At 43.2% G+C, this 72089-nt stretch overlaps 2 long non-coding RNA genes across 3 annotated transcripts in view; both read right to left on the bottom strand.

Annotated features, from left to right (window-relative positions):
- Positions 1 to 12838, bottom strand: part of LOC147015940 (uncharacterized) — a 75426-nt gene extending 62588 nt beyond the window's left edge. The window contains exon 1 of one of the 2 annotated variants that reach the window (XR_015050137.1): positions 12750 to 12838. This is a non-coding gene — a long non-coding RNA (uncharacterized LOC147015940). Of the gene's footprint in view, positions 1 to 12603; positions 12730 to 12749 lie in introns of those variants that run through there. The other variant, XR_015050138.1, reaches the window with a different exon arrangement.
- Positions 12839 to 40668: 27830 nt separating this feature from the next.
- LOC147015939 (uncharacterized) lies at positions 40669 to 68118 on the bottom strand. Its single transcript, XR_015049936.1, has 3 exons — positions 67478 to 68118; positions 61881 to 61977; positions 40669 to 41009 (listed from the first exon to the last, which is right to left on the bottom strand). It is a non-coding gene; the product is annotated as an uncharacterized LOC147015939 (long non-coding RNA).
- Positions 68119 to 72089: the final 3971 nt, after the last annotated feature.

Raw genomic sequence — 72089 nt, 5'->3', positions numbered from 1 at the left:
TCTCCCCCTCCCTCCTCTCTCCTTTACCCGCCACCTCTTCACTTTCCTCGCTCTCTCTTCCCCACCCCTCTCTCCTTCTTCCCCTCTCATCACCCCCTTTAGTATTATTGTCAGCGAAGCGACGGGTGGTATTTGCTAGTTTGTAATACGTTCTCTTATTCAAACGTAAAGGTTATCAAAAAAGGAAGTTACACAAGAAGCCCTGAATACTTTTCATAGTTTTCCCTGCTGAGAAACAAACAGTTTACAGGGAGGGGGGCTCCATATAATCAGGTTTCCCTCGAGCAACCACATTCCCAAACTCGTCTTCAAGGTGAAAAAAACCTCACAGTCGCACACTTAACAAGCTGCCGCTGGTCTGATAAGGGCTATTTGTAGTTCCGATGACTTTGCCCTGTCGCACTTTGACCCAATTTTTAATTATTTTCTCCATATAAGTTTATTGAAAATTTGATAACAAAAGCTAAAATGGTAAAAATTTTATGGCCTGGACACGCACACGCACGCACGCACGCACGCACGCACGCTCACACACACACACACACACACACACACACACACACACACACACACACACACACACACACCAGGCTAAACTAGAGTGTGCTTGGAAGAGAGCATACCTCTGCCAGTCTAAGCAGTTTAGGTTTTTATCCCACATCTGACAGGCCGGATCTGAACTATAATTCAATCGGCTTGTTCTTGTCACCGAACCAACTCACCCACCAATTTTTGTAATAATCTGTCCACAACTTTTTAAGATATCATGCTATGTATAATTTTTGGCCCGATCTCTCAATGGTGAAGAATCACTAAAAAATTCTCAGAGCCGGATCCCGATCTTCAACAAAATCTAATCAGTTCGTCCGAGTCACACACCAAATCTGACCAACAAATTTAATCCGAATCCGTCCACAACTTTTTTGTATATCCTCCTCACAGACAAACAGACAGACATGGGTGAAAACATAACCTGACGATCCACAAACTGTATAAGCATTAGACTTCTCGCTATAACTCTGCCGCAGACAAGCTCCATATGTCTTTGAAGCGCCATTATATACAAGTATCATGTGTAATAAAACAAGCGTTGCTAATGAAATAGCTTTGCAGTTGTCAATTAATAATCTTTCCAAGTGTATAACTGGAACGGATGAAATCGTTTCAACAATACCGTGACATAAACTCGATAATATCATGTGTGTGTATATATATATATATATATGTATGTATGTACTGTATCTATATATATATATATATATATATATATATATATATATATATATATATATGTATGTATGTACTGTATCTATATATATATATATATATATATATATATATATATATATATATTTGTATGTATGTACTGTATATATATATATATATATATATATATATATATATATATTTGTATGTATGTACTGTATATATATATATATATATACAGTATATATGTATAAAATATATAAACATATCTTCCGGCCCCAGGAGCCTGGGAGGGCGGGGCTACAATCGCCGTGGCCCAATAAGGTAGTGCGATTTGGGTCATGGCAAGTCGCTTCGGGTCGTCACCCACCCTTTGCCGGGGGCTCATAAAAGGCAGATCAAGAAGCCGTCCACTCTCTGCTCTTTTTTTGCCTGCCTGCTTCACCTTCGTCTTGGTCTGTTTGTCTCGGCCTCTCTACTCCGCCCCTCTTCACTGCTCCTCGTCTGCTGTCGCTGCATCTACACTTGGGGTTGGTGTGCGACAGACGCTCTTCTGGGACCAGTGCGGAGCACATGTTTCCATGAGCCCCGGCAAAGTGATTAAGTTGCTCTGTGTCTGCTTTTGTAAATTGCTTGTCTTTTGTCGCACCCCACAAATTCCTTGCCTACCTGCTATACATAATAATAAACCCCATTCACTGTGCCACATACCTTTCCTCACTTAATTGTAAATAAATGCTTTGTTTAGAAATGTTCCCAACTTGTTTTTATCTTTTCCTTCCTTGGTCAAGCACGGTCCGTACCCTAGCTTAGCTGGGACGTTATCTGCCAATGATCTGTTTTCTAGCTGGTAGGTCCTTGGCAGTTACGCTCGGCTGCATCCGATTTGAACAAGGTGTACCGAGGGCGTGTCCCCTGATAATTCAATCACGTGACCATTAGGTAACCGGTATCCATTAGACGGAGTACCCTAAGTCACATGGTTGAGTTATTGGTGTTCACAGTCGATTTGCGACCTGCTGCGTCATGGAGTTATCCGTGTGCGATGGCCTGCGATTCCAGAGATCCTGGTGGGAACCTGAAGTAGCTCCCCCCCCCCACCCGTGGTCTTCTCGCCCCGACCCCGGGTCCGCAACAATATATATATATATATATATATATATATATATATATATATATATATATATATATATATATATATACATATATATATATATATATATATATATATATATACATATACATACATACAGGTAGTTGTCGACTTACGACCACGATCGGTTCCGACCGACCAGCCGTAAGTCAACCAACCTTAATTTTTAGTGTATAGGCCTATGCAAAAATTACTGGATAATGATATAATAATCATCTTTAAGTCATATTTTATGAAAATTTTCTTTGTTCATTATTGTTATAAAAAACATTTTTATTGTTACTGTATAACATTTTTACGTCCGTCAGGTATATGTCAAACACTGCATACTGCAGTACAATTGGTTTAATATTTGCAAAAACATATAAAAATACAAAAAATAGAAAACATTTTACAGTAGTTACAAAACATACTAAATTTAAAAATACAAAACATAAATAAACAAGCCGGTAGGCGATGAGGGATCCGCTAGGATCGAAGCGCTGGATACGATGATTTTCATTCTGACAAGGGCCGGATTTAGGGCAGGGCCCACAGGGCCACGGCCCGGGGCCCCGCGCCTCCCAGGGGCCCCGCGCAAACGCAAAGATTACAAGAAATTCTGCTATTTTCCCCCTTTATTTTGTTTGTGAAAAAAATCTAGTTCGTTTGTGTAAATGGTCAGTGAATCACGAAACAAATACTCAATATCCCTGTTAATTTGGCATCTGTTTGGTTATGTTTATCATTTATTTTAAATCTTTGAACTTACTTTTTTTCCTTTCCACTGATCATAAGAGCGCAATCTTAAAGGTCTACCACAGAAATAGGTCACATGAAAAAAGTGAGGGTTTTCTCAATCCCAGCAAGCTTTGGCCGTCTCGATTTCATTTTTGCAAAATTACACGCCCGCCCTGAATCTACATTTGCTATGTACTGCGCAGGCGTACTGCTGGGGTGGTTGGTTATACTATAATTGTGTAATTCAAGTTTACACACCGGATAATATTTTATTATATTTATAAGGTGTGTCTCGGTGGCAGAGTGGTAAGGTTGCTGGCTGGTCACCTCCATGTGGATTCGGCGGAGTGTGTTCGAATCCTACCGGTGGCATATGTAAATCATGTGTCATGGCCGAGACACGGTGGTTTCCTCTGGGTTCTCCGGTTTCCTCCACCAGAGAGACACACCTCGCAATAATAATCTGAGCCGTGGAGAGATACTCGACAAGCCCTAGGCTTCTTATCAATCCACGTTAATATATATATCTCGATTATTATTATTATTAAGGTGTGTTAGGTGTCAACTGCTGAAATATTGCTTTCTATTGTAGGAACTGCCTTTGTGTGGACCTGGTTGAGCCATGGCGGAACGTGAACGTGATCGAGGAAGAAAATACCAGTCTGGTGTGGCCAAGCGGAAGGAAAGCATGGCAGCCGAAAGCGAACGGAACAAGTTACCCAAAATTACAAGTTGGCTTAAGAGTACAACAGCCACAGTCGGGTTATACAATGAACAGGATAACAACGTGAAGGGAAACATAGCTACAACTATGTCAGCATTATCTGCTGTTGGCCCTGCTCCTTGTTTCAGTGCTGCTGATGCTAGCGGTGATAAAAACTCAAACGATTCTGCTTCAGAATGTGGTTCAGAAGTAGACAGCGAAACAGCTGAAGATTATGAAAAAGACATTGGCCTTTGGCCAGACCAGCTACCAGAGAAGTTCCGAAACTACTGGATCGAGAAGGGTAGGGCAAAATGTCGTAATGCAGACAGTGACTACAAGAACTCTGCTGTCCGTGATGGAAATAAAACTCGTCATTGTACAAAAAATTTGTTCGGTAGAAAACACGTTATCTGGAGAAGAAATCTATCTCAGTTGGCTGTGCTATTCTGAAGAGACCGGCCGTCTGTTCTGTTTTATTTGCCGTCTGATGTCACCTATGTCAGACACTAAAAGTCGGTTTACATCCGGGTTCCAAGATTGGAAACACGCTTGGGAGTCGATAGAAGGACACAGTAATTCAGATCAGCATAAACAGGCAATGTCGAGCCTGGCCAGCAGAAAATCATTGCAAGGCCGCCTTAACGCTGGACTAGTTCGTCAGTACGAGTCAGAACAGCACTACTGGCACGAAGTGCTACGGTGGTGCGTGGATGTCCTCATGTTTCTATGTGAACGTGGTCTACCCATCCGAGGTGACGACGAGGTGATCGGTTCGGTACATAACGGAAATTACCTGGGAGTGATGGAGCTTCTGAGCAAGTACGACACTTTCCTTGCGGCACATCTCCATAAACATGCCAACAAAGGGAGCGGTAACGTAAACTTCATCTCATCGACAGCATGTAATGAACTAATCAATGTGTTGGGTAGAAAAGTTCTGACTGCCATTGTAGCGGAAGTTCGGAGGGCCAAATATTACTCCATATCGGTGGACTCCACTCCGGACATGTCGCACACTGACCAGCTATGTCTAACCATCCGCTACGTGCTGCCAGAGGGGCCAGTAGAGCGTTTCTTGACATTAGTGCCCTTACTGAATCATAACGGAAAGGAGATCGCAGAAGTAGTTCTTGATTTTCTCTAAACGAACAAAATTCCGATCTCTGACTGTCACGGTCAATCGTACGACAACGCCAGCAACATGTCTGGAAAATACCGCGGCATCCAGGCGCACCTAAAAAGTCGTTGCAAATTCGCCGAGTTTGTTCCTTGCATGGCTCATTCTCTCAACCTCATCGGGATGTGTGCTGCTGAGTGCTGCACAGCTGCTGTGACTCTGTTTGGTATCATTCAATGGCTGTATGTTTATCTCGTGAAGTCAACCTATCGTTGGCGCAAACATCGCGATGCACTGAAACACATGCCAGTCGTCAAGTGCTTGTCAGATACACGGTAGTCGGCCCGTGCAGATGCTGTAGAAGCACTGGCCAATGGATTCCAGCAAAATATCACAGTACTTGACGATCTTGCAATGGATGAACATCTAAACGCAGAGGCAAAAAATGAGGCATCTGCTATTCTGAAGGAATTGGAAAAACTTGAGACGGTGATTCTGCTAGTAACATGGCAGGAAATTCTAAAGAGGTTCAACGTGACAAGTCAGCAGTACTGAAGCCGGGGCTCGATTTGAACACGGCAGTGAAACTACTCGAATCACTGACAGAGTTCGTACAGGACCTACGGGAACGGTTCGACGACTTTGAACATATTGCTATCGATAAATGTGGTCACAGCGAGTACAGAGACGATTGGCGACGTGTTCGAAGGAGGAAGCAACATCATGATGAAGTAGAGAGCGCCGATGACACCCAGTTACCGCCCAGAGAGAGAGATTCAGGACCACATCCTACATACCATCATTGATCAGCTAACAACGTCACTAGAAGATTGCCTCAAGGCCTATGGAACACTCAGTCAACGTTTCTCATTCTTTTCAGAAATAACGACCATGTAGACGGATAAGCTCCGCGACTCTGCTGCAGACCTGGTCAAGAGTGACCCGAACGACCTGGAACCTTCTCTGGTTTCGGAAATTGTACATTTCCAGGCATTTCTCAAGACAATGCAGACAGAAGACTCAGAAAAATTGTCTGAAGCTACTATGTTTTCCACAATCCACAACTACGATATGGTGGCAGCGTTCGCCAACGTGGAGATAGCTTTGCGGGTATACCTGTCAATGTTTGTCATGAACTGTACGGGAGAACGATCATTCTCAAAATTGAAAAGGATCAAGAACTATCTGCGTAGTATGATCGGCCACGATCGTTTTGCATCGCTGGCCATACTGAGTGCTGAACACGAACTATTCAGGAGAATAAGCACACGCGAAACAATCGAGGACTTTGCGCGAATCAAAGCCAGGAAGAAGCTAAAAGATTCTGTAGGTTTTTAACATCTCGCAAATATATTGTTACGAATTCTGGCCCGCCTGGTGTGCGATCAGCCGCGTAACTCTAATGGCAGCCGCGTCGCCCACCGGACAGACAATTCAGTCGTGACCCTCCTGGAACTACCGCCAGGAGGCAGTCACGGGTGGGGGCTTAACCTCACCACAACCAAGTCCGCATTCTACCCGCGCGAAATAGGGTGAATCGCCAAATGTTGATATACCTAAATACCCACGCGGGTAACCTACCGAGGGGTTGCACCATGCCGCAGGTCGGCTTAGGACACGAACCGTTTAAGCGGTTCGTTCCGTACTTCAGGGATAACCGAGCGGTGTTATCGCCGACCTCGACGGTTCCGATTCTTTTTACCGGGCGTTCAAAACCCACTACTCATTCCACGATGCAAGATGGCATTTCAATGGGGTGAAAGGAGGATGCGACGAACGGGACACATTGCACACAAGGACATTTAGTATAAAGCACATATTGCACACACAACACAAGCAAGGGCAGTCATGCAATTCACAAGCAAGGCAAATAAAAAGCAATACAACCGACTACGATTATTATTATCTAGAGTCACTTATACAGTCGTTACTTAACAAGACACGGCACCACAGCATGCATACAAAAACAACAGGAAAACCCTCCCCATAGGCAGGGAGGTAGACGGGATTCGTAAACCTTTATGGTCGTGGGCCGTGGATGACCGAAAAGGCCCATGAGACTGTGCTGGTTACCTGCCCCCTCGAGGATTGACGGTGGGCAGGTGGCGACGCCTTGTTCCCATGGCAGCTAGCGTAGCCGCGCCTGCTCGAGGGCCTTTGCGATGACGTGGTCGGTGAGTTCTCTCCGGCGTCCCTCGCCAGACGCGCAGATTCGGCACACAGCTGGCAGGGCTGCGCCTCCCGTCTGCGTCTCCGAGGCGTCGCCCGGACTCGCCACCGGCCCGCGCCTTCACCGACAGGTCGCCCAACGCCAAGACGAGAGAGCCCGACCTCGACCACCAAGAGAGGGAGCTCGACCCCGACCACCAAGAGAGAGCTCGAAGATGAAGCGAGAGGATGACGTCCACCAAGAGAGCGAGTAGAATCCAACATGACCCCGACAGAGAGAGCGAGCCCCGCGTGCGGTTCGCCTTATATCGCGCGGGGCTCCACCCTTCGCTCCTCCCCGTTTTCGGCTCCGCCTCCCTTCGAGAAGGTTCCCGAAAAGGGGCGTTCCCTCACCCCGACCGCCTCACGCTGTGCATCCACCAATCGGCAGCGAGCTGCCCTGCCCCCTTCCCTTCTCACCAAACGCGGGGAAAACAGGCGGGAAAAAACCCCACAGGCTTCACAAGTGCTTTTGTTCTGCCAATCCTTCTCGGACGGTTTCCTCGTCGGAAACCGTCCTTCCGTGGTCCGTGAAGGATGGCGTTCGTAAGCGGGCGTAGTGGCGAAGATGGTGGTGATTGTTGTGGGAGTGGTGAGCGTGGTTGGCGTTGTGGCAGTTGTTTGTGTGGAGGTTTGTTGCAATGGTGGCTCAAAATAACGATAGATAAAGAAAAACGGCTATCTCAGAGTCGCAGCCCGGTGAACACCAAGAATTCCCTTTAAACAACGGTGGGGACCTATCTGCACATAAACTTAGCGTCATAACTGATCTAAGGACCCTTTATGGTGTATTGCGAATTTCCACAGCCGTAACAATATTGTAGCAATTACTCCAAAGTGTGCAATAATGCAATCATATGTGCAAAAACGACAAAAAAAAAAAACTTTCTACATTGAGATTTGAGATGATACCATCACGTTTTGGTTTTGCGATTATTTTCTCTGTTCCGTTGTTTTCATCCATAATGGTGTTTCTTGTATATAAACTTTTGTTACTAGTAGTTTCTGAAAAACATGTTTTTACACATAAACCGTGGTTTTTTTTTCTTTTGCCCAGCCTAGGTTGGTGCATTTATATATGAATACTTTTATAAGCATTGTGATGAATTGAAGGATGTGACGCGTGATCACATGTCGCGCGGCTCGCACACGGGACAGATAAAACCGAGATTCCGCGCGGTCGGTGGGATCGTCCCTGGGGCATTGTCATTTACGGCGGTGGTTCACTTGGTGCTCATTGAAGGGTAAGAATTGAGAGTATACCGGACTCCGTGCTAATTGCTGATTTATTTTGTGGTGATCGACTGCACGTGTATACCTTGCTGCACATGTACTCCTTGCTGCACATGTATTCCCTGATGTGTCTGTAGAAGCGGCTTCAATCAAGTGAAATAAAGCCTACACTCCAAAGGTTTTTCCCTCGCATTCATTTCAATTTATTTCACTTGATCCCTTCAGCTCCCTCAACCGACAATGGACAAGATCTACAAGCCGGAGAGGTTCGATGCAGACCCAAACGCCACTGACTCGGAAATGAAGTGGTTGCATTGGTTCCGTTCCTTCTCACACTATCTGACCATTATTGAAGAGGGGGTCGACAAATTGGCCGCACTTGTAAACCATGTCTCGCCCAGTGTATTCAGGCTCTTCTCGGAGTGTGACACTTACGACGCAGCGATCGACGTGCTGCGGGCGCTCTACGTGAAGCGCAAGAACGAGGTATACATACGACATCTTCTCAACACACGCAGGCAGGCAGCTGGGGAGACAATCGATCAGTTCCTGCAAGCTCTGAGGCAGTTGGGCAAAGACTGCAGTTTCCAGGCTGTAACCGCCGAGGAACACCGAGATGAAGCGACCAGAGAGGCGTTCATCCAAGGGCTCAGGTCAGCCACCATTCGGCAACGCTTACTGGAGAAAGCACAACCCACACTTGAAATGGTAGCTGACCAGGCTCGAGCAATGGATATGGCTCAGCAGCAATCTGAGTCATATGGGACACCGGTGTTGCTAATGAACGCTGTTACGGCGGAAACTCAAGGAACCCCCCAGGGCACCTCCAACACTGAGGATGGAGATAAACCCGAGGAATCAGATACCCAGATCTCGTCAAACTCCTCAGCAACGACTTCGGTTGGTAAATGCTTCTTTTGTGGGTATAAAAGACACCCCCGCAACAAATTCCCCGCCAGGGATGCCACATGCATGAATGATGACAAGAAAGGGCATTATGCCAGGGTATGCAAATCTACTCTTAGAAGAAATAAACCCACTTCTGCGGCTCTCTACTCACAAAAGAAAGTAACAGCAGCTTCACCGGGGAATCTATCCAAAGTTATCATCAACGTACGAATTAACGGGCATATGGCTGAGGCTCTGATTGATACCTGTAGCTCTGAAAGTTTCGTCAACAGTTCGCTAGTGAAGGGCAGGAAATGGAAGATCCACCCGACAGACAATACGGTATGCATGGCCTTCACATCACTACAGTCCCGCGTACGAGGGTACTGCAATGTTGAGTTGGACGTAAAAGGGTACACGCATCGGGATGCAAGGGTACTGGTGCTTCGTGATTTATGCGCTGATGTAATTCTGGGTCATAATGTCCTCAAGCAGCACGCGAGCATCGAAATACCCTTTGGAGGAAGCAAACCTCGTCTAATTCTAAATGCTCTGACCACCGCAGAGGTATCGTCCCCCCTGCTGTTTGCTAACTTGTCGCCGGACTGTAAACCGATAGCGATCAAATCGCGACGATATACCACTGCCGATATGAACTTCATCACTTCTGAGACCAAGCGATTACTGGAAGAAGGTATTATAGAACCGAGCGATTCACCATGGCGCACACAGGTGTTGGTGACCACCAACCAGGACCATAAGAAACGAATGGTTGTCGATTACTCTCAAACGGTCAATCACTTCACCCAACTCGATGCCTACCCTTTGCCGCGCATAGACGAGATGGTCGAACGCGTGGCCAATTACAAAATATTCAGCACCATCGATTTGCGAAGCGCCTATCATCAAATTCCCATTCGAGAGGAAGACAAACCTTACACCGTGTTCGAGGCAGGTCGACGCCTCTATCAATTCAGGAGGATTCCGTTCGGTGTCACTAATGGAGTAGCTTGCTTCCAACGAGTTATGGACGACATCATCTCGGATGAAAACCTCAAAGACACTTTTGTTTACGTGGACAATGTCACGGTGTGCGGTAAGGATCGGGGGGGAACATGATATGAATCTGGACAGATTCTTGAGCATTGCTAGAAAATATAATATGACCCTCAACTACGAGAAATGCGTATTCTCGGCAAGGTCAATTAATCTTCTCGGCTACACAATAGCCGACGGCACGATAAAGCCCAATCCTGAACGATTGCGCCCACTTCGTGAGCTACCCCCACCTCATGACCTGCAGACAATGCGTCGGGTGATCGCGATGTTCGCCTACTACGCTAGATGGATCCCCCAATACTCTGAAAAAATACATCCCCTAGTGCATTGCAAAAACTTCCCACCAGATGTCGCTGTTGTAAAAGCTTTCCACAGCCTCAAAGATGATATCGGTAATTCCGTGGTATTATCGATCGACAGCTCGGTGCCGTTCGTGGTGGAAACGAACGACGCTCAATCAGTCCGGCCGACCCGTCGCGTTCTTCTCGAGAACTCTCTCACGAAGCGAGCAGAGACACTCGGCGATAGAGAAGGAAGCGTACGCTATTGTCGAAGCCCTACGTAAATGGAGGCATTATTTACTGGGCAATCACTTCACACTTGTCACGGACCAGCGATCCGTTGCCTTCATGTTTGATGGGAAAAATAACGGGAAAATTAAGAACGAGAAAATAATGAGATGGCGGATAGATCTATCTTGTTATAGTTACGACATTGTTTATCGGCCCGGGAGGGAAAACCCTGCTGCAGACACCTTCTCTCGGGTCTACTGTTCGGCGACAATCAGTCGGGCTTTGCAAGACCTTCATGGGTCTCTGTGCCACCCGGGGGTAACCAGAATGGCACATTTCGTGCGCAGACAAAACCTTCCCTATTCTATCAAAGATATTAAACAAATGAATGCTTCTTGCCCTGCTTGTACTGAACTAAAACCCAGATTCTATGGCACCGCTCCCGGCAGATTGATCAAGGCCACTTCTCCCTTCGAGAGACTAAATATCGAATAAGAGACGAATGTTTACTCACCAACGACGTTATGTTGACGGCCAATCGGTGCCCAACTGGCTAACCTATCCCGGAACAGTGTTCATGAAGCGCCCGGTACAACAAAGCAAGTACGAACCAATGGTGGAGGAGGTCGAACTCATCGATGCTAATCCTGAGTATGCTCATGTTAGACTTCCTGATGGCAGGGAGACCACTGTGTCGGTTCGCCATCTGGCTCCCGCAGGTACTCCTCCTGCAGGTACTCCTCCATCTGGTACTCCTCCCTCTGACATTCCCTCCCCAGGTGTTTCCCCCCCAGGAACTCCACCCGGGAATGGTGGCGACGGAGCTGCCGCGTTCCACCAGAGAGCGATCGAGGAGTCATCCCCGGCACGAGTCGAGGCTCCCCAAGAGGATCGGAAGCCTCCCTCAAGTGAAACCACCATTTACTCCCGGAGAGGACGACGGATAAAACCCCCTCGCCGAACTCGATCGGTAAAGGGGATTATCGGCATCCCTCGATGGCACCTTACCATGCTCCTATAACTCAAAATAATCCTCACTGCTTGGAATGTATGCTTCTGTAGTTTAAATAGTTCGCGCTGCTTGAAATGTATACTCCCATAGCGTTGAAGTAATCATGGTGCGTTAGTTGAGCCTCTAGTTACATTTTAAAGACGGGGAGAATATGATGAATTGAAGGATGTGACGCGTGATCACATGTCGCGCGGCTCGCACACGGGACAGATAAAACCGAGATTCCGCGCGGTCGGTGGGATCGTCCCTGGGGCATTGTCATTTACGGCGGTGGTTCACTTGGTGCTCGTTGAATGGTAAGAATTGAGAGTATACCGGACTCCGTGCTAATTGCTGATTTATTTTGCGGTGATCGACTGCACGTGTATACCTTGCTGCACATGTATTCCCTGATGTGTCTGTAGAAGAGGCTTCAATCAAGTGAAATAAAGCCTACACTCCGAAGGTTTTTCCCTCGCATTCATTTCAAGCATATAGGAAGTAAAAATGGCTGCGGCCCTGAGAGGGCCCCCCGTACTTCGAGGGCCCAGGGCCCCGCAACACATAAATCCGGCCCTGATTCTGACCGATCCACCGACGAAGATTCATTGCCAAGATGTATTGGTTCACATGCAATTGTTCCTCTGCCTGGCAAGATTTTTCCTATTGCGTATTTTGCCAAATGGCACTCCTCATTAAAAATGAAGGTAAATAGACTCCCTATTTTTGAAGGACTACCATTTGAAAAATAAAACCTAAACTTGGGACGAATTAAGTAAAAAATAAAATGTGTATTTTTGTTGACATTACCTCAGATGACGGCAAACAGAGTGGACGTCAGAAGAACACGAAACAAAACGTAACGTGAAGAGAGAGAGGAGAGAGAAAGAGAAAGAGAAAGAGAAAGAGAAAAAATAACCATAAACAGAACAACAGATGTTCAGGGAAATACGAACCAGACCGTGGGTAGCGCAAGATTTCCTGGTCGGTTGCTTTTGATGAACCTGGCGGTGCAGCGGACGATAACATAACGGGGGTGTAGAATTTTTTTTTAAAGATGTTTTTCAAATTCCACATCACTTGATTTCTACCATATTATTAGAAATCTACAAAGACAGAAATGCCGGTGATTCAATTTATTTTGGATCCTTTTCACTTTGGTCAATAACGTTTGGATCGAGGAGAGATCGAAGGTGGAACGACGGTGTAGTTCCTTACAAATACTGTATACACACCTTAAATGACGGTAAATAGACACCCGATTTTTGAAAGACCACCATTTGAAAAATAAAACCGAAATAAAAAATCGGCTCGAGTACAATGTTCTAAATATCTCGAAGTGTTTAATTCCGAAGTCTCGTTTTTCCACATTCAAAACTGTAGGACAAGTATTGAAAATAGTGAACGTGCGGTTTTTCGGGCGCTGCATAGCAACGGGTGGTTGCTAGGCCTAAGTCACATTTGCTCTAAAGCGAGGATACGGCGGCCGTACCCCCCCTGAATTGACAGAAACGTGCGGCGGCCGCAGAGTTTCTGAGGTGGCCTCAGGGTGGCCCTTCGCCGTTGGCTATCTTTTACAGGCCGTCGGTATCGCCGTGGAATTATAGCGCGGAGTTATAACTATTTTCATTTCTACGTTGGCCGTAGCAATTCGCCAAGCCAAGCTGTGATGTAGATGTGTTCCACGTCGACCGTACGTAGGGCGTACGGTGGGCTTGCGTTATTCGTGCGGCTACCGTAGGCTCTTATCAATTAAAAATGAATTTTGCCAACCCCCAAAAAATTATGGCGGCCGCACTATTTCCACAGTCGCCGTCGGGTAGTCCTAAGGCGTCCGTGCTCAACGTACGGTGGGTGGCCTTGCGGTCTGTGTGACTACCTGCAGGCAACGCAGGGTCGACGCACGGTTCCCCTACGCCCACCGTGCGCCCTACGTACGGCCTCCGTGGCAGTCTGCGTCGACCGTGCGCTACCGCTAGAGAATCGGAGTACTATAGGTGTTTGCCTATACTCCGAACTGGTATATTCAGTTATATATATATTATATTTATAGTATATTCAGTTATATATATACTGGTATATTTTTATTTCAGTAAAAAAAGAACTGGTATATATACCCACTCGTTACCGTCCGTCTGGCCGCACGTTCGCCTTAGGGCCCCCCTGCGGTCGCCTTGCGGGCACCTTGAGGCTACCTTGCATCTGCCTTGAAAATTCTATGGCCGCCTCAGGGACGCCCTAAGGTCACCGTGTGGCATCAAATCAAAGACCGTACGGCACCCCCACGTTTTCGGTCTCCACAATTTCTAAATACGCCGTGCGGCTCCCCGAAAAATAAAAACATATGTGACTGCTACATTGTGTGACCGTGGAAATATTGCGGCCACCCTATAATTGCTAGTGGTTGTAGATTTTTTAGACCCTACGGCCGCTGTGCCAAATGTGACTTAGGCCTTAGCAACGAAACTCAAACGCGCACACTCCCAGCTCATATGGCACCTGCTCGCCAAGTTTCATCGAAATCGGTTTGCTGGTTTGTGTTGTGGAGCCTCGCGTTGCAAACACACACACACACACACACACACACACACACACACACACACACACACACACACACACACACACACACACACCAACAATAAGGGATATCTCGTGAATCCAATACAAAAAACGGATCGTTTCAAAGCTGGCTTCCCATCATGCAATCGTCCGCGCTTGGACTGTTTGCACAACAAACGGATCTTGCACACAGCGTCCCGCGGAGCTGGCGCTATTCCCAAAATAGTTCCATCCGTCTCATTTGGCTCATTAATGAAATAGACTTCTCGCCTTCGTCTGCACAGTAAAAAGGCTTAAAGGTGTCTGTTTTTGGATCTGATCTTCCATCCAAACATACAGCAATTTCTCCATTTCGTAGATGGGCCCAGTCTGTTGTGTCGTTATAACCAACGATCGCATGAGTGCAGAACCGTTCACAGCTTCACGAATCCTTTCTTTATCTTTCAATATCATCGACACAGTAGAGTGTGATAACTTAAGATCACGTGCGATCGCATTCACTTGCTTTCCTCCTTCGTACTGTTTGATCACCTGCATTTTCATGGCGAGATCAATGGCTTTTCTTTCCTTCTTGGCAGGTTGAAGAGAAGACAAAGATAATTTCCTCTTGGTAGACATCTTGGGGGTTTGAAGTAAAAATTTTAAGACAAACGGATACGGATAAACTGCGCTATACCGAGACCACACTAACACGCTACCACTGGCGGGCGCTGGGGCGGAAACTGAGCAGTCTGAGTGGGCGGAGACGCGGAGCAGTCTGGTCGTAAAGTGGTCGTAAAGTCGAACAGTCGAAAGTCACATAGGTCGTAAGTGGACGACTACATATATATATATATATATATATATATATATATATATATATATATATATATATATATATATATATATACATACATATACACACACACACACACACACACACACACACACACACACACACACACACACACACACACACACACACACATACACACCATTTCATGACTATAAGTAAGCATCATATCATAAATATATACCTGAAAGTCATAGGTTGGCAACCATTGTTCAGGCTTCATGGGCTGAATTGTTTCTGTGTTGAAGTTCATTAGAAGGGAAGTCATTTATTATCATGTAGTATATACAGTGTTGTGAACCGTGGCGTCTGTCCGTTTTTTCGTCCGTCTCCCGTTTTTGGCGGCCGCTTCTCGCGCTGCATTTGAAAAGCTCAACATTCACTTTTGAAATGACTGGAGAACAGGCATAAATAATGTTGATGCCAAATTTTATTTCACAACCAGAATATTTTGCCCTCTTTTTAAACAAATTCAACACCCGCTGCCCTTTTTTTTCACCACCATTTTGTGACGGGCAGTGTAAGTAGCTCAGAGCTTTGGTTCTGAGCGAAGCCAAGAGTGTATTACAATTAACCTTTTTTAAGTCCATGAAATATTATTGAAGTTCATGAATTAAATTAAACTTTTGCTATAACTGGAGACGGATACTTTTGCTACTTTTTCCCCTCACTTGGGACGGGTACTCTTCAGAGTATATATTTGTGTGTGTGTACATATATATATATATATATATATATATATATATATATATATATATATATATATATATATAATACTATATATATATATATATATATATATATATATATATATATATATATATATAATACTATATATATATATATATATATATATATATATATATATATATATATATATATATAAATATATAATACTATATATATATATATATATATATATATATATATATATATATATATATATATATATAATACCATATAGCCACAATACTCAGTCATATAGCTGTGACACATGCTTGTGCATTTCATGTTAAACCAAACGTCCCAAGTTGTTGATGAAGACTCACAATGATGGCATATCATCGCGGGATGGGGAGAGGGGGAGAAGGAGGAAACGTCGGGGGAGGAGGTGGGTGCGCGCTGCGCCACAAACACATGTTTAGATTCTTGGTGCGTGCGATCCAAAGTTTTGTTGCATGCAATCAAAGTGAAAATGAGTAGCAAGGGTGGGAGTGGTGGAGGGGGGGGGGGTGGGGTAGGTTGTTGGGTGCTGAGAGCTGGGTAATATTAATTGAGTGAAAAATGAAGTGAGCTTGTTAAAAGGGGTGGAACAGACAGCTGGAATGAACGCAGCGTGGCGCGCGGCAACCGAGGAGGCCCCACATTAGCTAATTACAGCAAGCAATTAACACCGTCAACACAGCTTAGCCCGAAAATTAATAACGATCGCAGAAGCGAGCCGCGCGGCCGCCTTGTAAGAAATTTCCACTCCCGGCAGAGGTTAATTGCTTGCTGGCCGTGGCGCAGAGCCAGGAGAGCAGTTTGCCTTCCCTCGGTGCTCGCGTGAGGATGCGAAAACGGCGACGACGACGACGACGATGATGGTTATGGTTATGGTGGCGATGCAGTGGCGGCGCGGTGCTGGCATCAGCGAGCCAAATTCATTAGCGTCGTAATTGTTATGCATCGACCGGCAAAGCCAAAGAAATACTGCGCGACCAGGTGAAAGGCTCGACATGGAGAGGGAGCAGAAAGAATGGAAAAAGGAGAAGGGGCAGTTGGAGCGGTGGATGGGGCTACGGGGTGGGGGCTGTAAAGAAAGAGAGGCTCAGAATGCCTGACCTTAACGCGGAGAGCCATGCGTACTTTCCTGAGCAATACGGCACCGCTTATCAGAGCCGCGCGGGACACAGATTAAAGGCGTCAATGGATGCAGCAATTTCAAACGCAGAGCGATGCATGCTGACCCGATCGTACATTACTGAGCCCATAAAGCGAATTCAATTACTTCCTTTCTTTCGGCACCGAGCCCAATCTGTGCATCACGCAGCCCTCGTCTATCTGCCTGTTTTCCCTGCCCTCTGAAGAAAGAATAAGGAGGGGGTAGTGTTATTTCACTTTGCTAAATGACAGAGTATCATATTGCGATTCCCACACAGTGGAGATGCCAATCAGTGGCGAGGATGTATTAGATACCAAACGCATCCTGCAGCAGAACAAACCGCATATCTGCTCTGTTCGCAAGTGGCATTTTTCTCTTCTAGCATCTTGATGGAAAGCAAATCAAGTTGTGACGGAGCGAGCCTGTCGAGGAACAGTGAAGACAGAGCATGCCAGACACTGTGCTGGACAGCAAAGCAGACGGAATGTCAAAGAGCATGACGGACATTGGGGGGCAAGTTTGCATGCAGTGTGCCACAGAGCAGGAGAGAGTGTTCCTGAGTAGGATGACGTGGGAGTGCGATGCAGCAGTGAAGTTAAGAGTGCGTACCGTGTGTACACACGCAAGGAACGTTGGTGCAGGAGTATACCATTTGGCCCAACTTGCCTGTGCTGCACCAGCCCCAGTAGCCATCTCCGATCCACACACAAGCTACCTACAAGTCCCACCCAATATCGCAAAAGCCCTCTATCTCAACTGCATCCAGGAACCTACGTCATTCCAATGTCAACCTTTCCACAACCTCCACTGCCACTATCTATCTGGGGAGACCATTCCATGCATTAGCCACTATCCGATTGAAGGACCCTGCCTTAAAACTGTCGTAACTCTCACCTTAAGATGTGGCCCATGGTCCTTACATTGTCCACTGTACTCAAAAACTGTAGAGCAAGAGCACGTAAAAGATGTGCCGCAAGGCAGAACAAACTGGATGTTGAACATAAAAACACACAATAATCGTGCCACAAGGCATTGTTGATTGAACTGCACATTGTTGATTGATATGCACTATCGGTGTGTACACTGCTTTGGAATCCAAAGTTATCAATATTATTGGCATGTCCTGCAAAGAACCTGAAGCACAAGGCCTACTATTCTCTCAATCATAGATAGGATGGTGGCTTTTGTTTTGTACCACCAACTGCAGTCTTACTCCCTCTGCTCTTTTATCCCTCAGTCCCTGCCCAGTTCCTGCAGGTTTCATGCGTTCAGTTCAGGAACTCTCATTTTTGTGAACCTCTCAAAATCCAAGCTCTGACTGCTCACCTCCACTCCTTTCTTTTTCACCTCTTCCTGTTGTGAAACCTCCTTCGTCAGTCTGTTCAATCCCATGCCTCTCTCCATGGCTTCAAGTGGGCAGTACATCACGACATCAGCTCATCCTCCATCCTTATATCCAATCCTCCTCTACCCCTCCCCAGCTACCTGCAGGTTGGTATGTTTCCTTCCCCTCTTCGTGTTCGTTCATTCCCTTGCTTGCTTGGTTCCACGTATTGTTTCCACTGTCAGTGTGTTTCATCCTACCCTCTGTCACCTCACCACCTTAATTTCATACACTACCTTATTCTACGTACCGTCACCTCGCTCTTCCACATTAAGTTAATGTATATTGAAAAGAAACTGTGCGAATTGACAATCTCGTTTCAGTGTTGCAGTGACGTCTTTCTGGAATTAAATTATTGGAAATTAGTGACTGTAATTATTTTTTTTTCCTCATCCAAGTTTGGCAGCATCATGGTCTTGTGTAATATGATGGATGGCCTATCGCCATTCGATCAAAAGGTGTCACGCATAGTATATGCACCAAATGACCTTACTGGTATTGACATAGCTAGACATTGATACCTCGTCTCCACTGGACTATCCACAAGTTTTTACTTGTCTGTCATCAGCAAAAAGACCGAGCTGTGTGAAAGGTTGATGATGTCCTCCCTAACAAGAAATAACAACAAGGCAGCTAGACATCATCATACAACTTGGGAGTAGATCAAGCATCACCGACTACGATCGCCTATAAGATAGGGCTCAGGTCTTAATTTTAACCAGCGGTGACAAAGAGCAATATCTTAGCCACATGACCCAACTGTAGATGAGATATGATTGAAAGAAAGCATTGATGTAACTAGTATTGGTTCACGAAAAAAGTGAAAAAATATTTTCACGAAAAAAATAAGTGACCAGGATATTAGTTATTGTTGTGTGTCTGTGTGTCTGTCTGTCTGTCTGTCTGTCTGTCTGTCTGTCTGTCTGTCTGTCTGTCTGTCTGTCTGTCTGTCTGTCTGTCTGTCTGTCTGTCTGTCCCGAGCATAACTCCGTGGGTTTTGATCCGATCCTGATAAAATTTTGGTGGGAGGTTTATATCATGATCTAGTTGTGTTTTCCTGAAAATGGGCGTGGTGCGCCCATTATGGGCAGAGCCACGCTGAAAAAAACATGTTTTTATGGGGTAGCCGATTTCAATTTGCATCTTCTCCTAGGGGGTTTGTCGAATCTGACAGGGGTTTCGGTATTTGGTTAGCCCAATGGCACGTGCATAGCCCCACAGAGCTCGATTTTTCATTTTCGTCCCAAGGTCAAGGCCACAAGGTCACAATATTAGAAAATTGCGAATTGTGTTTTTAGGGGGTAGCCAATTTCAATTTGCATCTTCTCCGAGGGGGTTTGTCGAATCTGGTGGGAGTTTCAGTATTTGGTTAGTCCAATAGCACCTGCATAGCCCCACGGAGCTCGATTTTTCATTTTCGTCCCAAGGTCAAGAAGGTCAAGGTCACAAGGTCACGAACTTAGAAAATTTCGAATTTTGACATAAAAATCATACGACTGCCCAAACTTTGAGAGCGAGGATGACAATATTTTTTATGCATAATCTTGAGGTCATTCCCCACCTAAAGTCTTGAAACCATTTTGCTCTATCTCAAACACCTTGCCCGTGGCGCCCCCTTCAAGTTTGTTTTTACGCTGGTTTCATCAAAGTATGGATAATCCGAGGAGTGCGAAATGCCATATAGCCGATATGACGTTATATTGTTCCTGGAATGTTCCAGAGGAAGTTTTGCACCAAAGGTCATAATCCTTGACCTTTGACCTTTAAAGTTCACAAAGGTCAATTTTCAAAGTTGTGGGAATCGAACCAGGTTTTCGACTTTCTTCGATGAACGAACTCCATTAAGCTATAGCACGTATCCTGTTTCCTTATTGTAATGTCCACAACATTGTTTTGTGACCTTTAAAGGTTATGCAAAGGTCAAATTTTGAAAGTTGTTGAACGAAACCGGGTTTTTGACATTTTGCAGCTAATAACCTGTCACTCGTACCACATCATGTTGATCATTTTTATAACTTGGTCAAACATTATCACATTGTCTCATCCTTGACTTCTGAAACAATCTACATCGTCAAATATCGCTCGTGAACCATCGTCATCTTCAGACTTGTCTTCGTATACAGTCATACGCCTCCCAGCGGGTTGGTTCAACAATTGCGTAAAGTAGGTTCTTAATCCTCCATCGTAGTTGGTGGGATGGACGAGAGGGATGCGCACTCTCCTCGTAGCTGTCTCGCTTGGGTTTTAATCTCGACCCAGCTGTAAACTGTCAACCTGGTGTTTCACAGGCAGAGTGAATCATCAAATTGCGTGCCGTCCCTCGGATGAACGTTAAATTGGGCGTCCCGTCTGCCAGTATTAGTTGGTGGACATCAAAGATTCCACGGTGTCCTTCGCGGAGAGTAGACGAGCTATCGCCGGCATCCTCAACAAATTCCAAATTCCTTCACTAACCTACAGAGGGCATTGCATAAGAGGCACTGCCGCATCCTCAGCCAATGATGCTACCCCGCAGCCTTGTGCTGCATATGAGAGAAGAAGAAGAATATTCCATCATAGTCTGCATCTGACACGATGGTGCAGAGGTAGACACACTTCCCTTTTAAATATCTGGTCTGCATTTAAATCCTGAGCTGAAAAAACTGTTCGATTGGTGCTTCACAGGCAGACCATCGCATCACAAAGTGGGCCATCCTTTGGATGGACGTTAAGCTCGTTGTCCAATTTGCTAGCATTAGTTAGTGATCATTAAAGATCCCATGGTGTATTTCGTGAAGAGTAGGCGAATTATCATACTCTGAACAAACACTACATTCCTGCCCCAATAAACCATTCAAATATTAGGTCTGGCTATCTGGTTTTATGAAAGTTGTAGAAGTAGTAGTAGCAGTACTAGCAGTAGTAGTAGTAGCAGTAGCAGTAGTCGTAGTAGTAGTAGTCATAGTCGTAGTAGTATCATTGTAGTTGTATCAACAGAATGTTGATCAAAGTATGCTAACCAGCATGGAAAGCATTGAGAACATACCGTTTTGTGTGTTAAACCTTTTGGTGAAGAAAAAGAGGGCTGTATGCAGTTAGTTTAATTTCGTGTACCACATTAGTTAAATTTAGTGTACCTAACCCTAACATTTATTAAATTGACATGTACAAGCTTCTGAATCGATGTCTTAAATCCCTTCATTCAAACTGGCTAATGATTCATCTCAAGAGCTGCTCACCACTTCCTACACGTCACAATATGGGACTTTAAAAATGATAATCCACCCCAGAATGCTTGGCACGCATACAGATAACCCCATTCACAGCAATGTTGACAGGGGCATGTTTCCGGATATTGTGAGTGCGAGATAAGGATTGTTACCTAAAATGGCTCACAATGTTTCTGAAAGAAGCCAAAAATACTTATAAGAGTACCCGAGAGAAAGGGCTGTGCCTCTACACAACGAAAGAGTTGGAGAACTTTCTCAGTTCGCCCAAAAAGCTGAGATCTTGCAGGTTTCTGTACTGCAAAATCTGGACGACGTGAACCGGTGCAAGGCCCGAAGGATCATAGATGGGTGTGTTCTACCAAAACCTCTGACAGATCGCTACCAATGAATGGACTTTGAACCTTGTGGGAGTGCCTCATGTGAACATGGCAAGCTTGATGATATGTTTAGTATACAATTGGAAAGATGATGCCGTGCGTCATTACCGACAGAGCAATGACTAACGACTCTTCGACAAAGGACATCTTCACAACGTGAAAATACACAAAGCTTGTGTCAGAGATTATTCATGCTGGAGCCGGTTATACCTGGCAGACTTCCCTGAGGCAGACATCATATCGAGTTTGGTTGCTTCTTCACAGTCATGGGAAGGTCATATTTGGGACTTGTGAATGCACAGGGTAAGTTGAAAATCCACTTTTTAAATTACGATATTTACTATTCAATATGTTGGGGGTTGGGGAGTAAAAGCTGTGAAGGCTGTTATAAATGTAATGTTTTTTTATTTGGTTCCAGGGCCACAAGATAAATTATATGAGGCTTTTGCATCTAATTCTGAAAGGAGAAGTGTGTGTGTGTGTGTGTGTGTGTGTGTGTGTGTGTGTGTGTGTGTGTGTGTGTGTGTGTGTGTGTGTGTGTGTGTGTGTGCATGTGCGTGTGCGTGTGCGCGTGTGCGTGTGCGCGCGCGCGCCGCTGCTCGCTTGTATGAACAGGAAATGATAGGAACTCGACATCTTGCATCCACAGATATTTGTCATATTTCCTCTATTTCTGTGAGTCTGATTTGCATCCAGGAACACAACAATTATGGTTCACCATTTTGAAATTGCCACTCTTTCATCTAAACAGTGAAAATGATTAAAAAGACTATTTCAATAACATGATTTCGCCCGAGTAACAGCAGGTTAAAAGTGCCCTGCCGAGCAGAATCGAGTTGCTGAAAACGTGCACACAGCACATGCGTGAAAGGCTTCATTTTCATTCATACGTCATTTCGAAAGGCCCATATTGTCTTTGCTTTTATGCCCTCTGGTACTCTTTGTAAACAAGTAAACATTCATTTCATTTTTTTGTTTTTCCTGTTGAGTTGATTAATTTGCCTGCACATGTGACAGCACATGTACCGGTTAATATGATTGTAATAATAAATCAGTGGAAAGATTGTGTTCTCCATGAATGTTACTCAATCAAGAAGTTCACACAATTGTTCCCAATTTGTTGGGGGTTTTTTTTAATCAATACTCTTTGTAATTTCCTCCTTAAAGCATATACTGTATTTAAAACGAGGGCTTTTGATAGAAATAATTATTTTCAAAGTGATAACAGATGGTGTCAGTGATGAAATAAGACAAAAGAGGAGACAGACACCCCACCTGTCTGCATAACCGAAAGCATTAGATTTTTTCTATCACACACGAGTCAAAGGGATGTTGAGGTTTTCATATTCTCATGACATTTGAAGAGTTACAAACGTCAAAAACGATGTATTCTGACGTTACAAAAGCACTCACTGCACAGGATAAGAATGGCATTCGAGGCTGAAAAACGGAATTGCACACCATCTGGGAAAAGCCTGTGCCCATCACAAAATCCTGACCCTTGACCTCCTCCTCCCAGGGTCACAGATGCAGTTAAAGGGTCACAAAAGTCAGATCACTACTGTTATCTGGCCCATCATGTAATACTCAGCCAGGGCTTTTGGCATGATTCACAAATAAAGTCGGTCACTTTCATCGCATTTCCGAAGAAAAATGTATTTTCTATATTCTGTCTCACACTCACTGGGGGCAAAATCGTTGACAATTTTGTGCCAGAAAATGATAGGATTTGGAGCAGAGATATGAGATGTTGCTCTCACCGCCATGGCTCTCATAAAGGTTTAACAGATGTTGGGCAACAACCCCGAAAATCGGCTTCTGCTCCTCGCTCCTAAAGGAATTGGGAAGAGAACAGCAGTAGAGGATCAGCTCTTTGCCTGACTTTGGCTGAACACCCATGAAGACCAATATAGCAAACATCACAGGCAGATCACTTTGAGCGATGCAAGCAATGGAAGCTAAACTAGAAGGGCACTCTTCGACGTCGTGACATCACCAGATATGCCTCCGCCAACATTATTATATCATTATACATACTTGTATCATGTTTGATTAAATCCCTGAACCTCGATACAAAATATGAAATAATTCTGGCTACCACACCATGTGTCCAATCAGGTTGAAATTTAAAACATATATTCCCCTTGACATCTAGATCATAATTGTGAAGTTTCACACCGATTTTTTTTTTTTGTATACCTTGGTCGAGGCTCGTATGAGAGCTAACACACAACTCACAGCAAGGAGGCATGAGACAAGAGGGGCGGGAGTGGAAGGGACAAAACAGTGGGGAACAGAGACATTAGGAGTTCTGTGGAAGGGAGAGGGATGGGGCGGGGAACATGGGGACATTACAGGGACTTTCAGGAAGAAAAGCAGGGAATTGCAGGAGGTGGGCTTGGGTGGATTATCGGGGGTAGAAAAGATCGAGGATTTGGATGGGGGAAGATAAGAGGTGGTGGTGAATAGCTGTTTTGAAAGCCTGTAGGGAAGAATGGGAAAGAATAGAGTGAGGAAGTTTATTCCAAAGGCGGGAAAAAAGAGGAATGAAAGAGTGAAGACGAGCAGTGATTCGTGATTTTGGTAGTTTTACCAGAAGGGGGTTGTTGGCGGACCTTGAGCGCCCTGTGGAAATGTGGTGGGGACAAATCGCAGAGAGAGCAGGGGGGGCAAGGCTGGAGAGGAGTCGGTAGAAGACAGAAAGACCACCAACCAACCTGCGGTGATTGAGTGAGAGGCCCAAAGACTGAGCTTCATTGCGGGAGATGCCGATGATCTTAAATGCCCTGGTTTCGACAGCGTGAAGCCGAGAAAGGTGGGAGGCAGGAGCACCAGCCCAGAGGGGAGAGCAGTACTCCATCAGGCTACGGACAAAAGCTTTGTAAGTGGTCAGGAGCTCAAGAGGGCCGAGGAAGGACTTAGCACGACGGAGGATTCCCAGTCGGCGACTGGCTTTGGAGGCGAGGTTGGAAATGTGACTTTCCCAGGAAAGGTCATGGCAGAGAGTGAGACCTAGAAGCTTGAAAGAAAAGACTTCTTCCAGAGGATTGTTGAGAAAGTGGATGGGGGGGTTTTGTAAACGGTCCTTTCGAAGAGACATAGTGAGCGTGTGAGATTTGTCTGGATTGAAAGACATGTTCCACGTGTTGGACCAGTTTGTGATTTTATCCAGATCTGCAGTGAGTGAAGAAGCTGCTGCTTGCCGGTCTGAGGGATGACAGATGGTACGGCAGAGGGTGGAGTCGTCGGCAAAGAGAAATAGAGGATTTTCCAGAGAGTCCGAGAGATCATTGATGAAAACCAGAAAAAGAACAGGGCCCAGAACGCTACCTTGAGGAACTCCAGCCTGCACAGGAAGAGGGGATGAAAGAACTCCATTTAGGGCCACACGTTGACTGCGACAGGAGAGGAAGTCTGTGAGCCATGAGTGGAGATGGCCTTGAATACCATGGGAAGAGAGTTTGGTGAGTAGGGCAGGGTGCCAGACTGTGTCAAAAGCACGTGATATGTCCAGGGATACGGCTCGGATTTCCTGTCTGGAATTGAGGACCTCCATCCATTGATGGGAGAGCAGAAGCAGCATATCCAGGGTAGAGTGACCTGGTCTGAAACCAAATTGATGATTGGAAATCAAGCCATTGGAGAAGAGGAAGGATTTCATATCTGAAGCGATGATGGATTCCATCACCTTGCTGATGATTGGGAGAAGGCTGATTGGTCTGTAGTTATAGGGATCTGTTTTTGCACCTTTTTTATGCAGGGCAGTGATGTTAGCAGATTTCCAAGCAGATGGCAGATGACCTTGGGCAAATGAGAGGGTGAATAGAACAGAGAGAGGGTGAGCAAGAGCAGAAGAGCAGGTTTTGAGGACACGTGGGCTGATGCCGTCTGGACCGGTTGCAGAATCTGACTCGAGGTTTGAAAGCAAGCTCTCCACCTTGTCAGGAGAAAAGGATACAGAGTCCAGGGACAGTTGGGTGCGACTGGGTAAAGTGGGTAGAGATCGTGATGGGTTTAGGACACAAGATTTAGCTGCAAACACCGAGTTTAGACATTCAGCTTTGTCACGTGTGGAATCAGCAGTGCGGCCATTTGAGGTAAGGGAGGGGATGGAGGGGGAACATACACCAGAAACAGATTTGATTAAACGCCACCAGGATTTTGAGGAGGGAGAGAGGTTTTAGAGTTCAGACTTGAGATGAGAAAGATGTTGTTTTCTGGCTCTCCTGAGGGTAGATACACACTTGTTCCGAGCTTTGTGGAAAGAACTGAGATTGCCCTCAGTTGGGTTTGCTTTCCATGAGGCAAAGGCAAGTTGTTTCAGGACAACTGCCTCGCCACAAGCTTCAGTAAACCAAGGGCGGGAGGAAGGGTAAGACAACTGAACACGAGAGGGGATAAATCTGTGCATGAGGGAGAGCAAGTTTCTTTGAAAGAATTCCCAGGATGAGTTGATGTTTGAGAAAGTACTGATAGGAGACCAGTCTGTAAGGTTGATGGCTGCTCGGAGACCCTGCCCGTCGGCTTGAGTGAAATGCCAGACTCGACGGTGGTGAGATGGTTCTCTGATAACATCCAGAGAGATGTCCACTTTGACAAGGACGTGGTCAGAAGAACCAATTGGAGCGAAGGAAGAGCAGCAGATATTGTCAGGGAAATTTGTCAAAATCAGATCCAAAAGAGATGGAGTACCATTGTTTGAGATCCGGATCGGGAAGTTGACCGATTGAGTCAGTCCCAATGAGTCGCAGAAAGCTTTTGCTGAGGTGCCATGGCAGGTGAGAGAGGTACCCACACCTAGCCAACTGGCGTGATGACAATTGAAGTCACCACATAAGAGGAAGAGAGAGTTTGGATGAGAAGAGAGAAGATGGTCCATGTTTTCGGATAGTGAGGTGTAAATGGAGTCATCACTGTTCGGTGGACGGTACAGTACACATATAAACATGAGGTGGGAGTGGAGGGGAAGCCGAAGCCAGAGGTATTCCTGGGGGTGTGGGGGAGTGAGAGCAGTGCATGGAGAGTGGGGAATAGAGTCTTTGATGAAGAGAGCAACACCTCCACCAGGACGAGGCTCAGGTCTGTCATACCGTAAGAGGGAGTAACCAGGGAGAGATACTTGGGAGTCAGACACGTCTTGGGAGAGGAAAGTTTCTGTTAGGCAGATAATGTCTGGTTTGTCAGTGGCAACCTGTATGGAAAGATCTGAAAGGTTTGAGCGAAGGCCCCGGATATTTGAGGTCCACACTTTTAATGAAGAGGAAGGGGAGGAGGCTTTGGGTGCAGGAGGTGGAGGGGGCGGGGGAGGGTAGGACAAGGGACGAGGGGGGCAGGTAAGGAGGGTTGCTGAAGGAGTGTGGGGTATTGCAGAATAGCGAGGGGAGGGGGCCGAATGAGGAGGAGAAAAGGCTCTGTGGTGCTGGGGAGAGAGGGGGGACAAGAGACAAGGAAGAAGGCAGTTGAGGAGTTGAGGAGGTGGAGTGAAGAGATGGAGGTGAGAGGGCAGTGGAGGGAGGAAGGTTGGTGGATGAGAGGGGGAGCAACTTTGAGAAGGAAGAGTGAGGGGGATGAAAGGTGGGAGAAAGGTGAGGGGGAAATTTTTGAGAGAGGTGAGAGGGAGGCTTGCAGGGAGAAGAGTGGGATGGTTGCTTTGAGAGTGAGAGTGAGGGGTGAGGGGGGTGAGTTGGCACTGAAGTTGGAAAAAAGAATGGTTGATGGAAAGCGAGCATCCATGGCAAACTGTGGTTTTTAAAAGTTTTAGGTCAGAGATGCGATTTAACACAATTCTTGATGGATGCAATGAAGGCGAATTCAGAGCATGGAGAGAAGAAGCGCTGTAATAGTTGGATTTTTTAGGCAAGGAATGAAGGAGAGGTCGAAATGAGAGCAGTCTGTTAAAATAGCAGAAGAGTAGTGCATTGTGAAACAGTAAAGAGTACCACATGTGTGAGAGAGGAAGATGAAGCATTATAAGATCGTTTTTGTTGTTAAAAATAATGTATGAGAGAGTTCAACAGATTAGGTCATGGAAGTGTAAAAAAAAAAATTGAGGAAGAAGACGAGGAGGAAGTTAAGAGGAAGAAGAAGAAGCAGAATCGAGAGAAGGTGAGCGTGTTGTTGTTGTTGTTGGGTATATATATATATATATATATTTTTTGTTGTTGTTGTTGTTGTTAATATTAATGTATGAGAGAGTTCAACAGATTAGGTCATGGAAGTGTAAAAAAAAAATCAAGGAAGAAGACGAGGAGGAAGTTAAGAGGAAGAAGAAGAAGCAGAATCGGGAGAAGGTGAGCGTGTTGTTGTTGTTGTAGGGTTTTTTTTTTTTGAGATAAGAAAGAGATTAGTTGGGAGAATGGGGGATGTTTGAAAAGTGGGGAGGATCAAAATTGAAGGTAATGGGGAGAAAAAACAAACAAAAAAAAAAAAACGATCGAACACCGAGTGGAACCAGTAGGCCTCAAGCCTAGGCCTAGGCCTCAAGCACAGGTAAGAACGTCGACAAAAATACTCACAAAATAGCACGATTTTTGAAACAAAACCGAACTAGCAACACACAGTAACATGTAGGTGAGAAGATTAAACAGTTAAAATGGGACAAATAACAACCGGAAACTTAGCTTTGAGAACGTCAGCAGGGAGCCCCGAAGGAGACCTCTCCTCGGGGATTGATTGATGAAGATTGATTGATGATTTTGATGAAGTCTTTTCATTTCATGAAGTCTTCATTCATGAAGTCTTTTGATTTGATGAAGTCTTTTCTTTCAAGCTTCTGGGTCTCACTATCTGCCATGACCTTTCCTGGGAAAGTCACATTTCCAACCTTGCCTCAAAAGCCAGTCGCCGACTGGGAATCCTCCGTTGTGCAAAGTCCTTCCTCGGCCCTCTTGAGCTCCTGACCACTTACAAAGCTTTTGTCCGTAGCCTGATGGAGTACTGCTCTCCCCTCTGGGCTGGTGCTCCTGCCTCCCACCTTTCTCGACTTCACGCTGTCGAAACCAGGGCTTTTAAGATCATTGGCATCTCCCGCAATGAAGCTGAGTCTTTGGGCCTCTCACTCAATCACCGCAGGTTGGTCGGTGGTCTTTCTGTCTTCTACCGACTCCTCTCCAGCCTTGCCCCCCTGCTCTCTCTGCGATTTGTCCCAACCACATTTCCACAGGGCGCTCAAGGTCCGCCAACAACCCCCTTCTGGTAAAACTACCAAAATCACGAATCACTGCTCATCTTCACTCTTTCATTCCTCTTTTTTCCCGCCTTTGGAATAAACTTCCTCACTCTATTCTTTCCCATTCTTCCCTTCAGGCTTTCAAAACAGCTGTTCACCACCACCTCTTATCTTCCCCCATCCAAATCCTCGATCTTTTCTACCCCCGATAATCCACCCAAGCCCACTTCCTTCAATTCTCCTGCTTTCCTTCCTGAAAGTCCCTTTAATGTCCATCTTCCCCTCGCCATGTTCCCCGTCCCATCCCCATCCCTCTCCCTTCCACAGTTCACCTGTGTCTGTTCCCCAATGTTTTGTCCCTTCCACTCCCGCCCCTCTTGTCTCATGCCTCCTTGCTGTGAGTTGTGTGTTAGCTCTCATACGAGCCTCGACCAAGGTATAAAAAAAAAAAAAGAAAAAAAAAAAAAAAAGTGGTTTGATTGGAGATTGATGAAGTGGTTCAAGAGAAATAATGCTTTAAAGATTTTTGTTGAATCCAATATGGCTGCCAGACCATGTGACCGATTTATTATTTGTGAACACCCTGGTGTCCCCAAGGATTCGTGAACATGTGGGGTGAGGTTTCCTCTCGATCTCTCAAGCCGTTCTGGAGAAGGTTTTTAAATGTTATTCTTCAAAAAATCATAGCTGCCAAACCATGTAACTTAAGACGTCATAGGTGAAGACTTTTTTGTTCCTCATGGATAGACGATCATACCTGTAAAGTTTTGCCTTGATCTGTTCAGCCATTTCGGAGGAGATTTCTGAAGGTTTTGATGTTAAGAAAAAATGGCTGCCAAACCATGTGACTGATGACATTCATCAATTTTTTCCTCACATAAAATATATCCCTAGATGACCTTGAAAAATGTTCATATTGACCGGATAAAGCATTCAACATGGGCAATTATGACTTCATAATGAAGCCACATATGACATCATCTACAAGTAAAAAAAAAGACATAAAACAAGCACAGGTACATTCAAAGTACACCACTCCCATGCCAAATTAATAAATAACAAATCCTGCAGCGCGCGACATCGCCGGGCGCTTTCGGTGCCCAGCAACACCGCCTTGCAGCAGGTGGAGACAGAATTGCGAGGGAGCGGTGTACAATAATTCATTGATTCATTGTATAATTAAAATAAATAAATAATAATCGTAAAATAATTAATTTCTTCATCAATTGGCTAAGAGCACACCAAAACCACCACTGTTTCATCTGAATCTGTAATTTTTTTGCAAATTAAGTAATTCATCGAAAAATTTAATAATCCGTTGATTAATCAATAAATCAAAAATACCCTTGATAGCCAAGTCGGTTCACTGTTGTGTCCAAATATCAGATTCCTAGCTCAAAGGTGCCTGAGATATTGCCAGGATGAGAAATAAAATAAACTAGAACTGCCACTTTATAACTGCTGGCAGTTATAACTGGGTATCAAGACGTCTTGCTTTGATGCAACCCCACTTTGATTGGACACCTGACCCTGACCCAAGATTTTTTATTATTATTATTATTCAATTGAATTTAGAATGGGATGAAAATAAATTCAATTCAAATCAAATGGAAAACCAAATAGGTACAATCCTGCAATGGAGTAATCAGAAGGAACCCAAGATTTTAAAGAAGATTTTATAAGATTTTTCATGTTTTGGAGAAAAAGATTTTAAAAGTTTTTCATTTTCAATCCAATATGGCTGATGAACCATGTAACCGATGACATCATAAATTCACATTCTGCCTCTAATTGGGTAGGGGATCACGCTTGTGAAGTTTCTTGTTAATCGAATAAGGTGCGTTTTTCTATCCAAGATGGCTACCCACCAAACTATGTGCCTTGTGACATCATAAGGCCAAAAAAAAAAAAATGTTGCATTGGCGTAACGGGTCACTGAAAAATAGGGTAGGTAGGTAGGGATTTTTTTTTAAAATAAATCCCTCCCAAAATCTCCCTCGGCTCGAATACCCCCCCTTTTTGTCGGCGACCCCCCCCCCCACTCAAAAAAAAAAACTAGTACAGTGAACCTTGCCTAAATCGAACTTGCATAAGTCGAATAATCGCCTAAGTCAAAGATCTTATCAAGTTCTCTTCTCTTTATATTCTTTTGTTTTTACACCTTTAAATCTAAGCTATTTCTTCAGTCCTAACAGATTCGACTTAGACAAGGTTGACTGTAGTTTTTACAACAGCCAGTGGCGTACTGTCGTACATGGTAGACAAAGCATTGGAGGGGCAGAGCATTGTTCACGAACAACACTCTGCCCCTCCAATGCTTTGTCTACTGAGTACGACGGTACACCACTGACAACAGCTCTAAGATGTGTAAATTCTATCGTCAGATGCCAGGAAATCCCATATGAAGAGAAATCTAATGCCTTTCACTTCAGTTTCATTCTTACCTTGACAATGAATTCAGCTTCATTCTGATTTCCTGATTTGAACCAGACTGCTTCTTTGTCCAGCAATAGTATGATGCTATTGAACAATTGGTCCTTTGCATTTAGTCCCTGTGCCTGTGGCATGCCAGAACTACAATTCTTTTTCAGTCCCGAAAGATCAAATCTTCCTCGCCTTGCGCCTGCAGCCATGAGGATTCAAAGGCATTCTTGGGCAGCTCAGCCTCAGACATAGATGCCGAATCATCGCTGAGCCTGTGGCTGAAGTAACCCACGACGAAGCGATAACCGAAGTCGTCTAAGATAGACACCTTTTCCGCCGCCAAAACGTCCGAAAAGGACCCTCCATCACTGCTAGACGCTTGCACGGAGGAAAGTATTGGAGCAGTGTCACAATTTACGTCTGCAATTCCCTGAATGATATCTCCAAGCCTCGCATCTTTGTCGCATTTTCGTAAGACGCTGAACAGTTTTTTAGGCCCAAGCATGCCAGTAATCTTGATAGAGTACGCGGCCATGTTGGAAACAACAGACGACGTACTGATCGAGCGAGGCGCAATATCTCTCCCTCGTACAGATGATATGCAGAGCCGTTTCACACACACACACACACACACACACACACACACACACACACACACACACACACACACACACACACACACACACACACACACACACACACACACACACGCACGCACGCAGCGAGCTAAACTATGACATATGCATAGCGCAGCGTGCAGCGGGTTCTGTCCGAAACACTTCCGGGTTTTTGCGATCGCGATCGCAATCAACAAGATACTTGATATCGATTAAAAAAAAAAAACCGTAGGGTCGGCGGAATTTTTAGGGTCGGGCGGGTTACGCCAATGCAACATTTTTTTTTTTTGGCCTAATTGTTACCCTATATGCAGCAATGGGGTTAGATGAGAGTTGTAAAGTTTTGCTTCGATAGGATAAGTGATTCCAAAGAAAACGTTGTTTAATATTTTTGTTCAATCCAATATGGCTGCCAAAACATGTGACCTATCAATTATTTGTAAATAAATTTGTGTCACATATTCTTGGAGAATATGTTTCCCCTTGATCTGTGAGAATATGATTCCCTTGATCCCTTGAATATGATTCCCTTGATCTGTGAGAATCTGTGAGAGACTTCCCAATATGAGAATATGTCTGAGAAGTTTCCCCTTGATCTGCCCAGCCGTTCTGGAGAAGAAAATTTTTGTAGGTTATCGGGAAAATTCGACATAACTGCCAAACAATGTGACCTATCAATTAGTAATTAACAAACTTGTAAACCCATGTCTTGGGGAACATGTTGTAAAGTTTTACCTCAATCTGCACAATTGTTCTGGAGAAGAAGATTTTTTCTCAAAACAATATGGCTGCCAAACCACGTGACCTATAAAAATAAAAATCAGCTTCCTCGGTCATCAGGTGCCTGATATATTGCCCAGGTGAGAAAGAAAATAAAAAAGCAATGAATAAATAGGCAATTAATTAATTGATCAACAATTAAAAAATACAGTTTTTGCAAAAGCAAATCTTCACTTTTGTCCCCAAATTTCAGCTTCCTTGTTCAAGGGATGGCTAAGATATCGCCTGGACAAACCACGAAAACAAACAAACAAGAAAAAGACATTGCACAGAGCAGGATACTTGCAAAATCCATGAAACAAATTTGACCTCAAAAATAATTGGTGGTTGAATTCAATGACCAAATAGGCAACTCCTCTTCAAATTTCAAGTCAATCAGATGAAAATTGACAATTTTAGAAATCTGGCCTATGTTAACATTTGGCCTATGTTGACCAAATAAATAATGGCTGTTTGAATTCTGTCACCTGAAATATAAATCCTCTTCAAATTTCAAGTCAATTTGATGAAAATTGAGGATTTTAGAAATCTCACCTAAGTTGTTGACCTTTGGCCAATGTTGACTTGTTGACCTTTTGACCTTAAAAACAATATGCTTCTTGCTGATGAAAACTCTACCATGTGGTGAAGTTTCGTGAAGATCGCTTTGAAATTGTGACCTGTAGGCGATTGACAGACAGATTTTGATACATATATATATATATATATATATATATATATATATATATATATATATATATATATATATACATATATACATATACATATATATGTACACACATATGTACGGACAGATAAACATACATGTATAAATATCCATATATCCCTTGCAGAATGAGTCCCGTTAAGCGAAACCTAGCCTTTTCTCCTCAAAGCACAATCTTCTGTCACATCTACTGGTACCCTGCCTTGTCCTGCTTCATGCTGGTGTGTTACTCAATCCACCACGTCTCCAGCATGAGACAGATGGTAAAAAGCCACTTGTGTAACGGTTTTTCCATGCGCCCCCTGTGGTGATTAAACTGCCTCAAAATCAACACCTATTTATTCTCCCACTTGCCTTGCACTTCAAGGTTTTGCGAGTGCTTTTAAAAGAGAAACATAGAGGACTTGTGTTGGGAAAAGAACATAAAACATAGCCAAAGGTTTTGTGGGGACCAGAAACAGAGTGGCAGGGAAGCCGAACATCTATCTACACGTTATAGCGACGCATATCTTACACTTAACACAAAACATTACAACTAATTACATTGTATTTATTCCAAAACATTTATTAAGGAGATAACTATTACTATAATAAACGTTTATTAACCCCTAAGTGTCATTTCCACAACAATATTAAATTTCTCATGTGTTGTTATAGAACAAACATAAGCAGGACATGGTGACATGGGGTAGAGGAAAGTGGAGAGTTAGAAACTGTATCGTTCGTTGTGCAATGCATTTAGCTTGCAACTCATTTTGTCCATTTCTCGTAAGGTTGATTGTTTATGCTCAAAAACATATATCATCATCTTCCACACCCAAATTGATTATTGTTCGTCAATCAATTGTGTACGGATTCGGATCAATCAATTGTGTACAATCAATTATATTGATTAAATTATAAATGCTTCGCTTAGAAGCTCCATGTATTATCGGTTAATCAACAAACCAAGCTCTCCACTTGTTATTTATAGAATTTTGTGGTTATCCGTTCCCTCCAACTTTCCCGAAACTGCCAATTCCAAATATGAATGAGTATTTATTAAATATGAACGAGTATTTAACAAATTTAACTTAATTTATTATGTACCCTCTCTGTTCTAAACCAGTTATAACCATTAACTGAATCAAACTCAATGCCCATATATTTTTAGAATTAACTTACATATCCAATTAATCTCTCTGGGAGTCAATTTTGCAAGGGTACCGGCACACAGTTGCATAATCTTTCGAAAAAGAATCCTCGGATGAAGGAAACAACCTCAATATAAAAGGGATAGGCAACGTTATGTCCCCATCTGAAGGATGGGGCTGGCAGGATAGTCGAGAGGAAAGCACACTCGCCTTTGAGCGGTCTAGCTTGGGTTCGAATTTTAGCTTACTAATAAACAGTCACCTTTGTATTTCACAGGCAAGGCGATTCATCAATGTGTCTCTCGGTTGGCCGTTAAATTTGGCGTCCCTTATACCAGCATTAGTTGGTGTATGCTAAAGGTGTTACAATTTCCTTTGCAAAGAGCTCGTAGGCAAGGTATCGCTGGCACCCTGGCCACATTCTACATTCCTACTCTCACCTACAGGGGGCACTGCTTTAGCAGCGTTCCCTCGACCCTGCAAGAACTGATGCTAACCCACAGCCATGTGTTGTATACTGACGACACCATGATGTGAAATGCAGCCCCCCCCCCCCAATCAACTCCGACTCCAATCCCCTCTTCTTGAATCTGCACACGAACAGTAATTTATTGAGCATCCCGAGACGAAATAAACATCTGCAGACATCATCCTTGAGGCTTCCTAAGATTTTCCGTCAAATCCATCCTCCATAGCTGGCAACCATAATCATGGGACAGAGGATGCAAAAAACAAAGAGCTCTGTGAGTTATAAAGGAGCATTCTTGTCATGTCCGTAAATAAGCCGAATGATGGGAGCACTGTAGCTGCAAGCAATTACAGTTTGGAATAGATCATCTTTAAAACCGAGACCCACTCGTTTACCGCCCAGGAGATCAACGGCTGATCACGCGAGATTCAATTCCACCATGTTGTAACTTACATTGCATTAGATAGCCCAGGTTGATTACGAAGGGATCAAGCGATTGACCCACATACAAGAAGATAACCACGTTTATAGAGACTGACCGCCTTCATGAGCGAAGATTTGGTGGGTAAGTAGTTGTGTGCTTAAATCTTGCTTGCTGCCACGACGTATTCTTTCATTGCGAATTTGTTTCCCACACCTTTGAACCTGGAGCTGACACGTGGCGAGCAGGTGCAGCGGGTACACGAGCAAGCTCTTCTCTGGTCGCTCTGCTGGGATGATGCATGTTATTTATGCTAAGTGAAAGCCACATTTCCAGCCATTCAATACTGCAAAAATGAAAAGCAGAGCGCTTCCTAATCTGATATTAATATCCCACCTGAGAGTGTTTTTACATTTCATATCACATTAATGTCACACCCGAAAACAAAGTACCCCGTTTCCTTCGAATGCTTCGGAAGCAGGACATTAAACATACTTTTAATTTAGATTTTTATGCCACAGAGCACAGAAATGTGATTTGTGAAGCAACAGCACCCTGAGGCCAGAAACACCTGGTCGTGCGATTTTAAACACAAACGCCACGTCGAGGAAGCAAGGGATGCAAAATGCAGCTGTGACAACGCACGCTCTCAGACATTAAGGGCAAATGACAATAACGTATTACATGGTCTGCTGGTCATTGGTAATAGCAGGTCTTGATCTCGAGCAAAATGTCAGTACAAATACGACAACCTGACAGCGGGCAAAATATACCAGGGCATTAAAGCTCGCTGCATTGGAAACTTTTTAAATTGGATGCGAGCTGTGTACAGTATAAATGCGGTTTTTACGCAATGCTAACATTCCAGGCAATCGTTTAGAGTATATTCAACTTGCAAAATGCACGTTACACGTTTGCGCATTCCCTCGGTGCAAAAATCTGTTCGCCTCTGTTCACTTATTTCAGGTCAACCTCTGATTTCATCTCCTGCAGGTCATTTTCAAACTCATCTTCCTTTTGCGAACTTTACTGGGAATTATTGTAGAGTGAAAGTTAAGGGTCTACTTGGACCTTTGAAGGAAATATCAATTTGCAGATGTCACAGTCCCAACCCTCGATATAGTAAGGTGGAGTATGATTCCCCTTTCATGGAAAGGTGGGACGAGATGTCAACAGGTCTGTCCCACAAACCTGTGTTCCCCCCTCCTTTTTATGATTAAAACCCACCCTACTTACTGACAAACACTCTCTGCATCCCCACCAATTCGCCGAGCACAGAGCCCTTGGAACCATTTCTTCCATGCACCGAGGGTGACATGATGCTCTACCCTGATGACGGATTATAAATTGAGGCAGTGCACAGGTGCGAAAAAGGTTGTAAGAGCTCGTGATATGAGCCCAAAATGCCAGTTGGTGGTGGAAGGGTGAGGATGTGAACGGTCCCAGGAAATGCAGAACAAGGAGTGTGTTTTTGAAACCCGATGAACCAGCACGGATGGAGTGCCGTTCTCTATGTGGGGATGGAAATCTGTGTCTGAACATGGTGACAACAAAATGGCCAAATCCTGTCATCACCAACCCCACCCTGACCCTGCAACATTATCCTTTACAAAGCTTCATTTTTTTTTTCTTCTTTTGTGTAGTCCCACGGTACCTACCCTCATCCCTTTTCATAATCATGCTTGTGGCATTAGATTACAATAGTTTTTATCTGTGTCAGTTTCTCTGGAATAGCTGCCATTCCGGACTTGGTCCTTCTTGGGAATATAGTTTTGCATGGTGATTTATTTTTTTCATCATTGCTGTGTCTGTTTGCGTTTTATTATTTTGCCTGTGGCATTTTATCCTTTTCCTGCCATTGAACCAAATTAGCCTATTAATGATCGGAAATTTGGAACAACACCCCATGTGTGCAGGATCGAAAAGATCTGGTATGCCTGCCATGGAGCACAGTTTCAAACCAGATGTATACAATATATATATATATATATATATATATATATATATATATATATATATATATATATTTATATAGTTGTGTGGAAATGGCTCCTATGGAATCCGGATCTTCACCAAAATCAAATCAGTTCGTCCTTGTTCCACACCCAACCTGCCCACCAAATTTCATCCGAATCCGTACACAACTTTTTGAGATATCATGCACACAAACAATCAGACAAACAATCAGACAAACAGATAGAAAGGGGTGAAAACATAACCTCCTTCAACTTCGGTGGCAGAGGTAATAAGCAGTACATGGTGACATGGGGCCAGAGGAAAGTGTCGTGTTACAAACTGTATAGTTCGTTGTACAATGCCTTTGGCTTGCAAATCATTTTGTCCATTTCACGAAAGGTTGATTGTTTATGCTCAAAAACATATATCATCATCTTCCACACCCAAATTAATTATTGTTCGTCTTCAGATTCGAGTGAATAAACGCCTCGCTTAGAAGCTCCATGTATTGTAGCTTAATCATCAAACCAAGCTCTCTGCTTTTTATTTATAGAATTTTGTGCTTGGCCCTTCCCTCCAACTTTCCCAAAACTTTTGCAAAACTTGCCCAAAACTGTCAAAAAAAAAAGTGGTTAAACCCAAAAAACATTGCTTCGTATAGTTTAGTTAGTTCCATAATTAATGTAATTCCATTAGCGTAACATAATTAATGGTGATCTATACGATAAGAGAGATGTTTCTCTGAGTGTCACGATTTTTCTCAGAGATGGCCAAATGGATCTTCATCAAACGTTCAGGTCAGGCCATCCATCAATGAGTGGTGGGGTGTGTTTTTGGCAAAAAAAGAGAGAAAACGTTTGATTTTGGGGGATTTTTTATAAACTGCACTGTGTACATTCAGTATATATACTGTACTGTATATATATATATATATATATATATATATATATATATATATATATATATATATATATATATATATATATATATATATATATATTGTTGTGGTTACCAAATTCGCAAACCACCATTCAGGTCCCTTAGGTGAGGTATTTCGGTAAGTACATGTGTAGTTAGGCCCAAACCCGTTGTCTAGTGGGAATACATGTCATTTATGCGTGCTGCGACTCTTCAGGATAGCCGTTTTTCTTTTACTATCTTTATTTTGGACCAACCGCCATTGTTACCACCACCAGTCACAACATCAACCACCAACCACCGCTTCACCACAACCGCCACGACCTTCACGTCACACCTCGCAACCGTCGCATCGCCACCGTTCTTGCGCCGCCTGTGGGTACCGGTGTTGGACTCGTGCAGGGCGCGCGCCGAACAGCGTGTACAAAATCACGGATTTTGTGCTTCAAAAACGGATCAAAAACGACACACGCCCACTTTTTGCCGTCCAATCGGTGAGCGAGGGGCGAATTGGCCCCGCCCCCAGGGCGATCGATATATGCAAATTTATGGATCAAAAAGCCTTCACGCCCACTTTTTCTCGGGCCAATGGGGAGCGAGGTGAAAGGTCGAAGGGAGGGGGTCAAAGATGAGAGGGCGAAGCTACGGGGCTGATAAAAGGACCGTGTTCGTCAGTCAGGAGGGTAGGAGAGTAAGAGAGTAAGAGAGTAAGAGAGTAGGAGAGTAGGAGAGTAGGAGAGTAGGAGAGTAGGAGAGTAGGAGAGTAGGAGAGTAGGAGAGTAGGAGAGTAGGAGAGTAGGAGAGTAGGAGAGTAGGAGAGTAGGAGAGTAGGAGAGTAGGAGAGTAGGAGAGTAAGAAGAGTAGGAGAGTAAGAGAGTAGGAGAGTCGAGAACAGAGAGTCAAGACTTCGCGGGCGGTGGAGTTGGCAAGAAGGAGCTGGTCGTCGTGTCCGAAGTCGACCTGCGGCAAGGTGCGATCGCCCGGTCTACCCTCCGCGTGGGTACTTAGGTAGGTCGAATTCGGCGAGCAACCCTATCCCACGCGGGGGCTGATTGGCTCGATCGCGGTGAGACCGAAAGGTCCACCCGTGACTGGTTCCCGGCGTTAGTCCGAGAGGGTCATGACTGGATTGTCCGTCCGGTGGGCGACGTGCCGCGATTCGAGTTACGTGGCCGTCAGCACGCCGGCGGGCGCGAATCCGTAACAATATATATATATATATATATATATATATATATATATATATATATATATATATATATATATATATATACATACATATACATATACATATATATATATATATACATATACATATACATATATATATATATATACATATACATATACATATATATACATATACATATACATATACATATATATATATATATATACATATACATATACATATATATATATATATATACATATACATATACATATATATATATATATATATACATATACATATACATATATATATATATATACATATACATATACATATATATATATATATATATATATATATATATATACATATATACTGTACTGTATACAAATATACTGTATACAAATGGACTGGGGCATGTACGAATCAGATTCGGAGTGAGCCCACCGGAGGGGTGCAAAGGTTGATGCATGTGTGAGCATGCATGCACGCAAGCCTTTGCCAGGTCGATAAGCGTGTGTTTTAAATTCTCCCGCCCGATTGTACAAAGAAATAAAACATTGTACCTTGATAAGCAGTATCACCACATCTCGTAGGATGCAATTGAAGGTTCTTTCTTGTTGAAATGCAAAGTCGCAAGCAGCAAATTATGTTAATGAGGTTATCTAAAACACCTGTTGGGGGAAGGGGGCAGGGCTCGAAAGTAGAGTGAAGTAGAGTTTAGCTGAATGTCTCCCTGTTTGTCACAGATCGTTTCATTCATGTATTAATTTGTCCGACTGTGTAATAGCATCTGATAATTCTCAATTACATGTGACTATTGCAAAATGAATTATGATATTAAAATATTAGCCAAATTATGATCACGGCTTCCTTTCTTCTTTATTTCCACCTGATAGTTTGAAATCACCAACACAGTCGTCTACCGTGCAGTTGTTAAAAAAAAACCACACATTCACATAAAGACTTTGATTAATTCAACAAAAGTATATTGTGTTGAACTCCTCCGAGCCAGCGTTGAGCCGTCTCCATGAGTTGACAAAGACCAAATGATTGGCTGCAGTTCCCTGCGTTCTGGGTGTTCTCATGGACCAGTGCCCCCAGCCCGTGTCCACTCGGATCCCCCTTCCAACAACAAATCCCTTTCATCTCCTTCCCACAATCATCCCGGGCACCGGGCTCTGACTCCCAGCCGCTGCTGTCCAGGCGCTGCACAAGATTGATTCTGGCATGAGGAGCACATCAAGGAAAGGAGAACAAACAGAGACGGAGAAGTTGAAGAGAAGGTGGACGAGAGACGGTGAAGAAATAATTAAGTATAATGAGAGCAAATGTCACTAAAGGAAAGGTGTGGAGTATGAAAGAGATGAGAAATTTTTGAAATGAGGAAAGCAAAACGTTTCAAGGGTGTAGCGACAAATATTACACCTGATGGTCTAAGTTACCAGCTTGTTGCATATTTTAAAAGTTGAATTTACAGTATTTTTAAGATAAAGAGTGATTCTTTCAGTTGTTTTGGTGTTAAAATTTAATTTGTGCTTCGTGCATCCGCTTAAAGTGATTATCCCTGCCACCGAACACTGAGACTGAGGCTGTTTGTCTGTCTGTCTGTCTGTCTGTCTGTCTGTCTGTCTGTCTGTCTGTCTGTCTGTGAGCAGGATAGATTAAAAAGTTGCGAACGGATTCGGACGAAACTTGGTGGACAGGTTGGGTGTGTGACAAGGACGTATTGACTCGATTTTGGTGAAGATCCTGATCCTGATCTGAGAACGTTTTAACCCAAGTGGAGAACGGTATGCGACCTGGCAGCCATGAACTCTGGCACGCTGCACATGTGCACAACACCATATAAGTTGTCTGCCGCAAACGGAAAATAATTTTAATTCATTTCAAACCCCGTTTTAACTCAATGTTTATTCAACAATTATTTTCCAAACCCTGTGAACAAGTCATTATAAACTCAAGTCGCATGTAAGTTGCAAGCAAGTCGCACGTCCCCAAACTCCAATTCCCAAGATGGTTGAGGGGAGTGACTACTCATGTACGTGCTGCTTCCTTACTTGACGCCCAGCATTTAAAAGGATACAGAATGGACAAACAACACTGGCAAGACAATGGCAAACCACCGAGTATAACCTTTGCCAAGAAACTGCTTTGGCAGCACGAACAATCTGTCGACGATAGACCAGGAAATCAAACCAAATCAAATCAGTGTACCTGTCCAGAGGAGTTTTTTTCAATTGCATTCAATTTCATACTCATACATTAAGTACTGTAACTACCATTTGACACACATACAATAAATCATTGTAGGAGATGTTATGTACTCATTCGTTCAGTTTAAAGTTCACTTCACTGACATTTCTGGCTAAATGAACTTAGTGAAAATAGGTAAACATATGACCCTTTTAGGTTGGTTGTTATCTCCACTTGTGGGTTTCAGGATGTGGGAGGCTCCCAGAACTCAAAATCTCCACCTCCTATTTTTTGGTAAAGCATCAGGATTCATGTGAGAGGATGCCAGAGGAGTGGAGATTAAGTGTACTGGTTCCGATTTTCAAGAACAAGGGTGATGTGCAGAGCTGTGGAAATTACAGAGGGATAAAATTGTTAAGCCACACCATGAAGTTGTGGGAAAGAGTAGTGGAAGCTTGGTTGAGAGGAGAGGTGACGATTTGTGAGCAGCAATATGGGTTTACGCCAGGAAAGAGCACCACTGATGCGATGTTTGCTTTGAGAATGTTGAGGGAGAAGTATAGGGAAGGCCAGAAGGAGTTACATTGTGTGTTTGTGGATTTAGAGAAAGCTTATGATAGGGTGCCAAGAGAGGAGTTGTGGCATTGTATGAGGAAGTCAGAAGTGGTGGAGAAGTATGTGAGGATCGTGCAGGATATGTATGAGGACAGTGTGACAGCGGTGAGGTGTGTGGTAGGAACGACGGACCAGTTTAAGGTTAAAGTGGGATTGCACCAAGGATCGACTCTGAGCCCTTTCCTGTTTGCATTGGTGATGGACAGGTTGATGGACGAGATCAGACTGGAGTCTCCATGGACTATAATGTTCGGGATGACATCATCATCTGTAGGGAGAGTAGGGAGCAGGCCGAGGCGAGCCTTGAGAGGTGGAGGTACGCGCTGGAGAGAAGGGGAATGATAGTCAGTTGGAGTAAGACGGAGTACATGTGCGTAAATGAGAGGGAGGGTAGTGGTATGGTGTGGTTGCAAGGAGTTGTGGTGGGGAAGGTGGATGGGTTTAAATACTTGGGATCAACTGTCCAAAGTAACGGAGAGTGTGGTAGGGAAGTCAAAAAGAGAGTGCAGGCAGGATGGAGTGGGTGGAGAAGAGTTTCAGGAGTGATTTGTGACAGAAGGGTAGCTGCAAGAGTGAAGGGGAAAGTATATAAGACGGTAGTGAGACCAGCTATGTTGTTGGAGGCGGTGGCACTGGCAAAAAGACAGGAAGCGGAGCTGGAGGTGGCAGAGTGAAAGATGCTGCAATTCTCGTTGGGAGTGACGAGGATGGACAGGATAAGGAATGAGTATATTAGAGGGACAGCGCAGGTAGGACGGTTTAGAGACAAAGTGAGAGAGGCGAGATTGAGATGGTTTGGACATGTGCACAGGAGGGAAGCGGAGTATATCGGGAGAAGGATGCTGAGGATGGAGCGGTCAGGTAGGAGGAGAAGAGGAAGGCCAAAGAAGAGGTTCATGGATGCAGTGAGGGCGGACATGCGGGTGGTTGGAGTGTCAATGGAAGATGTGGAGGATAGAGCAAAATGGAGACGGATGATCCGCTGTGGTGACCCCTAAAGGGAGCAGCTGGAAGAAGAAGAAGAAGAAGAAGAAGAAGAAGAAGAAGAAGAAGAAGAAGAAGAAGAAGAAGAAGAAGAAGAAGAAGAAGAAGAAGAAGAAGAAGAAGAAGAAGAAGAAGATGATTTGATTTACCCTAAAACCTTTTTTTTATCTTCTTCTCCAGAACGGCTGGACAGATCGAGGGGAAACTTCACACAAATGTTCCCCAAGCCATGGGTGTATAAGTTTGTTCAGGAATAATTGATAGGTCACATGGTTTGGCAGCCATATTGAATCGAAGAAAATATTAAATAATGTTTTCTCTGGAACTGCTTAATCAATCGATCAAATTGAGACCACAATTATGATCAAGTTATGATGGGGAATACATGTTTTAAATTTCAACTTGATCGGATGCATGGTCTGGTAGCTAAAGTTATTTAAATTTTTTGATCTGGGTACTTTTTGATATATATATATATATGTATTTTTTGAACAAGGTTCACTTGGCTGCATGTGGATGGGTTTGAGGGTAGAGGAGTAGCCGCTGAAATGCAAATCCTATCCAGGTTTCTCCTGATGACTTCATCTTTTCTTTTTTCTTGTTTGGGTTCCTTCTGATAACTCCAATGCAGGACTGTACCTATTTGGTCTTCCATTTGATTTGAATTGAATTTATTTTCAGCCCATTCTAAATTAAATTGCATAATAATAATAAACATCATGGGTCAGGGTCAGGTGTCCAATCAAAGTAGGGTTACATCAAAGCGGGATGTCTTGGTACCCGGTCATCACTGCCAGCAGTTATAAATTGGCAGTTCTAATTATATCTCATTAATTATGTAACACACCAGTACACAAATGCCACGCAAAATATATCACACAAAAATACACAAACCCCACACAAAACAAATCTTGGTGAGTGTCTGCAATCTCTGATTGCTCTTTTTCTTGTTTTCCTTTTTTTTCTTGCAATCGTTTGGGGCTGTGTTTGTTTCTGTTTCGTTTTCCTGTGTAGTATCTGTAATTTGCCCCTGTTTTTGGAAGTTTGTTGCTAAATAGATTGAAGATCCCTTTTCCAGTTTGTTGTTTTCTTGCTCATGTACAAATCTCATCTGAGTCTGTAGAGCTTTTCACATACACTGCTAGTCCGAAACATGATGTTCTGTACACTTGGTTAAGCTCCATCAAACCACCTCCTCCTTCTCATCTCATTAAGTGCAACCTCGGCATACATTGGTTTTTGTAGAATATCTTGTGAACAGTTAGAAGTTTCCTTGTTTTGGTGTCTAGATTGTTGATCTCTAATTGTGGCCAGTTTATAATTGCTCAGCTATATCGGAATACCGGCACTGCAAGTTGGTTTATAGCTTTGCTTTTGTTTCTTGGAGAGAGAGAGAGAGAGAGAGAGAGAGAGAGAGAGAGAGAGAGAGAGAGAGAGAGAGAGAGAGAGAGAGAGAGAGAGAGAGAGACAGACAGACAGACAGACAGACAGACAGACAGACAGACAGACAGACAGACAGACAGACAGAGACAGAACTTCAGAATTCGTCTTATTCTGCAGAGGTACTCTTTGCTGATTATTTTACACATTGTTTTGTGTTGTATTTGGGGGAATTCTTCTATTCCGAGGTATTTGTCGGATACGTCGTTTTCTAGTTCCTGTATTGTTGTACTTTGATCGATCGATCACAATAATTACAAGATTTTTACATTTCAAATATTAAGTACGCTTTTTAATTGTTTTTCAACTGAAAAAGCATAAATTGCATATTTTCAACATTAGTGTACTCATCTGCTACACCACACGCGTTGTTTTGAAGGATTTCACTTGTTTTTTTATCGATCGAGGCTGTGGATAAGTTGGTTTGGCAGAGCTTGCAGTTTTTGAGTATGGTTTTGTTTAACAATAAATGGTCTATTGTTCCACAGTATCCTCTTTTACATCCTTTCTGCTCTGTTTCTAAAGCTCCTTGTTGAGTGAGGTGGTCATGAATTGCATTGGTGATTATACCTGTTAAAAGTTTGTATCTTGTTGGGAGGCATCTTATTGGTCTCTAATTGTTGGGAAGTGAGTTTCTTCAGATTTGGGAATCAGAAGTGTTGCCTTCTGTAAACCAAGCTGTTAGGGTTAGGGTAAGCTGTTAGTTAAAATATAACATATTCTCTGCTGACCATTGGCTGTTTCCCTTGGATGAGTCCTTTAAATGCTCGGGCGCAGTGAAGGTGGAGAGCATGTAGTTGCTTTAGCCAGAAGTTTGGAATCCCATCCAGACCTGGGAATGTTAAGTTTGGTGCTTTTGCAAGAGGTTTTCTAAAAAAAATTTCCTCATCAGTTGTCATTGGATACATTTCCTATCAATGTTACTTTTTATTTTCCAAGTGTCATATCCAATCTGTTTCCTTGTTGTGTTCTTTTTCGTCTTCAAATACACCTTTCCAAATTTTTTCTCGGTTCTCTTTTTTAGGGGGAGATGTCACATTTTGTTTCTGTTTCCCAAGCTCTCAGTCGAACTTTTTCGGGTTGTTTTCAAACTGTTGATTTTGATTTCTTCTATTGTTGGCCTCATCATAGTTTTTTTATTTTCCCTGCTATCTGTTGTATTTGGAGTTTATTATGGGCAGCTAATGTGTCTAGTCTGTTGTTTTCTATGTTGTATTTCTTTGATATTTGTCTGATTCTTTTCATGAGCTTTGTACTTCTGTTTCCCTTCTTGAATTGTTCTATTTATCCCGTTCCACCCTCAGTCAGTCTCTCTGCTTCTCTTTTAGTAGTGTACATGTAGATATGCTAAGTTAAAATTACATGGGCACATCTCTAATATGGCCATAGATACTACAATATGATAAAATATCAAATTAAATGATGTATCTTGAACTCCATAAAGTTCTCTTTGGTGCATGTATTTCAAAATATCTGTCAGTATGAGAGCCAACATACCTGTAAATGTGGAAAGTTATGATTACTTTTATCAGGAAAATAAATTATACTTCACATTCAGTTTTGTGTGTATCCATGAAATCTATACAAATAAATATCAGTGTCTGAGTGTGTGTGTGTGTGTGTGTGTGTGTGTGTGCGTGCGTGCGTGCGTGCGTGCATGCGTGTGTGTGTGTGTGTGTGTCAGTGTGTGCGTGTCAGTGTGTCTCCTCCATAACTCCAAAACCATGAAATCTAGCAGCCTGAAACTTTGCATGCATATGAAAAAACTCCAAGGAAGTGCATGAGTGAAAATTGGGTGTTTGGGTTAATTAAAACACCTCTTTTGAAGATAATTAACGGCCTTATTTAATTATATCCTTTATCAGGTGCATCCACGGCCACCTCACTCTCTGGGGTCTTAAGGCGTATCCTGGGTTACCTTGCTGGAGTCTGAAGTCACCATGTTTTTTGGACTGCTCAACCATGCCTTGACTTGGAACAAGCCGCAACGACTTCTTAACGATAACGTTTTTTTTCCACTTTCCTCACTCATATTATTGATCCCTATGAATCACTGGATAAATTGCAATGCTTTTAAACGCCCGGAGATGCCAGCGGTTGTGGCTTTATTTCATTTCCACACATGCCATTACCTCGAGAATCTCTTAAAGTAAGCTGAATTACAAAATTTAAGCTCTAGATTTGAACTTAGCAGCAGTTTTGACTGTTCAGAAAGTGTTCATTTGTCCAATTTGGACATAGTTTGGCAAAGCTATCGCTTGCCAACCATTTAATTGGAGTGCTTGCCTGAGTGCCTAACCTGCTTAGCAAGTGCCCTCCAGTGGACAGCAGTTCAGTTTGTGTCCGGATCGGGATGTGCAGTCGGCAGTTGCTACAAGGTAGAGGTACATATGTGGGTATATTTGGATCTGTAATTTAGGGACTCTCTGGGGGTGTGTGCGTTTGCCTGCATACTTGGTTACGAGCACCATGGTGGCAAAGTTTCATCCCATATCTTGGAGCTTTTAATTTTTAACCACAGCAGCATATAAGCGATCACCTTTTCCTTTGGCCTCGTGACTGTTTCTAAAGCAATTGGTTATTTTATAGGACTCGGTGTGCTTTCTCTTTGTGAGTTTCAAAGCAAAATACATTTGATAACTCCTGATTTCTGAGACGTTCATTGTATTAACATGTTTTCTCAATTACAGAGCCAAATTTTTCCATCTGTCACATGACGAAGGTGTGTGTGTGTGTGTGTGTGTGTGTGTGTGTGTGTGTGTGTGTGTGTGTGTGTGTGTGTGTGCGTGTGTGTGTGCGTGTGTGTGTGTGTGTGTGTGTGTGTGTGTGTGTGTGTGTGTTGTTCATAAAGTATAACATATTCTCTGCTGATTCCCTACCCCCAATATCCCCACAACCCTATATATATATATATATATATATATATATATATATATATATATATATATATACATCTCAAAACGTATTTGGATGGTGGTTATGCTCGTATGGTGGTTATCTCCAAATGTATCCAAATGGTGGTTATCACCGCAAGTATCCGGACGGTGTTTTTTTTCTTTTTTTGTATACCATGTCGAGGCTCGTGTAAGAGCTAACACACAGAATATATAACAAGTCAGGAGACAAGAGGGGTGGGGGAGGCAAGCACAAAATAGTGGGGAGCAGAGACAATAGATCTGTGGAAGGGTGAGTGATGGGGCAGGGTACATGGGGTGAACAAGATGGTACTACCTGGACTTTCAGGAAGGAAAACAGAGAATTTGAAGAATATGGGTTGGGGGTGGATTAACGGGGGTAGAAGAGATCAAGATTTTGGATGGGGGAAGATATAAGATGGTGGTGAACAGCTCTTTTGAAGACCTGGAGGGAGGAGTGGGATTGAAGAGAGTGTGGGAGATTGTTCCAGAAGTGGGGAAAAAGAGGAATGAAAGAGTGAAGGTGAGCAGTGATTCTTGATTTTGGCAGTTTCACCAGAAAGGGGTTTTGGTGGTCTTTGAACGCCCTGTGAAAACATAGGGGGAATAGATCACAGAGCGGGGGGGGGGGGTGGGGGAGAAGGCAAGGATGGACAGGAGACGGTAGAAGACAGAAAGACCACTGACCTGCCTCTAGTGAGAGAGTGAGATACTCAGCTTCATCGTGGGAGATACCAATGATCCTAAAATCCTTGGTTTCCACAGCGTGAAGTCGAGCTAGGTGTGAGGCAGGAGCACCACCCCAGAGGGGAGAGTAGTATTCCATCAGACTGCTGATGAAAGCTTTGTATGTGGTTAGAAGCTCAGGTGTGCCAAGGAAGGACTTCGCACGACGTAGGAGACCCAGTCGCCGACTGGCTTTGGAGGCCAGCTTGGAGATGTGGCTTTTCCAGGAAAGATCGTGTCAGATAGTGAAGCCCAAAAGCTTGAATGAAATTACTTCTGCAAGGGGATTACTGAGAAAGCAGATGGGGGGGGGTTCAAGGTGGTCCTTTCAGAGAGACAAAGTGAGGGTGTGAGGTTTGTCAGGATTGAAAGACATATTCCAAGTGTTTGACCAGCTTGTGATATTATACAGGTCTGCAGAGAGTGAAGAGGCTGCTGCCTGCCGATCAGAGGGATGAGAGATGGACTGGCAGAGGGTGGAATCATCAGCATTGAGATAAAGAAGATTTTCCAGAGAGTCTGAGAGATCATTGATGAAAACCAGATAAAGCACAGAGCCAGGAACACTGCCTTGAGGAACTCCAGCCTGGATGGGAAGAGGAGATGAGAGAATTCCATTAAAGGCCACACGTTGACTGCAACGGCAGAGGAAGTCCGCAAGCCATGAGTGGAGATTGCCTTGGGTACCATAAGAAGAGAGTTTGGTGAGCAGTGTGGGATGCAAGACTGTATCTAAAGCTCGTGATATATCTAGGGAGATGGCTCTGATCTCATGTTTGGCATTTAGGACCTCCATCCATTGTTGGGAAAGCAGAAGCAGCATATCCATGGTTGAGTGACCTGGTCTGAAACCAAATTGATGGTCGGAAATCAAGTCATTCAAGAAGAGGAAGGATTTGATGTCAGAAACGATGATGGATTCCATGACCTTGCTGATGATTGGGAGCAGGCTGATTGGTCTGCAGTTACAAGGATCAGTTTTTGTACCTTTTTTATGTAGAGTGGTAATGCTTGCTGATTTCCAAGCAGATGGCAGATGACCTTGAGTAAATGAGAGGGTGAATAGAACAGAGAGAGGGCGAGCAAAAGCAGCAGAGCAGGTTTTTAGAACATGAGGGCTGATGTCATCTGGACCGGTTGCTGCATGTCTGTTATCTCCATGCGTGTCTGGACGGTGGTTATCTCCAGACATGTCGAAACAGTGGTTATGTCCGGACAGACCCTCCCTTCACATTGCCTTACCTTGCCCCCCCCCCTCAAGCTGCCTTCCCCTCCCCTCCCCTTGGTGGTTTTGTCCAGAAGGACCCTCCCCTCACACTGCTTTACCTTGCCCTCTCTTCAGGCTTCCTTCCCTTGACGTATCTGGATAGTGGTTATGTCCGGATGGTCGTTATCTCCGGATGTGTCTGGATGGTGGTTATGTCTGGACGGACCCTCATTCCCCCACTCCACGGTCTTCGTACCTCCTTGCTATTCCACCCTCTCTCTCCCTCCTCTCTTTTTCTTCCCACCCCCTTAGTATACCGGTCCTTCAGACGGTGGTTATCTTGAGACATGTTCGGACAGACCCTCCACTCACACTGCTTTACCTTGCCCTCCCCTCATGCTGCATTTCATTGACATATCTGGACGGTGGTTATGTCCGGACAGACCCTCTCCTCACGCTGCCTTCCCTGACAGATGGACCCTCCCCTCACTCTGCATTCCTTTGCCCTCCCCACACACTGCCTTCCCTTTCTGCACCCCTTCTCGCTCCCCTCCTTCCTCACTTCACCATCCTTCCTTGCTTCCCCCTTTCCTCACTCCCCACCCTGCCTCTATTTCCCTCCCTCCTCACTCCCCCTCCCTCCTTTCCCTCCCCTCACCCTACCCTCCCGCCTCTCTCCCTCCCCTCCTTTTACTCCCCACCTCTTACTATTCCCATCAGCAAAGCGGGGGATTGGATTTACTCATAATAAATAAAGTACTAAAACTAATTTTGTGGGATTGGGACCCATGTAGTGAAAGAATCCAACGTAAGGTTATTCATCTGTATAATGAACACTGAACTCTCCTCTTTTTCCAACATGACTTTCCAAAGCAGACATAAGAGTGAATAGATGGGATAACGTTATGCGTTATCAGCTTGTACAGAGTGCAAGATGACAACGAACCCTTACGATAACTGTGTAACATTTCTCTTTCATCGCGAGCTTACAAAAACTCCCACATGGTCTCCTGGAAAACATGAAAGGTTTTCTACATGACAGGAATGAAAATGATTATTTCCTCTTTGCAGAGATTTTGGTTTGTTGCCAGTGAGGTGATCGACACAGCAGCCATATTTAGTGATGCTTTAACACGCAAAGTGCGTTTGATCTAAGCGAGCGTGCTTTTGGGTTCTTTTGTTTAGAACAAGTTGAGCATTGTCATGCCAACGTGACGTCACACTTCAGTGCTCTATACCCCACAATCTGTTGAACTCCACTTACGCATGTGCAGAGTGAGAAACTCTGCCGTAAAACTTACTTTCCCGTAAAACTCATTTTCTGCCGAAAAGTCTCTGTCGTAGATAACAAACCCTCGTGGAGTGTAAGGGATGACAAAATACATAATCTACGAAGTCAAAGGGCCAAGAGCGGATACTTTCGTGGAGGTTCACAGGGGGTCATTCTGGTTATCTAAATTCACCTTTCGATATACTGTATATGCATGCTATTGTTCAAGGAAATCATGCAGTACCTCCTCCTTCTGTAAAATGTGATCATTTGATCCCTTTATAAGGCATCTATTTATTTCACTTGCAAAGTAGGGAGGGGATAGGGAGGGAAGAAGTTGGAAATGCCAACATTGAGTAAAAGAACACAAGGGAAGAGGATAGGAATGGAGGTATTTATTTATTGTGTATGTATAGGTAAGGAGTAAATTGAGGAAAAGAAGAGAATGTGGGACAGTAGGAGAAGGAAAGGAGGTGAGAGAGTTTGGGAGAGAAGGGAAGCAAGATTGGGAGGATATATGAGTATGGGTGGGGGTAGAATAGAAGAGAAGGAGCAGAGAAAGGAGGGAGGTAAAGAAAAGTTCTGCCATGTTGGTATACAAAATAAATCGTTGGCTCCAAAAGTGAAGGACAATAAGGTAGTGGAATGTCTGAGTGGAGATAGAAGGGATGGGAATAATGGATGGCATTAAGGGAACTAGGAAAGGGACATGCATGAGATACGAGCAGGGAACTGTCATTGTCTGATGCTGTTGGAATCCTGTTGGCATTTTATTTTTTAAATTCGGATGTTTTTTTTAAAAAATTCAAAAAAAACAAATTCCCCCCTAAAACACTAAAACAAAGAATTTACTAGATGATGACGTCATTGGCATCCCTGTCGGAGAGAAAAATAGAGTTAAACAAGTCAGAAAAAAACTTTAAAAAAAAGAAAATTAAACAGCATGTAGGGATGGAACCCTCCAAAAACAACCAAACAAGATGGGTAGGAAAGAAAATGAAGGAATGACAAGAAAGGAATGACAACACCACAATCATTTTACGGATTCCCACCACGACATCTTGTGACATTTTTCCGTCTCATTCTCCCAACAAATAAAATACAGAACAAGTCTGGAGACGGCGATGGTTCACGAGCAATGTACACGGTTCGCCTTTTTTATTTTTTGACCTTCGAGGGGACGCCACGGGCAAACTGGCGGGAATCGGGAAAAAGGGAAATGATGAAAGTTGTAGTACTCGAAGAGCACTACTTGCATACCAACTTTCATTCGAAACAGTTGAAAACCCTATGAGCTCGATGCTCAATTTATTAACTTTTTGACATTTTCTAAGTTCGTGACCTTGTGACCTTGACCTTGGGACGAAAATGAAAAATCGAGCTCCGTGGGGCTATGCAGGTGCCATTGGGCTAACCAAATACCGAAACCCCTGCTAGATTCGACAAACCCCTCGGAGAAGATGTAACTTGAAACTGGCTACCCCTCAGAAACACATGTTTTTTGGGCGTGGCTCCGCCCATAATGGGTGCACCACGCCCATTCTCCGGAAAACACAACTAGATCATGATACAAACCTCGCACCCAAAATTTTATCAAGATCGGATCAAAACCCACGGAGCTATGCTTGGGACAGACGGACAGACAGGCACACACCCATAACGAATATAGTGGTCACTTACTGACTCGTGAACCAATTAAACCAACAGACACCACAAATATACAACTACCTCGAACATAGACATCTTCATACAATTGCTACGATTGCCACATATAATGACAAAACATGTCAAAAGATGTCGTGATGGGAATTCGTAAAGGATTGTGCTGCAGTGTTGTGGTGCTGTATTGAGGTGCTGTATTGTGGTGCTGTATTGAGGTGCTGTATTGAGGTGTTGTATTGAGGTGCTGTATTGAGGTGCTGTATAGAGGTGCTGTATTGTGATGCTGTATAGAGGTGCTGTATTGTGATGCTGTATTGTGGTGCTGTATAGAGGTGCTGTATGGAGGTGCTGTATGGAGGTGCTGTATAGAGGTGCTGTATTATGGTGCTGTATAGAGGTGCTGTATTGTGATGCTGTATTTTGGTGCTATATTGTGGTGCTGTATAGAGGTGCTGTATAGAGGTGCTGTATTGAGGTGCTGTATTGTGGTGCTGTTTCGAGGTGCTGTATTGAGGTGCTGTATTGTGGTGCTGTTTTGAGGTGCTGTATTGTGGTGCTGTATTTTGGTGCTATATTGAGGTGCTGTATTGAGATGCTGTATTGTGATGCTGTATTGTGGTGCTGTATAGAGGTGCTGTATTGCAGTGTCATTCTGTCCCTATCATTCCTTCCTCCCTTATTTGGTCACTTGGGGGGGATTCCATCCCTTCATGTTTTCTCCTTTTCTGTTTGTTTGTTTGTCTGTCTGTCTCTCTGTTTGTTTGTCTGTGTACAGGATATCTCAAAAAATTGTGGACGGATCCGGATGAAATTTTGTGCTCAAGTTCGGTGTGTGACAAGGATGAACTGATTCGATTTTGGTGAAGATCCGGATCTGGATCAGACTTCTAGTATTTTTAAGTGATTTTTCACCATTGAGAGATAGGGCCAAAAAGGATACGTAGCACGATATCTCAAAAAGTTGTGGACGGATTCGGACGAAACTTGGTGGACACGTTGGGTGTGTGACAAGGACGAATTTATTAATTTTCACTGAAGATCCTAATCTGGATCCGACTACGAGAATATTTGATTTTTAAAGTGATTCTTCACCATTGAGAGATCGGACCAAAAACGATATAGTCCTGTATAGCATGATATTTCAAACATGTGATGGACCTGACATGTTCTCGTGGATCAGGCATTGCATGGCGGAGGTATGCGCTTCACCGAGTACCCTTCGAGTTTAAAATGTTTTTTTTCTGACTTGTGTGGAGGAAATGTGCCAGATGTGCATTTCGGATCAGAGCAAAACGAACCGATTGCTTTCTAAACTGCTGCTGATGAAGACAGGTTGCGATTGCTGTCGAGGGGCTATTTTAGACTGTGAACTCGTGAGATATATAGATGTGGACGTGGGAATTATACTGCCGGGCATGGCTTTACAGGACAGCGAAAGGGTGTTTGACAATGGGCCAAAACCACGACACCTGCAAAATCAAAGAAGACGATTTTGTGAAACATATTTCCACGGTTCGTGCATTCTGGGGCTTTCCATCAGGCTTCCATTGAATCGGACATCTCTGGCAGTCGTCTCTTTTGTGCACCACGTGCTCTGCTTGCTGCTCGATGTTACTTCCGAGTTCCTTTATCATCCACATTGCGACTTCCTTGCGGAATCAACAAACTACGTGGGTCGCAGTCCCACTTATCGTGCCCATGGGGAGTTCCATCAATGCCGAGCTGTCGATGTTGTGAAATGAATGACGCTCATGAATGATGAATGCAATTGTAAACCAACATAGTGTCCCTGGAACAAAGGCAGATGCATACCTTATTTGCAACTGTCTTATTAGTAAAAACTTTGAAATAACTGACTTTTTACAATATTTGTCACCATTAACGATATGTTTACAAAACAGCACCGAATATAACATGAAACACCATTCCAACGTCTCCCTTTCCAAATATATGTATATATATATATATATATATATATATATATATATATATATATATATATATATATATATATATATATATATATATATATATATATATATATATATATATATATATATATATATATATATATATATATATATATATATATATATACATATATACATATATACATATATATATATACATATATATATATATATATATATATATATATATATATATATATATATATATATTGTATCATTATAGGCATTGTATCATTTTGTATAGATCAATAAAAGTTTTCTGTCATTTCTTCTTCAAAGGCCTGGTCAGGTTGATTCAAGAGAACTAACACACTCATCATGCCATTCATTGGCCGATAAGTCGTGCAGCTTTCCTACAACAGCCTTTGAACCTCATGCATGCTGACTCCAGCTCGTCACACACACACACACACACACACACACACACACACACACACACACACACACACACACACACACACACACACACACACACACACACACACACACACGAACACAAACACGTGACCAGACCCTGTAAATCACAGCTCCCCTGCCATGGAGCTGGCTGCCCATCAGAGCTGCTGGACTGAAGATAACAAACGAGAGTCGTTGTGCGGCTAACCCACGTGTGATTATAATTATTACATCCCCACTGACCTTGCATAAACTGTAATCCTTCTCCAATGAAGCGTGTAACAGCTCGGCTCGGAGCCGCGTGCTGGGAGAGAGGGGCGGAGGGGCGGGAGCCAGAGGGCGGTCATGGAAGAGTGCTTCAACCGCACGAAGGAGACTGTGGAGCGGGATGGCAGCGCCAAAGAACCGCAACACTCGATGCCAAAAGCCGGTGATTCGGGGAACACGTTGATTAGGAATAATTTTTCCTGCTTTGAGGTGGTGTTCCTTTTTCTTCAGTTTGCTTTAATAGTGACTTTTACAACTTCACATCTGTACCAAGAACAAAGCAATATGTATTAAACGGTTATAATTGCTGTCAAGTATTAATGATAAACGAACGCCACGTTTCTCCTTTGTTAAAGGTGCACATGTCTGGAATGTGCCACTTAAAGGCGACTCATCCTCCCAGCGGATCAGCCCTAAACTGTCCTGAGAGGCCTGAACTTGGCGTGCGCCACAAACCTCGAAAGCGCACGCGCTCTCCTTCACACGAACACGCCTCCGACTCCCCACACTCACCACCACCCCAAAACAATTTATGGACAGCATTTCCCTATGCAGATTCGGAGGCGGAGAAGGAAGGGGTGCAGGCAGCCAGGCAGGAGCTCCGGTAAAAGATGGCCTTAATTTCGGACGAATGCAGTGGCCGGACACGCTGATTTATCATAGCTCATTTTCACAAAGCCTCGGCGCGGGCTCATTTTTCACCGGGAGATAAATACCACGGTAATTAAACAGGCATTGTGCTTCACCCCTTGCTTCTCGGGACTCCTATCGGGTAATGCTTGGAAAGAAGCTCCACTGCTACTCTCCCTCTCCGCAACACCGCCAGTGAAAGGGAAGCCGATTTTAAGAGCCGAAAACTTATCCTTTAATTCCAGGATACTTCAGCAACAAAAGAGTATGGTCTCGCAGCTCGACCACACTAAACATAGGCTCGACTCTAGCTATCGTTCAGTGTAGGTGGTGCCTATGTTTAGTGTAGTACAGTATACCTACCTATACCTGTTTGGTGCCCACCTGCGAGACTCCACCGTGTTACTCTGTTCAGGCTGAATTATAAGTATACGAAACGCAATATATATATATATATATATATATATATATATATATATATATATATATATATATATATATATATATATATATACATACACGATGTATAGACGAGATAATTGGATCCGATTATATTCACTTGCCCCGTGATCGGTTTCCTTCGTAGTCCGAGGACGAAGTCCTTTCTTTTGTGTAATCACCTGAGCCTGCTCACGAGCTGCTCATCGTTAATGAGAGATATTATTAACCTAATTAAACAATTTAAAATCACATTAGGCTCGTTTCATTGCTCAGATTATCCTGCTCTGCCCCCCCCCCTCTCCCCTATCCTACCCTACACCCCACCTCGAGTTGCGATGCCTGGGCACTGATTAAACTCACATTAACGACTCGACGAGCAACTGCCCTTCAAGGCCTCTTGTTGAAAACGGGAAAATTCATTAATAGTGTCAAAGCACTGGGCGCGATGGCGCCGATGCCTCTTCAACGTGTCCCCATTCACCACGCTCTTTGTTCTAGTGGGCCTCCCCGCAGTTCGACCCACAATGGATGTTCCACGGGCCGTAAATGAAGGAGAGCTAGAGTGTGGGCCGTGGGGGTGTGCATGAGGGGGTCGAGGCAGAATGAAGGCCGAGGATCCATGGAATTACAGGAATCAAATATTCGTGGATCTGCTGCTGAGGTCGTGATCGTGAAGTTCACGATCACAGCAAAATATATATATATATATATATATATATATATATATATATATATATATATATATATATATATATATATATATATATATATTCTCCCTGGGGAAATGTAAATGAACACGAGATTAAAATGGACAATATATGACTGAAAGGCAGGTAATTTATTTATTTATTTATTTATTTATAATCTGTTCGTTTGAAACAATGAAATAAATAACCATAGTGTGATTGAAATCCACGGCAGCATTTCGAACCACCAGACCTTGAGGTTGTAAGTGGATGGTGGGTTGAGTGTGGGTGGGGGGGGGGGGTGTGCCTTTAACCACGATGTTCATTTACGTGTTTGTGCTTCATATAAAATTTATCAAATTGTCTCGTGTCTGATGCCAGTGTCTTTTGTGTTGTACATTTCTGTGTATGTGGAATGCAGTATATCATGTTATAAGGACAATGTGTTCACAACCCTGATCACCTTTGGTGAGGAGTGTCAGTCGTCTTGTTTGGAAATCAAAACCTTGGTGCATTTTCAAAAAAATTGTTTCCTGTAAATACTTTTGCATTAAACCTTTAATCTTTCGAGTACATTATTTATATCGAAATTTGGTGTGTGTGTGTGTGTGTGTGTGTGTGTGTGTGTGTGTGTGTGTGTGTGTGTGTGTGTGTGTGTGTGTGTGTGTGTGTGTGTGTGTGTGTGTGTGTGTGTGTGTGTTTTGTTGGTCGTTATCTCCATTTGCAGGTTTGAGGACATGGAACGAAGTCCTCCCAGGACTCAAAGTATCCACCTTTGCTTCGGTAAGGGATCACAGTTCATGGACCAAGCGGTTCAACTTTGTTGTTCTCAGAGTTTTGTTCCGGGGGATTTTTTCAGGACAGTCACCGAACCCCAGGATAGTCTCCAGTTGTAGTTCGTTTTTGGTAATACTTCTGGGGATAGTTTTCAAAATCTCAGTGAGGTTCTTCTTTATTACCCCTGTTGCTCGAATTATCACTGATGTGCAATTTCGACACTCTTCAGCTTCCAAGATCTCTTGATCTCGTTTTTGAGGTCCTGGTATTTGGTCATTTTCTTGATTTCTGCATTATTTAAGCCAAAATAACTGGGTACTGACACCTCAGTCAGCAATGCTGTCTTTTCCTTTTTGTTCCTCTGAACAATGTCTGGTCGCAAGACTATGTTCATGCTCGATGGGATAATCATGTCGTACGTGAGCATGACATCCTTATTTTCAATGATTGCCCTTGGTTTCCTTCCACGAGCTTTCTGAAACAAGGATGTTGAATTTTTTGCAGATGTGCCAATGAATCACTTTGCATGCTTTGTTGTACCATTGTGTGTAAAGTTGTTCTGATAATAGTATTTTGCATCCCGAAAGCAGGTGATTAGTTCTTTCTGTTTCTGCTTGCAGAACTTATACTTGTCCGTCTGGCTCAGTCCCACCATCTTTGATAATCCATTAGTGTGGTGTCCTTGATGTTGGCTCCCCAGGTAAAAATGCCACAGTTAGAAATATAGTATATGAGAGTTGTACTCTCATATACTTCAACAGTCTGCAGAGAATTACTACAGGAAAGGAATGCTTTGATGTGTATATGATTTAACTATTTTTGCCTGGCGGGCGTTTATTATTATTCGTTCTCTATCCCAGTTAAGCGGACCTCTTCTTAGCCATTCTAATGAGCCTTCTTAGTCTATCCCCACTTGGTCCATTATTTTTTGTATTTTCCTGCTCTTTTGTCGTTCTTTCAGTTGCTAGTGTATATTTGTTGATATATCTTTTTATGTATTTTTTTTTTTTGCCATCGTTGAGGCTGAATTTGTTGCCGTTTCATTTTCCTGTGCAGCATCTTCTATTCGCACCTGTTTTTAGAAATTATTTGCAAGGTGAGTTAGGGATACTTTTTCACGATTGTTGTGTTCATGTTTGTTTACAAACTGAATCCGATAGTCTGTTGAGCATTTCACATACTCAGCTAGTCCAACACTCATCCCTCTGTGCACCTGTTTGAGTTCCATCAGGCCACTACCTCCCTCTCGTCTCGGCCGGTACATTCTTGGGATACACTGTTTTTTGTAGAACATTTTGTGGATGGTAAGGAGTTTTCTTGTTTTGATGTCGAACTTATTGATTTCTGATTGGGGCCAGTTTACTATTCCAGAGCTGTGTTGGAACACTGGTACTGGAAGTTGGTTTCTGGCTTTGATTTTGTTTCTGGGGGAGAGATGTTTTCAGGACCAGCTTCGTTCTACATAGGTACTCTTTGACAATTGTTTTGCACTTTGTTTTTGACAAATTTAGTGGCTTCTTTTCTACTCCAAAGTATTTGTATGAATTTTTGTTTTCTTACGACTGTCTTGTTGTTTCAGGGTCAATTTTATGTTGTCTGGTTTTATTGGTTGACCTTCTTCAAATGTTGGTCCAAATTCCATTTGAAAGACCTTGGAGAACCGTTTTACAAGTTTCAGTTCTGTCAATGTTTTGTCATTCGTTACAAAGAGCTTTAAATCACCCATGTGCAGTGGGTGTGTCACCTTTCCTGTTTCTTTGGATGCTCCTCTATGGGGTGTTAGGGTGTATACGTGTGCTTGTTTGGTGATGAGGTTCCTCGGTAGGTCCAGAGCCAGACAAAACAAGAGGGGAAAAACTGTCTCCCTGGAAGATCCCACGCCATGTCTTCACGTCTGGTATTTTGATATTTCCTTCTGAGTGCTGTAATATAAATGTGGTATTCCAGAGCTCCATTGTTTTCTCAATCAGTTTGATTATTTGAGGATTGATTTTGTACATTTGCATGCATTTTATCATCCACAAATGTGGAACACTGTCAAACGCTTTCTTATAGTCTATCCAGGCGGTGGACAATTTGATTCCTCGCATTTTGCAATTTCCCAATGTGGCCTTGTTCAGTAGTAGGAAGTCAATTGTTTCATAACAACCTCTACATCCCTTTTGTTTTGCCTCCAAACCTCCTTGTTGTGTTAGGTGATGGTACATAACTTCTCTGATGATTCCTGTTCGGAGTTTGTATGTTATTGGTCGGCATGTTATTGGCCAGTATTTGTGAGGAAGTTGGGTTTCTTCAGATTTTGGAATGAGAAATGTGTTTCCTTCTACAAATCACTTATCTATCCACTGCCTTTTCCTCTTGGATCAGTTTATTGAATGTCCTGGTGTGGTGATTGTGGAGAGCATCAAGTTGTTTTAACCAGAAAATTGGAATTTCATCTGGGCCTGGGCTTTTAAAGTTTGACATTTTTTAAAGTTTTTTCTGATTTTTCTTTTCTTCATCAATAATCACTGCGGGCATTTCCTCGAGATGTTGCTTTTTCTTTTATAAGTTGGGGATCCATTCTGCTTCCTTATATTCTTTTGGATCTTCTAAAATTCCTTTCCAGAATTTTTCTAGCTTTTCTTTTTCAGGTGGAGTTGAGACATTCTGCTTTTGTTTGCCTAATTTGCGATATAATCTCATTGGGGTACTGTCAAACATGTGATTTTGTTTTCTCCTGTTGTTTGCCTCCTCATAGTTTTTTTTTAATTTTAAAAAAAGATGTGTGTGTGTGTGTTTTATAAGTATTATTTAAAAATGAAATCTTTGTGTCTTTTCACAATTTTTAGTCTTTTGAGAATAACTCGTGTTTTTGTTAAACCTTTATTTGTTCCAACCCTTTTTTACATCATTCAACTTAATGTTTTCATGAATAATTCCCAGTGATTTAAGAAAGAACAAATTTTCATAATTTGCAGAACAGTAATATGACTTTTTTGTCTCAGCTCAAAATCATTAGAAAGAAGATACATGTATTTTTAAAAATAAAAAAGGAAAGGGATTAATAACATCCTTTTGGATTTGTTTGTTCCCATCATATATAATATATAACTCAACACTGATTCATTAAATTTTTAACATCAATCTCTTAAATTATTTTTACTCATCAAGAATGTAAAAACATTGTTATTTTTATTTATTTATTTATTACTTCGTTCTTCATTTCCTTGTTCGTTCATTAAATGATTAAATGCAAGGAAGTGACACGTGGTGATGTCAAAAGGAAGCAAAACCTTCGAGATTCAAGGACGAGGAGCAAAAGGCTCGAAGCGCATTATTTAAGTGAAGATTAGCCACGTGCTTGTTTCAATGAACGGGTTACGCCGAAGGTTAATTAAAACTACGCCTCAATTAGTGCCGCTCCCCTGCTAAAGAATCGACTTGCGAGCTTGTATGTTTCATTGCTAATGAGTTTATATTGCATGTAACATATAAAGGATACACAGCATAAGGGAGGGTCACGACTCACATGCAGGTACTTAACCTTGATTTGAACAAAAAAAAAAAAAAGAAGTTTTGTACTTCTTCAAGTTAATTTGTCAATACAAGTGCTCACGCTTCAGTGTATATTTGATCAAGAACAGTGTGTTAAACTGGATCATTTGTTTGCTCATCTGGCATAACAGCCAGAAATTGCATGTGATAGTCAGGTTATAATATGGTCCGCTAAAGTTTTCCTAACAAACAACCCAATGGCAGGTTGCATATAACATCATGATAGTTACCCTGTGCGCAAAGTGAAAAGTGGGTTTAGGCAATTGCTTCGCTTTGTCTGTCTGTCTACAGATGTCAGTTTATGATCAAGGAACAACTTAATTTAAATTTAATATTGTATTTTGAACACGAATCGGGACACGAATTGAAAAACGAACCTGTAGTTTAATGGTACTTGGGCTCTGCATTCTTCCAAATCGCAAATGTGCAGAGAGAAGTGAGACACTTTTTCAGTCGGTCTGTCTGTCTGTCTGTCTGTCTGGTAGTGAAACAAGATTGAAAATTATTCCAAACAGGAAACTTTTCAAGGATGCATAAATGACACAAATAACAAGCACAGATAACTAATTTGTAACAGGTTAAATAAGGTAGTGTAAAAGATGCTGCATCAACAGTGGGAATCTTCCGAAAAAAGTTTTTTCTGCAATCTTTATTTTATTTCAATTGAATTATGTACTTCAACACTGTTGAAAACAATTGCCTTCTTGGCACTTTCAAAACCCTTCCTTTTAACAGTACTAGGACAAAATATTGTAGAATTTTGCATCATCTCGACCAATTAAAATCTGCTGCTCGCACATCCAACTCATGTCCTTTTTCATAATACTATGTGGGGTAAGGTGTTTTATGAACTCAGGTTGAATATTGAGTCTGAGAGAATGTTTCAACTGAGTGGAAATAATGTTAAAATAAGTAAATAAATAACAAGTAGGGCACTTGGTGGAGCGCTTACCTCTGCCACGCAATGCCTGATTCAGTCGAACGTATCAGGCCCAATAAGTTTTTGAAATATCCTGCTACATATCGTTTTTGGTCCCATCTGCCCACCAAGTTTCGTCCAAATCCGTCCACAACTTTTTGAGATATCGTGCTATATATTGGTTTAGCCCCATCTCTCAATGGTGAAGAATAACATAAAATTATTGGATCCAGATCCAGATTTGTATCTTCATCAAAATTGAATCAATTCTTCCTTGTCACACACCAAATGTATACACCAAGATTCGTCCTAATCTGTCAACAACTTTTTGAGATATCGTGCTATATATCATTTTGGCCTTATCTCTCAATGGTGAATAATCACTTAAAAAATTCTAGGAGCCGGGTCCGGATCCGGATCTTCATCAAAATCGAATCAATTCGTCCTTGTCACACACCAAACCTGTCCACCAAATTTCATCAGAATCTGTCGATAATGTTTTGAGATATCCAGAACACAAACAAACAGACAAACAAACAAGAAGATGTCATGCAGAGCACGATACTTGCAAAATCCATAAAACAAATTTGACCTCAAAAATAATTGGTGGTTGAACTCAATGACCAAATATGCAACTGCTCTTCAAATTTCAAGTGAATCAGATGAAAATTGACAATTTTAGAATTTGGCCTAGGTTGACCTTTTCGCCTATGTGGACCGACAAAATCATTGGTGGTTGAATTCAGTGACCTGACATGCAAATCTTCTTCAAATTTCAAGTCAATGAGATGAAAATTGAGGATTTCAGAAATGTGACAAAGTTGACATTTGGCCTATGTTGACTTTTTGACCTTGTGACCTCAAAAACAATAGGCTTCATGCTTATGACGAACTCTACCAGGTGGTGAAGTTTCGTGAAGATTGGTTTGAAATTGTGACCTATCGGTGATTGACATAAAAACAGAAAGATAGAATAACGCACAAGACTAACCAATATACTTGAAAAAATCTTCAATTTTCACAGGTAACAAGAAAGATGTCAGCATGATATGTGTGAAATCCATAAAACACATTTAACCTTAATAATAATTGGTTGTTGAATTCAATGACCAAATTTGCAAATCCTTTTCAAATTTAAATTAATTCAAATGAAAATTCATGTTTGAAAAATTTAACTGAAGTTATTGACCTTTGGCCTATTTGACCTCAAAAATAATTGGTGTTTGAATTCAGTGACCTGATATGCAAATCCTCTTCAAATTTCGGGTCAATCAGATGAAAACTGACAATTTTACAAACTCAGCCGATGATGACCTTTTGGCCTATGTTGACCTCAAAAATACTTGTTCATTTAATGCAGTGACCTGATATGTAAATCCTCTTCAAATTTCAAGTCAATCGGATGAAAATTGACAATTTCAGAAATTTGGCTGAGGTTGACCTCAAAAATAATTGGTGGTTGAATTCATTGACTTTATATGCAAATCCTGTTGAAATTTCGAGTCAATTGGATGATCCTAAAGCACTGTGTTTGCGTTTTCAGTGACTCAGTTTGGCTGACCAGGCACTTTTGACCTGCCGTTGCTAGTTAACGCACGCACACACGCACACACGCACGCACACAAGCACACATGCACGCACACTTCAACATTTATCAATCGATGCAAAAATCTAGTATAATTTCTCTTGTGGCCCCAGAACCAAACAATAAATATATTTATAACAGCCCTCACAGCTCCCATAGCTCCCCGCCCCTTCCCAACATGATTAATAGTACATATCTTTTAAAACTCAACCTGTACATGTACAAGACCCAGATATGTCCTTCCCATCAGTGTTCAGAAGAACATAATCCAGATACAGTCCATTCTCTGGTCGCGATCCGTCTGGGGGGTTTGTGTAGCAAACGCGAGTCCACTTGGGCCTTGCACCGGCCCACAAGGTCGAGAGTTTGCAGTATGAGCAGGTGCTCGTTCTGCAAAGTGAGAAAGTTCTCCAAGTCTTTTCATTATGCAGAGGCACAGCCCTTTCTCTCATGTACTTTTCCAAATTGGTGAGCCATTCCAACCAACAATCCCTATCTCAGACACTCAATACATTTTATTTCGGCCCAAACTCTTCAGCTTCCTGGGGTTTATGCACATTCGTACAGAACATTTTGGGGCATATTATGTCATGTCAAAAGTGTCGTATTCTTCATGGCAGATAAGGGTCCATGTTCATCTTGAATCAGGAACAACATGCCAAGACCTTGATTCTACAACAGGTGATCAAAGTTTTCCTTCCAATGAACATATCCGTGGTATCATGCTGTAGTTCAAACATTCAGAGCTCAAGAATCGATGCAATATTGGCATTTTTAATAATAAGACCGAAGCCATTCAAAGGGAGTGTAAGAGAAAACTTTCATGTTTTACTACTTCATTGGTCATGATGTCACATAGAGTCATTGTGGTTCTACTTTAAACAGATTAGAGAGCCTTTACATATCACTGTAGCAAAAGTGGTGGCATAACTGATATCCTCACCCACCATTCTATTTCTCATACATTCCCACAACCCCCTTTCAATTATCTCCTTCTTTCCTCCAGCTGTTCTGAAAACTTTCTTGTTTTATCTCCCCTTTCCTTGCCTCTTCTTTTACATTTTTAATTAATTTTACTCAATTCTCCTTCAATCTTCGAGTGAACGTCCAAATAGAAAAAGTAAAGAATGTACATTCTTGCTATTTTGTGTGATTTCGTTCACACCAAGAATGAGCGACCATTTTGAAAATGTGACGGGTAGTGCCGGTCAGTGGCAACGAACAACGAAGCTGTGAAACACAGATTAACATTATGAAGTATTCCGTATATCACGTGACGAGAGACAGAAGGTAGGCTCTGTTAGAAAAATAAATAAATAAATACACGAAGCCCACCCACTGTGCTGTCTGCTCAAGCTTTCAAAATTTATAGCTCCTCCAATATTTTCCAACCAAGACTATCCATTTCAGTTCATGCTCTGGTCGAAGAAAACTTCCACCTGTTATTCGGCATTGATTTGTTGAATATGCCTTTGTTTTAGAATCTTTTCCCAATCTGTAACAGTTGTGAGCAATCAAATCGATGCGTCAAAGAAGCTCTTATGGACGACTACCTCCGTCCGACGACGGCCTCCAATGATGGACGACTAGATAATTGAATGAGCTTTCATCATATGATTTAGAAATTAATAAATACCTCGTACATTACTTGGAGTCTGACAGGATGGTACACATGCAGTCCGTTTACCTTTGAGCTGTCAAGTCTGGGTTTGATTCTCGACCCGACTATAGCTGGCTGTTCAGCATCTGATATTGTGATGGCAACAACTTTCACAGGTTTATTCCATCCCGTCTGTGCATATCTTATTCATGCTTGCAGCCTTTGTACACTGCATCCTGATGTGAGGATATTGCAGTCAAACAGCTCAGTTTTCTCAACATTGAAGGCCAAGCCGACTGACAGCAAGTTTCCGTCAATCTCGAAATCTATCTTCACATCAATGCTCCGGATCATACTCTGTATCTGGTGCTGTATCGAAGTGGCACTTCATTGTAAACCCATTCACGTCGCCTTGAAAAGTGTATCAAACTCGTAAAATGTCTGCATCAAATTAGGTGGGACCCATTCACATCGACCGGACCGTCTCCGTGTTTGTCGCTAGGTTCCCAATCAAGCGTAGCTCGCCAAATATCACCGTGCTAGTGGCACACACATGGGTAGGTGTAAAATGAACTCTGACCTTTATCACTCCACATCAAATCAAGGAGTCATTCATATCGCTGGTACTCTGGTGCTGCTACGTTGTTGAAGCGAAGCAGACAGCGGCGTAAACTACTCCGTCTTAAATTACTCCATCGTAAGTCTCATCATATCAAAAGCCACTCTGGTGCCGATATGGACATTTCTGTTGATGTGAAGGGAGGTTAAGACTCACAACAAGTCTATATCAATTATTTAGAGAAACCAGAAAACACCATCTTGCAAATGTCAATGCTGTACCCTCCAACCAGTCTCCTTCCTAAAAGCTATGGTGGCACATTGTCCATTCTGTCTCTGGTTTGGGCTCCATCTCCATTCCATTCCTCACCTCAAACGGCATAGCGCAAACTGCTCAAAATAAGGTAGAAAGTCTGAATTCATTATTTGCCTCCGAATTTTGTGTACCGACCCCATCTCACTCTGTTCCCACTCAATGCCTTGTTGATTCTGTGTCTTTCACATCCGAGAGGGTAGAGGAAGTTCTGTCTAACCTCGACTCTTCATCTGCCATCGGTAAAGATGACATCAGTGCCCATGTTTTCAAATCCTGCTATGCTGCTCTTGTTTATCCTCTGGCTGTGGTCTCAGTCTATCCTCCTTTGGCTGCCTCCTATGTCTCTGGAAATTATAAAACGGCATTCCCAACCACAAGGAGTGTGTAAAACAGATCCTATCAACTACAGACCAGTTAGCTTACTTCCATTTATAAGCAAAGTCATGGAATCCAACATTGCTGCTGATGTGAAGATTGATCGCTTACAAGCAGTTTGGATTGCGACCCAGTCATCAGCTCTGGATATGTTGCTGCTCCTCTCTCAGCAATCGTTGGAGGTCGAACATCTCAAACAAGAGGCTTCGACCATCTCTTCGGTCATATCTCAGGTATTTTTGTCACAATCCGTACCCTGATCCACTTGCAGGCTCACTACAGACAATGCTGCCTTCATACCTAGATTTTTGACTTCATTCATCTATGCAGTCAATGCGTTGCTATCAATGGAATCCTCTCTTCTTCTCTCTGAGTGGAGGCTGGAGTGCGAGTGGCAGTGCCTTGGGCTAAGTCTTGGTCTTAATTTTATATATGGATGTAGTTTCACCAGTAGCTCCCACCTGGTTCAACTCTCCAAAATCCAGTCTTTTTGCCCATCTCCATTCTTTTGTTCCTCCATTCACCCATTTGTGGAACTGCCTTCCAGAGACTGTTCAATTGCACCCTCGCATCCAAGCAAGCAGCGCACCATCATCCCTACCTGCAATATTTAATACTCACATTAATGCATCCCACTCAGCAAGCTGTCTTGCTTGCAGGTTTCCGTGCTTCCTCCCCATCCTGTCAAAAATACATGGCAAACCAGAGGAAAATGTTCACGGATTTCAAATGATAAATGATAATCATTTGTCATTAAGTAGCCACCTCTTCCATGAGCCTCAACTTTGAGTTAAAAAATATACAATCCACTTTTGCAGTTAATAAGATACAATTCTCCATTTCCACATCATATAACTATGCAGCCTTCACCTTTGTTTCTACCTTTTTATTTATAATCCCTTTGTCTTTTTTATATACATCTCCTTTGCATATCAAGTGAAGTGCTGGCATTGGCATGCACTTCTGGTGTTAATGAATTCTGAATCATATAGAACTCTAAACATTGTAAATGGTTTCTCTCTTACGTGGTTTACCCAAGAGCAGATTCAGGGTTACCAAAGCCATCTCATTCCATTGGGACCATACTCTGTGCAGAGCGTTGGTGCTGCCAACGCAATCTCCTTGGCTGTTGGGCACAATCCTGGACAGGTCGCCACTCCGACACAGGATCCCAGCAAGTTGGCACTTATTTTGCTGACCTCAGAAGGATGACAGGCAGCATCAACCACACCTAGTATTAATTCAACAGCTGAGCAGGATTTGAACTCAGGACCCAAGGATCCCAAGCCCACCACTCTAGCCATTAAGCCAACACCAGGCATATGAAGCCATCTCACAGTCAGGGATTATATTGGTGGCAATAACTCGCTTACTCTCCGTTGAAAGACACTATCGGATCTTAAACATCAACCATGTAATGCCAGCATACGGTGTGCCCAGCTTATCATCCATCCGAGAGATGGCACACTTTATGATGCAATGCCTGACTTGCCAAGCACGAGTTTGACAGTTTATAGTCGGCACAAGAATCAAACTGAGATTAAAAGAACTCAAAGGTAAGTGTGCTACCTCTGCACCATCCTGTCAGACCTGTAATTTTACATACAACGATCTAAGCCCACAGAGGAGCTACATGACAAAGGACAGCAGCTTTACAGACTACTAAAGGGCATGGGTGAGGGGCAGAATACGCAAGGAGGAAAGGCGCAATACCACAAAAATATGTCAACTAGTGTAATTTTTCTACATTGTACACTTACATGATACATTGCAAACTCATCACTTTACTGGAAAGACTGCATTAGTTTATCAAAAGAAGTACACACCGGTCTGTAAAATAAAATTGATCTTACAGTTTTGCAAAGGAAGTCCAAGATTCCTGCCGAGCCACAAGTGCCTCGCATTTGGCAACAGGATATGCGACTGGAGCAGCAGACTGGAAACAAGCAGACTGGAGATTCAAATTGAGCAATTTTCTTTGCAAGTTTGTTCTTGCACATTGCACATTTTTAAGCCATCCTTGGGTCCAGGGCATGATCTATTAAACAATCTAAATCTACTAAACAAATATAGAATGACCTTCATGGAGAAAAAGAGAAGGGGCTGTTCAGGGAGGCATGGATTCCGATTGGGCCGAAATCATATTAAATGGTGGAGCTACATCAGGCTGGAAGGATGACCTGGAGGTATGTACACTCAACTCTAAACTGTCCAGCCTGGGTTCGAGTCTTGGTCCAGCTATAAATTGTCATCCTGGTGTTTCACAAGCAGTGTGATTCATCAATTCATGTGCTGTCCCTCGGATGGACGTTCAAACTGGGCATCCTGTCTGCTAGTATTAGTTGGTGGATGTCAAAGATCCCATGGTGTCCTTCACGAAGAGTCGGCGAGTTATCACCGCAAAACACACACACACACACACATTTAAAGGCCATTTTCCCCGCTAAAGCAGGGGTTAGCCTTGCGGGCCCCATGACAATCTTCTCCACTTTACCCTGTTTTCTGCATCTCCCCTTCTTAATCCCCTTGCCCACATTTCCTCTTCCACCACATTTAGCCAAGTTTTTCTCAGTCTTCCCCGTCCTCCACTTCCGACTACACTCATTTCCAACACTCCTCTCACCCAGTCACTTTCATCCTTCCTCAACACATGACCCAACCATCTCAACCTGTTTCTCTTCACAACCTCCATCACAGACTCTATTCCCATCATCTTCCGCAAGTCATCATTTGTCTTCCTCTCTCTCAACGATACTCCACACATCCACCGAACCATTCGCATTTCCACCCTTTCCACCCTTTGTTGCTGCTCCATGTTCAGTACCCATGTCTCACTCCCATAAAGCATCGTACTCCTCACACATGTAGCATACACCTTTCCCTTCAGCTTCAACGACACTCCCCTCTTCGTCAGCACGCCACTCAGTTCCCGAAACTTCTTCCATGCACATCTCACTCTAGCAACCGTCGAAGAGTCTGATCCACCTTCTCCATTCAGCATGTCTCCGAGATAGCAAAATGTTTTCACCCCTTCCAGCTTCACACCATCTCCAAGATCCAACTCAACAATTCCTTCATCTGCTGCTCCCTCGATGCACACCTTACACTTGAATGTAGCTGCCACACTGGTTAATGACCCTCTCACCCCACTACATTTTCGATGAACCCATTCAGCACACATTGTACACTGAATGGAGTTCACTCCGACACCCTTCCTGCACACAGCACACGGCCACTTCCCAGTCCTTTCCACCTCACCACATGCTTTACCACTTGCCATCACCTTCGTCTTTCCGATATTCACCTTCAAACCTTTTGCCTCCATACATTCCTTCCACTTGTTCATCTTCTCCTTCAGTCCATCCATACTCTCTGCAATCAACACCAGATCATCTGCATACAGCAGCTCCCACGGTAAACCCTCCTTTACCCTCCGAGCCAGCACCTCCATCACAACTACAAATAGAAGTGGACTTAGTACCGACCCCTGGTGCACTCCTACCCTCACCTCAAACTCACCACTGTTCCCATCCTTCGTCCTTACAGCTGTGCGTGCTCTCTCGTACATGGCCATCACTACTCTGATCAACCATTCCTCCACTCCTAACTTCCTCAATGCCCATGTCATTACTTCACGTGGGACCCTATCGAATGCTTTCTCCAGATCAACAAACCCAAAAAACAACTTCTTCCTCTTCTCCATGTACTTCTCCTGCAACTGCCTTACAATAAAAATTGCATCTGTCGTTCCTCTTCCTGGCATAAATCCAAACTGCATTTTGTCAATCTTTACCTTCTTCCTTATCCTCTTCTCCAACACCCTTTCCAATACCTTCATTCCATGCTCCAATAACTTTATTGCTCTATAGGAGCCACAGTCCAGAGGGTCACCTTTCCCCTTGTACAGAGGGACGAGGGTACTCAGTTCCCAATCCACTGGAATGCGGCCTTCTTTCACCACCATATTACAGATCTCTGTCATTCTCTTCACACCCCAACTTCCTGCTGCCTTCAACATATCTCCCACAACTTCCGTCGGCCATCCTGCTTTTCTACTCTTCATTGCTCTTATAGCTTCCTCAACTTCCTTCTCAGTTATCTTCTCTGCTGGTCCTAAAACCGGTTACTCTCGATGTTTCTATCCCATTCATTTTCTACATTCAACAGCCTTTCCATATATCTCTTCCATCTTCCTTTAATTCCATCTGAATCCACAACTATTTGTCCCACTTCATCCTTCAAGCAACTCACCCCCGTCACATCAAATCTCTCTCTCGCTATCTGCTTTGCAATCCTGAATACCGATCTCTTACCCTCCTCCGAATCCAAGCGTTCTCCAAACATTTTCCTATGGGCCTCCTGCGCCTTTGCAACCTCTTTCTTTGCAGCCTTCTTGGCTTCCTTATAACTTTCATGTGCAGCCTCTTCTTCCACCGTATCCTTTGCCTTTTGCCATTCCTTGAACTTCTTCCTCTTCTCTTCAATCGTCTTTCCAACTTCATCATCCCACCACCATGTTTCCGAGTGCCTCGGTGGTCCTTTTGTCCATCCACATACCTCACCAACGGCTCCCAATAGACTATCTTTCATTGACATCCAACCACTTTCAAGCTCAACCACATCATCTTCAACCATACTCAGCCTCTCTCTTAATGCTTCCTTCACTGTCGCCTCTTTCAACCTCCATACCTTCATCCTCGGTTGGTACTTCACCCGCCGAGTTCTCCGCGCACCTTTCACCCTTATATCGCAGACAACCAGGTGGTGCTGCGAAACAGTCTCCTCCCCTGGGATCACCTTTGTGTCCCGGAGGTTTCCCCTATCTCGCTGACGCACCATCAGGTAGTCAATGGACTCATCATGGTTTCCTTTTGAGGCGATGTTTTTATGGCCGGATGCCCTTCCTGACGCCAACCCTTTTAGTCGCCTTTTACGACACGCAGGGATACGGTGTACCTATTCTGACCGGGGTACACACCGGGAGAGTTATCACCGCAACCCTGAACAAATTCCAAATTCCTGCCTTAACCTACAGAGGGCACTGCATCAGTGACACAGCTGTGCCCTCAGCCAATGATGAGGGCACACCCCCCAGCCTTGTACTACATGCAAAAGAAGAAGGACCAGTCACACCACAGTGCCCTGAGTGATTGGTGAATTAACGGCAGAGGAAGTGCAACTGCATGAAGAATGTAAACACCTCCACAACCACGTTACCTGAAGAGCAATTTCC

This window comes from Eptatretus burgeri, chromosome 12 (genome assembly GCF_056783735.1).
Source record: "Eptatretus burgeri isolate ZD-2024b chromosome 12, Ebu_testis_v1, whole genome shotgun sequence".
Lineage (NCBI taxonomy): Eukaryota > Metazoa > Chordata > Myxini > Myxiniformes > Myxinidae > Eptatretus > Eptatretus burgeri.
Note: the sequence above shows the minus strand (reverse complement) of the source record. Positions and strands in the feature narration are given on the sequence as shown.